The sequence below is a fragment of the Myotis yumanensis genome, unplaced genomic scaffold, assembly GCF_028538775.1.
Source record: "Myotis yumanensis isolate MYYU_CA2020_CCGP unplaced genomic scaffold, mMyoYum1.0.hap1 SCAF_3, whole genome shotgun sequence".
Classification (NCBI taxonomy): Eukaryota; Metazoa; Chordata; class Mammalia; order Chiroptera; family Vespertilionidae; genus Myotis; species Myotis yumanensis.
The window spans coordinates 175,547,866-175,619,954 of NW_027223754.1; the positions used below are offsets into that span (position 1 = coordinate 175,547,866).

General features: G+C 42.8%; 1 protein-coding gene and 1 pseudogene across 6 annotated transcripts; one reads left to right on the plus strand and one right to left on the minus strand.

Annotated features, from left to right (window-relative positions):
- Positions 1-2,647: 2,647 nt before the first annotated feature.
- Positions 2,648-38,767, minus strand: RESF1 (retroelement silencing factor 1). Of its 6 annotated transcripts, none has more exons than XM_070410473.1 (8): positions 38,597-38,767; positions 35,928-36,012; positions 33,195-33,254; positions 18,810-19,982; positions 10,648-15,640; positions 9,491-9,574; positions 6,560-9,366; positions 3,249-3,336 (listed from the first exon to the last, which is right to left on the minus strand). In XM_070410473.1, the coding sequence occupies exons 5-7, from the start codon at positions 15,581-15,583 to the stop codon at positions 6,980-6,982; spliced, it is 7,407 nt and encodes a 2,468-aa protein (XP_070266574.1). In that variant the 5' UTR covers positions 15,584-15,640; positions 18,810-19,982; positions 33,195-33,254; positions 35,928-36,012; positions 38,597-38,767; the 3' UTR covers positions 3,249-3,336; positions 6,560-6,979. The 6 variants fall into 6 exon arrangements, with proteins under 6 accessions (XP_070266577.1, XP_070266574.1, XP_070266573.1 ...); XM_070410472.1 differs by lacking the exon at positions 38,597-38,767 and adding an exon at positions 37,918-37,997 and having other exon boundaries at positions 18,810-18,870; XM_070410475.1 differs by lacking the exon at positions 38,597-38,767 and adding an exon at positions 37,918-37,997 and having other exon boundaries at positions 9,491-9,568.
- LOC139006457 (protein chibby homolog 1 pseudogene) lies at positions 26,074-26,503 on the plus strand (annotated as a pseudogene).
- Positions 38,768-72,089: the final 33,322 nt, after the last annotated feature.

Sequence of the window (72,089 nt, forward strand, 5' to 3'; positions counted from 1 at the left end):
GGGGGAACAGTGGGAGTTACAGGACGGCGGGGGGGTAGAGTTGGGTGTAAGCTGGTAGAGATAGGGGGGCAGTGGGGATGATCATGCCAGCAGGGTGGACAATTAGGGGTGATCAGGCCAGCAAAGGGGGGGCAGCTGGGGGTAAGCAGGCCAGCAGGGGGGGCACTTAAGGGTTATTAGACCAGAAGGGGAGAAGTTGGGGGTTTTCAGGCAGGCAGGTGAACGATAAGGAGCCAGCGGTCCCAGATTGCCAGAGTGATGCCAGTTTAACCAGCAGTCGGACATCCCCCAAAGGGTCCCAGATTGGAGGGTGCAGGCTGAGCTGAGGGACACCCCCCGCAAGAATTTCATACACCAGGCCATTAGTGTTGACATATATGCCATTTGATATGTATGCTATTTTGTTGTATTGACAGCAAGCTTCAAAACTTCACGTCAAATTTTCTGAAGGTGTTATCCTAGATATTTTTATGCTTAAAAATGTCAAATTAAGTGCCCCCCCCCCCTCAACAAGAGCATTTACGGGAAGTTTTAATACATTACTTCATTTTGAAAAGTGCTGTTAAAAGTTATATACTTCGAGAAGCTTATGGTGAACATGCTCCATCTCAAGATACTTATGAACGCTGGTTTAAACGCTTTAAAAGTGATGATTTCGATGTTAAAGACAAAAACATCCAGATCAGACAAAAAAGTTTGAAGACCAACAATTACAAGCATTATAAGGATGAAGATTCGTGTCAAACTCAAAAACAACTTGCAAAAAGATTAAACGTTGCTCAGCCAAAAATATCTGATCACTTGCAAGCAATGGGAAAGACATTAAAGGAAGGAAAATGAATACCACATCAACTGAACGTAAGACAAATGGAAAACCCTAAAAGTCATCAGTAAAATGTTGCTTCAACAGCACAAAAGTCTTTTTTGCATTGAATTGCAACTGGCAATGAAAAAGTGCATTTATTTTGAGAATCCCAAATGCACAAAACCCAGGTCAACGATCATCAACTGCAAGGCCAAATCCCTTCGGAAAGAAGACAATGCTCTGTGTTTGGTGGGATCAGGAAGGTGTGGTCTATTATGAGCTTCTAAAACCAGGTGAAACTGTTAATACTGATCGCTATCAACAACAAATAATCAATTTGAACCAGGCTTTGATCGTGAAATGACCAGAATGTGCCAGAAGACACAGCAAAGTCATTTTGCTTCATGACAGCACACCATCACACACTTCAAAACCAGTTAAAGACATGTTAAAAGATCTTGCCTCGCCGAACTGGTTTGGCTCAGTAGATAGAGCACTGGCCTTCGGACAGGTTTGATTCCGGTCAAGGGCATGTACCTTGGTTCCGGGCACATCCCCAATGGGGGGTGGGCAGGAGGCAGCTGATCGACCTCTCATCAATGTTTCTGGCTCTCTATCCCTCTCCCTTCTTCTCTGTAGGAAATCAATAAGGTATTTTTTTAAAAAAAGATCTTGCCTGGGAATTATTAACCCATCCGCGGTAATCACCAGATCTTGCTCCTTCAGATTACCACTTGTTCTGATGGATGGCACATGCACTTTCAGAGCAGCACTTCAAAACATTTGAAGTGGAAAATTTGGGTCTCTGAATGGTTTGCCACAAAAACAAGAAAAGTCTATTAAAATTTTTGGTATTTATCTACAAATTACCTGAAAGATGGGGGAAATATGTAGCTAGTGATGGACATTAAATAAAGCACTTTTGAAGTTTCTCTTGAAATTGTGTTTAACTACAAAATCCGCATTACCCGTATACCTGATATATACATGATGGACTACTCAATCATATAGATTAAATATTGCACTTTGTAACATGGATGGATCTTCAGTATTATAATTGCCCTTGCCCCGTGGTCGGCAAACTGCAACTCACGAGCCACATGCAGCTCTGTGGCCCCTTGAGTGTGGCTCTTCCTAAGCCTTAGAAGTACCCTAATTAAGTTAATAACAATGTACCTACCTATACAGTTTAAAAAACTTGGCTCTCAAAAGAAATTTCAGCCGAAACCGGTTTGGCTCAGTGGATAGAGCGTCGGCCTGCGGACTGAAAGGTCCCAGGTTCTATTCCGGTCAAGGGCATGTCCCTGGGTTGTGGGCACATCCCCAGTAGGGGGCATGCAAGAGGCAGCGGAATCGATGTTTCTAACTCTCCCTTCCTATCTGTAAAAAATCAATAAAATATATTTTAAAAAAAGAAATTTCAATTGTTGTACTGTTGATATTTGGCTCTGTTGACTAGTATTTTGCAGACCACTGCCCTAGCCGGTTTGGCTTAGTGGATGGAGGCAGCTTGTGGACTGAAAGGTAGCAGGTTCGATTCCAGTCAAGGACACATGGCCAGGTTGCGGGCTTGGTCCCCAGTTGGGAGCGTGCAGGAGTCAGCCGATCAGTGATTTTCTCTCATCGTTGATGTTTCCATCTCTCCCCTCACCCTTCCTCTCAGAAGTCAATAAAAGTCTTTAATAAATAAATATGAAATTTACATTAATAAGAACTGTTACTTTAATTAAAAATTAAACACCTTCCTAAAGTGTGTCCTCTACTGAAGATAGAAAATCAAACACAAATCAATCCATTTTGATTTCAAATGTTTTTTTAAAAGTTTATTTCAAGTATAAAAAGTAATGTTTCAATATTATCCAAAAATGTGTCAGTTTATTAAGTATAAAACAAGACTTCTGACAAAAAAGTTAACAATTAGGTATAAAATACTTAGGATATACTTTGACATTCACAGAGAGCACATTTGAAAACTAAGTTCTGCCAGTAAGTTTTAGAAACAAAAATATATTTAAAGTCTCACCTAAAATCACCAAGTCCTTAACTGAAGAATATTTTGCCTTACAAAAGGTAAATTAGCATTTCAAAATAAGATTTGTAAAAGAACTCCTTTTAAAATAATGGTATACTTGGCTCAATACTTTTGTAATTCCATGCTTTATGGTTTCCCTGAAAATAGCATTTACTTTTGTCTGTTACCCACAAATAAGGCCCTCAATGACATAGATAACCTAAATCGTAACTAACTCTGACTGAGGCATTTTATCACAGAAATTATGTATATTTCCAACAAAATACTCTGAACAAAAAATGAAAGAATTCTTGCATGCCAGTTACAAAATCATAAGAATTAAATTCTCAGAATTCTTTTAAAGGACTGCTACCAAGGCTTTTGCTTCTCTTCTCCAGATACAAGTTCTTGTAGATTTGAAATATTGCTTTTGAATCCTTTACTGGGTTTTTTAGTGTCTCAAGTCCATCTGCACTGAAGGTTCTGTTGGTGTTTCTTGAATTAGCCAAGACATTGTCATCTACGGAAACAGAAATTTCATTTATTTACTTTATTAGTCTCTTAATGTTAGTGAGCAAAACAGAGAAACACAATCTTCTCTGGTATAAAAAATTAGGACGAGTTAAAAGTTTGATGAACAATGGCTTTTCTCAAATTAAACAAATTACACACAGAACTTCTTTCTTGCCTGTCCTTTGGGTTGTTTTCTACTCTCATCATCACTCCTAAGGTAAGACTGTTCCGCTTTTTCCCTTGCCCAACAAAAACCTAATTTGACATTTGAACACAACTGCGTGATCTTCTTCACTGCTATTTGATCAGCACAAACACCAGCCAATTCCAGTTTTAAAATTCTGGCTTAGGCATTCCATAACATGCCTGTACTTTAACTCATTAAACAGTTTCAGTGCTGTATTAGCCTCACTATTCCTTTAAATCCTGGGCCCAGCTTTTCATGTGTACTTCTTGATGTGCCTCTATTTCACTAATGGTTCCCCAGCTGCAAAATTCCAATACTTTTCATCCCAGATCCAGCCATACCTTTCCACATGAGGTAGGTTTTACATTCTCTAAACCTGGGTGGGTCAAATAATCTATCCTCTTCTTAATTCTTCTCCACCCTCATTCTTCACATGGGGACAGAATTTCTGCTGCCTTAGGGTGTCTCTATGCTGCTTTCCATTCGAGTAAGTTACTTCCTTTTCTACAATACCCTGGACTGAAAGTTTTATAGGTTGCTTCAACCACACAAGAAAGTTGATACCAAAATTAGGTATATAATCATCTAAAAAGGTTATTTTATAGTTCTTTGGGAGTCGTAGCATTCCTTATCTCACTTCACATATGTTCACAATGTTCAGTTCATCTCTCTTCTCTCATGGAGTCTCATCAGAATGAACAGAGGTCTAAAACTTGTGTGACTGGGACTCAACTCATCGTTAAAATAGATCACTAGTTCCCTCTCCACATATGATGGAGAAATTAGGAGAGCATGTCTTCCAACCATTCACTTGTACAACTGCAAATCTCATTGTGCTTCTTCCCTGGCTTATGTTTTTCATGTTTTTTTTCCATCATAATTCTAGGTATTGGTGTCTCACTGTTGACTGCTCATCCTGTTGGTGGTTGTTTTTATCCGTTACTTGTCTTTTGCCTGAAGATTGTTAGACAACCCGTGCATCCATCTTCTGAATATTTTCATATTCAGATATCAGTATGGCTCTCACGTTCTCTTTGGAGTGATACCTATGTCTCCTGTTTCTATGGACCTTTCTTGCTTTCATTTACATGTTCATTTCTATCACTGTTATTTTTGGCTTTTGGTGTTTCAATTTCAAAAAAATTTTAATCTCGGGTCCTCTTTTCTGGTTGTTTTCCAATGCTGATTAATAAGAGTTCACTTCTCCTTTGATTCAACTTTTTCCTAATTGCACATTCAATGTGTATGACTCAATTTCTGTAAGTATTTGTGCTTTCAGCCTTTTTTTCAACTTGTCATTCTTTTCTGAAAATGTGCTTTCCTTTCTTGTTGCTTCTGGTGAAATTGTTTTTGTTTTCAAGTGACTAAACTACTGCCTTGACACTCAATAAATCAAAACCAAAATAAAACTCCAGAACCCAAGCTTCTACTTCTCAATGCAAAACCCTAAAAACCAACTAGATTCATCCCACCAATTAAACTGAATGTTAAAAGCTCTGATATAGCCGAAACCAGTTTGGCTCAGTGGATAAGAGCGTCGGTCTGCGGACTGAATGGTCCCAGGTTCGATTCCGGTCAAGGGCATGTACCTGGGTTGCGGGCACATCCCCAGTAGGAGATGTGCAGGAGGCAGCTGATCGATGTTTCTCGCTCATCGATGTTTCTAACTCTCTATCTCTCTCCCTTCCTCTCTGTAAAAAATCAATAAAATATATTAAAAAAAAAAAAAAAAAAAAAAAAACCTCTGGTATTTATGGTTGGTCCTCAGCCCAAATACCTCCCCAGATATAAAAATCAGCATCAGTCTCATTATGAAAATAACTCAATTCCACACTTAGGAAATGGATCACTGCTTCTCTCCTCATATCCTCCTACTACTGATAAACACAAACACTGAATCTTTTGTTTTTATTTTTTCAGGATACAGAATTTATTCAAAGTCCAGTACATACTGGCCAAACTGCCTTCAACATGAACAGAAAGCCTGGGGGAAAGACAAAGTTGTTATAAAATCACTTTAATTCAGTTCTTTCCACATTACAAATTGTCAGGCAGGCAGTGGAATGTGCCATTTTCCCTCCACATTAACAATCCTGAGCCTGTAAATAGCTGGTATAAAAATACTTATTTGTAGCACTATAAAAAATACACGCTGCACCTCATGTCTTACAATTTGTATAAAAACTTGTATTTATACCCTTGTCCCCACCCATACATGAAAGTTCAGGGTTCCAGGCACTAAAAAGATGGGCCAGTCCAGCCAGCATGAAGTCTGGTCTGTGCAGAGTGAAGACCCTAGGACAGGGGTGGGCAAACTTTTTGACTCAAGGGCCACAATGGGTTTTTAAACTGGACTGGAGGGCCGGAGCAAAAGCATGGATGGAGTGTTTTGTGTGAACTAATATAAATTCAAAGTAAACATCATTACATAAAAGGGTACAGTCTTTTTTTTTTTTTTTTTAGTTTTATTCATTTCAAATGGGCCAGATCCGGCCAGTGGGCCGTAGTTTGCCCACGGCTGCCCTAGGACCTGTGAACGTAGAACTGCACAAGGTAAAGGAAACAGCTCAAGAGGCAGGCAAAAAAAATCCCAGAAAACTTTGGTCCAAAATTTGCATGAAAAAAGAAACCATGCAAGTTCAAAGAACCCTGGTCCTCCCAGAGGACAGGTTAGGTGTAAGGCATCTACATCCAGAAGACTCAAGTCTGGGGATTTCTAGAAAGAACCCAGGCTTCTCAGTGGTCCCCACTGTGTCCACCCTGGAAACTAGATTCTGCCCTGCAACTTAACTCCAAGGAATAAAATTAAAAGTACAGTACAAAAGGTCATATAAGGAGAAAATAGATTTACACACATACCATTTTTATCATCTTGTTATATAGAAAATTATTCCTCATTTCTTTTACATATAAATGAAGACTAGAATATTTGGTCAACTGGAAATATTGCTAGGAAGCAAATGTCTGCAACTGCATCAAAGCACAATTAAGAGATTTATGATAAAACAAAGCTACAAGCTAAAGACGCACCAGGGACACACACCTTCAGGTGTCTCATCACAGGAGGGATATCTTAAGCCAGGGGTGGGGAGAATGACACACTTGATAAAAACGAAGATTGAAATGTGGGCACATCCTGTAGTTGGCAGCCTCTTGCTATGTCAGGTACATGATCCGTGAGGGAGGCAGTCCCCAAACCCATGAGCATTAAAACCACCAAGAAAGCCCAGCAAGAGCAGTGTATGTTAAGGCACAAAAAGGCCAATTGGAGGTTTGGGAATGCTCACGGCATAGGCTGCAAAAGCAACAGGCAAGGGGGCACCAGGGAGGAGCAGGTATCCTTTCCACATGTCACTGTAAACCTGAGGATGGCACCGCATCTCCACAAAATGAGAAATGTGAATTATATTAAAAAACAGGTAAACTGATTTGTCTTAAAAAAAAAATCTCTGGTATTTTAAGGTCACTTCAGCTGCTTTGAAAGTGGCTGTTTTCTGGAAGGATGAAAGTTGTCACCAGGTATTTTGGCAAAGGTCACCCACAGGTGGTGGTTTTCTCCCAATTCATAATAGTGCAGGTCGATTAGGGCCTGGATTGCCTCTTCCACTGAACCCATTGTGATCAGTGCCATGCTCCTGTGCTTCTTGAAGAACTTGAATTTTTTAACAATTCTGCCGCGCCTGGAGAAGAGGGCCTTGAGGTTTTGTGTGGATGTGAAGGGTGGTATGTGGGAGAGGTACAGGTTCTCTGAGGGTGGGAAAACATTCTGGAACTTCTTGGAGCATGCATTCCTGAAGCGGTGCAGGGGTGAGTTGCTGTAGTCTTTGGTGAGGCCCAGGTCTGCCTGGCCCTCATGAAGCAGATGCACATTTTTGTATGGGGTTACCGTGATGAGCATAGGCTTTCCATGCAGCTTATGCCTGTTGAGGTGGCTCATGGCCAGCTGGGCCTGGATCCCATCAGCCATCTGCACCAGAGCTCGCGTCTTATTTTTAAAGAAAATCTTCGCCCGCTGGACATCGCCATACACACCGAAAATAATGAAGAGGTTTTGGATTGTGATTCTCTCAGGGTTGAGGTTCCTGACCAGCAGGACACAATTTCCAGCCCCTGCTGGGCCTGGGATGGCAATCTGGCCTGCTTCTTCTGCTTCTGCTATTGATGCCCCTGACACCGAATGTTTGGCCACAGGTGCAGGGTCTGCAATGGCAATCTGGCCTGCTTCTGCTGTTGCTGCCCCTGACACCAACGGAATGGCCACAGGGGGCAGAGGCTGGAGCTCATTGGGATCACAGAGGCCTGCAGCTTGAGGAATATCAAGGGTGGAAGGAAAACCAGCTCCTGATTTCACAGGGGCTGACATTACCAGAGCAGCACCGAAGGCCGAGGCCATGGCCTGGTCCTGTAAGGACTCGCTGTCATGCCAGGGCAGGTCAGGATAGGTGTAGACTCGGCTCTTGCTGCTGTTGTACTTCAAGTTGAGGATGGAAGAGGTGGAAAAGCTGATGCGAACTGTGCAACCAAAGATGTTCCAACTGTCCAGAAACACCTTTGCGAGCACGGCGCTCAATGGTTCAGCATACTGCAGCAATGCCTGGAACATGTTGTTCTGGGTGAAAGTGATGATTTTCAAAACTTTGCCAAAATGGGAAAAGATCTGGTGAAGCATGTCCAGGGGGAATGGGTGGAAGAGGTTCTCTAAGATAATCCTGAGCACTGGGCTCTGGCCAGTCATCACCGTACCTGCATCCACAGCAGCTGCGTCCACAGGGCCTGCATCATCAGTGCCTGAGCATACAGCACCCGTGTCCACAGAGCCTGTGCTCACAGCTACTGAGCTCACAGGGCTCACCCCCACATCCACAGCATCCACAGCGCCAACATCCACAGTGGCCGCATTCATAGCAACAACAGGACCTGCTTCTATAGTGCCTACACCCACAGCACCAGCCGAGGCAGCCAGAGCCAAGTTCCTGGACTTTACTGAGTTCAGAGCCTGCAAGGCTGACTGGACCTGCGCCTGGTTGTGTGAGCTGCTGGTATTGAGTTCCTTGTGGTGGGAGAACTGGATGTAGATGGGCTGGCCTCGAAGCATGAGTTTCATGGAGGTATAGTAGTTCACCATGGTGATGGCAGCCTCCTCTGTGTTCATCTCAATGAATGCCTGGTTTTTCCATTTCATCATCAGGAAGTTGGTGACCTTCCCAAACGGCAGTCCCAGAAAAATGACCTCATCCTCAGCGACATCCCCAGGGAGCTTCTCGATGCAGATCACTCTGGAGGGAACACCTGAATTTCTATTGTCATCTTTGGAATTCTTACTGTTGCCTTTCATTTTCTTGCTGTCACCGTTCAACTTACTGCCATCACCTTTCAACTTCTTGCTATCACGTTTCAACTTCTCACTGTCAATTTTCAACTTGTCACCATGTGACTTCCTGCTGTCACCTTTCAACTTCAACTTCTCCCTATCACCTTTCAACTCCAACTTCCTCCTGTCAGTTTTCAACTTATTGTCACCATTCAACTTACTGCTGTCACCTTTCAACTTCTTGCTATCACATTTCAACTTATTGTCACCATTCAACTTCTTGCTGTCACCTTTCAACTTCTTGCTATCATCTTTCAACTTGGTGCTATCACCTTTCAACTTCTTCCTGTCATTTCCATTTGCTGCAGAAGCTGAGATAGGTACTGTAGTTATGCAGGCAGAGGAGAGCTCATCAGGTCCCCGCTTTGTACCAGCTGCTTTGTCTAGGACAATGCCATCTGTTCCATACAGAAGAGACCCACGGGGGTTGGAGTGGAGGCGCCGGAACCGCACCAACAATGGCTCTGAATTACAGACTCCTGAATCGTTTTTAAATGAATATGAATAAAAATAAAACTTCACAATAGTACCATAAATGTAATCCAGCTTATATATGTCACACTAACAGAGAAATAAAAAACATTAAATAGTTTATGATTTTACCTATTTCTTGGTTGGCTTCTGGAATCCTTTTCTCCTCAGGTGCACCTTTTATCCAGTCTTCTTTGGAACTTTTTATTCCTGTAACTATTTAAATATTCATTTTGAGATATCCAAATATTGTTATCCACCAATTTTAGTACTACAATGAAGAAAATTTAGATTAAGCCTAAAAAGTATTATTATATTCATATCATTCTAAAACGGCTCAAGAGCTCTACCTGGTTTGGCTCCAGGGATAGAGCATTGGCCATAAACTGAAGGGTTCTGGTTCGAGTCCAGTCAAGAGGACATACTTTGGTTGCAGGCTCAAAACCCCACCCACAGTCAGGACATGTGTGGGAGGCAACCAATCAATGTGTCTCTCTCACATAGACTTTTCTCTCTCCATCTTTACCCCTCCCTTCAAATCTCTGTAGAAATCAATGGAAAATATCCTCAGGTAAGAAATTAGAAAAGAAGGGAGGGGGTGGCACCAGGAAAATTCTTTCTCATATTCAAAGTGCCTAATTTCTCAAATTTGGAAAAAAATTTACTTCAAAAGTTCACCTGCACTATGCAATTACTTTCACTTCGGTTGAAAATCCATCACATTTCAAGTTATTAAAGGGCACATGACAAACGTAATTCACATTGCCTCCACCCACTTTCAATATTAGCATTACTTCCATCCCTCAAATTCTATGCACTTGGTTAAAAGCAGGAAGTGAAATTACCCGTACTTTTAAAATAATACATCTCTCTGACCCTCTAAGAAAATGTGCCTATTTCAGCTATAACTTTATGCAACTTAACAGATACTTGTCTGAAAAGCAGAAGAGAAACATTTCCATTCATATCCTTCAGTTTTTCAATCTGAATTTTTCAGCACAATACTTTTTACATAATATCCACAACTACTGTTTCCACTCTACCACAATTAGACATCTATTTTCTTTCTTCCTCTATGTTGAAAATTCCATAACTGTTAACCAACAGTCATGACAAAAGACCTATTTACCACCCTGTGTTTGATGACATTCTTGCTTCATACGCATCTCATATGAGTAAAATGGATGTTACCACTGTTTCAAAGATGGTAAAAGCTATCACAAATAATGATTACATATCTCCTAATGTTTAAATCAAAATTTCAAATTCAGAGGACTATCATACTGGACCTTGCACAGGGGCTTGCTCCTTCCTAGGACAAGGTTGCAGATCCTTCTGTTCTTCAGTGGAGTTTATCTTCTTATTAATCAGTCCATCTGGACATAATTTAAAGTCCAGCATGCTTTGTTTTTCTGTGGTATTTTTCTTAGGTAAAGTGGTGTTGGGTTTATTTTCCACTCTCTTCTCAATATTTTTCGGCAAACTCTCAAGTTTTGTGAGACAAATGCCCTCTCGTTCAATACATTTAAATGCAACTCTGTTCAGATATTGTTTCCTTTGCTCCTTTGCTTGGGGAGACAAGTGGTTGCGTTCACCTCCATTGTTTATGTTGTTTAAATTTTTATCTAATTTGGTTTTATCAATGAGCATTTTATCAGGTTGCTTTCCACCAACTGTTTCTTTAGCATTCCCCAAAAGGTATGATTTAGACACATGAGAATGGTGAATTTTTGTGTTACTGTCATGGCTTGAACAAATACTTAATGATTCTTCAGAAGTCTGCACACTGCTACTGTGTCTCTCATTTGATTTCCCAGAACTCCCTACTTGCATAGAAAGTTTACTGGACTTCATGGATTGAGAATCACATGGTATACTTTTCTCACAGTTTAATTTTGATGCTTTGACACCCATTGCTTCTTTATGCTTCTGCCTTTGCAAGTACTGCTCTAGTGTTATAACAACTTTAGGCAAATTATCCTTAGACGTAGAGCCTAGTGATTTAACATTAGATACTGTCTTTTCTTTAACTTTGGCTCTTTCATCAGGTTTTGACAAAGGAGTACACGTTTTCAAAGTACCATCTCCATTTTTATTTTGCTCTTGTTTAAAATACTTCTTCTTCTTTACCTCTGAATTAAGTATGCTCTCTTCACCTAACTTCCTTTTTGTTGAAACTTTTTGCTGACGATCACCTGTTTCCAATTTTATCTTTTCTGGCAATAATTTCTGTACAAAAGAACCATTTTTTATATGCAAGTCTTTATTTTTATTTGTCCAAAAACCTGGCTTTGCTTTAGGTGGACTTGAATTCTGTGCTATGATCGTTCTCTGCAAGCTCTCTTGAGAAAACTTTCTTTTAGCACTAGAATGAAAAGTCATCTCATGAAATTTCAGTTTTCTTTTCTTTTTGTGACATTTTAAGGAATCTAGTTTATCCCCTTTAGAAAAAGATGGAGCAGATAATTCTTGTTCTGTTCTTAGTGAGCTGCATTTTGGTTCTGATAGATCTTTCATAGTCCTGCCTTGTTCTGTTTCAGAAAAAGGGTTTTTCCCAATCGGAAAAGTCTGCGCAATCTTTGGATTGTTATTTGGAGAACTATTAAATACTGTGGAACAATCTTTATCAGAAGTACTCTCTCCTTGCTTACAACTGTTGGTCTCCAGAGAACACCGATCTTTCCCATTTTTGACCTTTGAAGTCAAGTTATTGATGGACTTACACTTGCACTGGGGAACTCCTTCATAAACATTAGAGAGCCAACCCAATGCACAGCAACGGACATCGTCTTTCTCTGAATCCGTAACAAAATTGGAACTTTCTCCATCTGTATGTACTGGTGAGTCACAGTGGATTCCTTTTTTTGTGACAGGGTTTTCTTTCTCTGATTTTGTAAATTTGTCTAACTCACAAGGTTGATCCTTCTGTTCGGGAAATAATTCTTTCATTTGCTCTGGGTTTAATATTGTAATTTTTATGTGGTCAGTTGCATCTTTGCAGTCACAGCTGGTTTTATCACAAGACTCATCTTTTGAGTTTTTGTCTGTTATTTGTTTTGCTGGAGAATCTTCATGTGTAGTCACAGGTTCAATACCATAGGGAAATTCTTTTGAGAGTTCTGAAAGCTGATTGTGTGGGAAGAAAATGGATGTGTTATCAAGAACCTCATTTACTGCAGGGTCCTGGGCAGTGTGATTGCAGGACACATCAGTTTCCTGGGGGTTACTGCCCTGATGAAGAGCAGCTGATGAACACATATCTTTAGCTGTGCTTACTTTTTTACTATAATGCTTCAAATTGCTCTCCTCTGGATTTTCACTACTTGAATCAACATTCTTCAAAAATGACTCTAGAGGTTGTGGTGACTTTGATTGATCAGGTATTTTATGTAAAACATCTGTATAATGTAAAAAATTATCTTTTTGTAAACCAAGCTCTATCTTTTCAGTGATATTGTCTAATTGTTCTTTTTGTTTTTTAGTACTAATCACTTGGAGATTAGGTAATGATTTCTGTGATTCAATTTGTTCAATAGGAGGTGAGTTGAATATCTTTGCTATTTGATAATTATAAGATGTATCACCTTCAACCAGAGAACATATATTGTCAATCTGCAACAACTCACTATTCACAGTATCATTGTCCCTGGAGTTAGATGAGGCTTGCTGATCACTCACAGGACAGTGAATATTTGGTTCAGATTCTATTGGATTTCCTTGATTGGTATTAGGTGCATTTTCTGAATTACCATTAGTTGACGTATTTCGCTTTTCCTTCTGAATTAGTGGCAAAACCTTATTTGTTGTACTTGTAACTGGTTCGTTCACTTTCAATACAGCAGTCACTCTTCTGTTTTCTGCCAATTGATTCTGTAAACTACAAACACTGCCTTCTTTAATAACCGGATAGCCTGTTTCAGGTAAAGAATCAGGTGTTATTCCTTTGACAGGCAATGTTTTGATATCTGAAATTAAGGGTGACACCACAGCAATCTGAAGTTCTGTTCCCTTAATAGTAGTTGCACCTGGAGATTCATAACTTTGTACTACCATTGGCAGAGTTGTTACTTGTGAACAATTTTCCATCTTATTCTGAGAATTTCCCACAAGTGAAACTTGAGTTTTATCACAGATTTCCCCAGCTTTTGAGATTCCAACTGCTGTTCTCTGTGTTGTTAACTCATTACATGGTTTTTTTTCTATAGGTTCAGAAGGGTTTTTTTTCCACAGATTAAGACATGTTGCTAGCAATTCCAAATGACTGTCAGCATTCAGAGGTACTCCAGTTTTAGGGAATTTATGGTCCAGGTAAGAAGAATTTTCTGATACATTGGCATTTATATTACAAGAGCTTGGAGTTTCCATGGTTTTCAAGTTCAGTTGGTTATTAGTGATTTGGGTATTAGCTTTCATTTCAAAACTGTGTGGATTAGAATCCTTAATAGTTTCACAACCATCTTTCATTAACCTTTTCTCAATTTCATCTCCATGTGCAAGGAGACTGATAAGTAGCCTATTTTCATTTAGATATTTTGAAGTGTATGGCTCAGAGGCCATAGACTGAGGAACTAAAATTGTTTCAGAATTGGTTTGCACATTTTCTTCAACATTGACTATATTTCCTGATGAAAACTGGGTATTCTCCATAGTTGGCATCTTGAAAGAAGTGGTATCTTTTAAATTATGTAACTGGTCTGGCACTGGCCCCTTTCCCGAACACACAGAATTTAGTAAAATCGAATTAACCTGGTTAGAATTCCTGCAATTGGTCTCTTGACTAGAATTCATAGTACTGTGCATTCTATTTGTTTCTTCAGCTATTTCCACTGCTTTTGGTGATTTATCCACTGCAGTCTCTGGAGTGGCTGGGGTTACATGTGGTCCAAACTGGGTTTTGCCAGTTTGTTTCAGAGATAGTTCAGAATTTTGAGGTGTTTCACTATTAGCCTTAATACAACCTGCTAACATTAAAACCTTTTTATTAATTTTAATTTTCCTTGCCAGTTCAGAAAATTTCTTTCTCATTTCTACTAATTGTTTAATATCCTTCACTAACTTCTCTTTTGCAATATTTGTGTCCAGTATTTGACTTGGAGTCGGATTAGAAAAATCTACTCTTTCTTCTTGATTATTTTGAGGAAGAATCTGAACATCGTCAACAGATCTAATAGGCTCACTAAAAGCCTGATTGGTATTAGTATTTACTTTCATGTTACAAAAATTTCCAGTTATACTGACATTTTCATTGAGGTTTTGCTGTTGAAAGCCCCTGCAAAAGTCTTTCCTCATTTCAGAAGTATGAACTTCTTGACTCTGAGGAACTTCTGAAGAGTGAGTAATAACATGCTGCGTATTTTGCAAAGTTTGGCTTGCGTACCTACAGTCATAAGGAGGAAGAAGTCTTTTTTCATTCTGAATAACTGCAATTTGATAGGACGGTAAAGATGCAGTCTGCTTTGACTGTAATGTCAGTGCAGAATTTGAATGATGACTATTTTTAACTTGTACTGATGTAAGTTGCATAGTATTTTGTTTCTGAAGAGTAGGACTTTGCAAAAAGCTTTGTGGTGGATAACTGTATTGCTCTGGACGTGGTCTGTAATCTGCATAAGTCATTCCATTGGATGTATACTGTTGTGCACAGTCAGCCTGTCGCTCTGATAAAGATGAGGTAAGTCTCTGGTTTCCTTGATAAGTTACAGGAACTCTTACAGAATTAGAAGGGACCATCTGTCCTTGCATAGAATAGACTTCTGATGTTATAAATTGATTCTGTAGTGCATTTACATTTGGTGGATTAGTTCTAAAACCAGTTTGTTGAGAAACAGATCCCCCCGTATGAGAAAACATTGAATTCCTCACTGCTGAGTTTGTCCACACATTTTGTGCAACTCCTGGAGACATTTGCAAACTGTTATTTAGTTGATTGGGTCCTTTTACATTTGCATAAGTTTTTCTTTCCAATGAAACTTGTGAGGCAAAAATTGTCCTACTATGTATATCAGAAGCAGAGATTTGATTGGAAGTTGTATTTCTGATGTTGAGAGGTGACTGTGAAACTGGATTTGAGTTACTCCGAAACATACATGCAGGATGGTTACTTCCAGGAGGGTTTAAAGGAACTTGAGATGGTGTGTTTATTATACTCGGTTCCAAAAAAGATGACTGTTTTTTAGGATACATTGGTTGTAAGGTGACACTATTCAGTTTAGCATTCCAATCCATTGTTGATTGATTATAGTAGAAGTGTATTAAAAATCAGGTTTTTTGAATGTCAGGAATCTGTAAAAAAAAAAAATAAAGGCGCTTATTAATAAGCTGTTTGACTGAACAGAACATCTTTTAAAATTAGTTTACCTGAACACCAATGCTGACTATATCTATCGTAATTCCTGAAAATTCAGTTTACACAAATCCTCATTTTAATTTCCGAAAGAGAAATAGAAAAGGAGGATGCAACAATAAACATGGCAAATGTCAATAATATTTCTATGATATTTAACAGTTCATCCTACATTTAAGTGGCGATTACTTTCTGATTTTATTTTTATTAAGTATCTCTTTATTCTAAGTATTCATATTCACTATTTTAAAATGACAAAAAATGTTACTATCTATCACTACTTTCTATACACCATAAGGGAATATCAGCTGTAACACCTCCTCTTTCAGAAAATTTTGATACACTAAAAAAACACTAATACACAGCAATTGCTGGTGTGCCTGAGTCATACTCAGGTTGCAGGTTTGATTCTTGTGGAATCTTCACAACTTATTTAATGAGGGGTGCAGATGGGAGGCAACCCCTTGATGTTTCTCTCTCTCTCTCTCCCCCCTTTTTCTCCCTTCCCCTCTCTAGAAAAATCAATAAAAATATATTTAAAAAAATAAAAAACTAATATATAAATGAAGACTCATTATTTAAACAAACGGAATCCTACCAAACTGTCCACAATTTGCCTGATTTTCATTACTGTACACCTAGGCTATCTTATCATTTCACTAACATATCTACCTCATTGTCTAGGTAAGATTCTACTTTATGGTTGCACCACCATTTAACCAGTACTCTATCAATCAAATACAGGTGTACCTCATAAATTTTTTGCACTTTCCTTTATTGCATTACATATTGAAGAGGCTCCATCATAACCAAACTACATAATAGGAAAAAGACAGGTAAAATAAAATTAAACAGCCTTATTAACACCTTTCGTACTGCTCACGAGTTTTCTTGTGTTTCGCGTGCCATCTGTTAAGGACCGCTCACGAGTTTTCTCTCACGCCCATGGGAAAAGAAGCGAATCTAGACACTTATGTAAATTTTGTTTGGTCACTCTTCATAGAGGAAAATGTTTTACGCAGTACCATACGTTAAAAAAGTACTAGAAACTTTAATTGTTTAATTGTTTTTGTAAATAAAAATGTTATAATTATTGAAAAACGACACCTAAAGTGCATTATGATGATTTAAATAACGTGCAGTTTGCCTGAAAACATGCAGTCCCTGGCATATGTCTTAGAGATTTCTATGAAGTATGAAAGGTGTTAATAGTATACCCAACAACTTCAGAATATACAGTCTTTCAAAGTGCCAATGAATTTTTGTCAATATTGATCATATGGTTATGCAACAAATAAATCTCAAATTTCAAAGGATTAAAAATGATTCAGATTAATTCACTGGAAATGACCAAGAAATTATGGAGCAAAGGTAACTATAAATTGCAAAATAATTGAGAAATAAAGAAAGCTTGATACACTTGAGGGGAGAGAGAGAATGAATCTGGCGTCTCTTATTCTACTTACAATGACACCAGTCCTTTTGGATTAAGGACCTACTCTTATGACCTCATTTAAATTTAATTACATCCCTAAAAGGCCCAAGTCCAAATACTATCACATTGGATGTTAGGGCTGGGAGTGTGGGAACACAATTTAGTTCATAATAGTCTATCATCCCAATGTTCACGTAAGACCTGAATACTGGGATGGGGTAAGGGGAAGGGGCTGGAAGAAGTTAATGGGGAACCCTAAGTAATACTTTCAAAAATAAAGATGGTTTTTTTAAAAAGACCAGAAGATAATTTATAGCATTAAACAGACTAGAACAAAGAAAGTGAGAAATAATCGGCACATCAAAAGAACTGAGAAAAATAAATTGAACCATAGAACTGAAATACAGTAAAATAAACAAAAAAACGAACAAAAATACAGAGATTCAACAAACTCAGATTCTTTAAAAAAAAACCAAAATCATTAAAAGCTTCAGCTCTACAACTGACCATGAAAAAAAGACAACACAATATTAGAGAAGGCTATCACTAAACAACATTAAAATTATAAATATCCTATCTAATAATAGACAAACGTAATTAACCATACCTTCGCTACACTTCCCATTGGCTAATCAGGGCGATATGCAAATTAACTTCCAACCAAGATGGCGGCTGGCAGCCACACAGCTGAAGCAAGCAGGAGATTTGCTTGTTCCAGTGATGGAGGAAGCCAACGTTCCCGCCTGCTGCGGCCTGGCTCTGAGCTCTGAAAGCAACTAAGTTTCAATTATAGAAGCTAAACAAACCTCAGATACCTGCTTTCAGCAGGCCGTGGCCTCAGAGCAGTGACAGCAACAAAGTTTCAATTATAGAAGGTAAATAAATCCCAGAATAAAAAGAAAAAAGGAGAGGCTGAGAGCTTCAGTCGCCAGCCAGCCTAAAAACGGCCCTCATCCCCTTACCCAGACGGGCCAGGCACCCCAGTGGGGACCCCCACCCTAAAAGGGGTGTGGCCAGCCTGAAAACAGCCATCAGCCCCTCACCCAGGCACCCAAGTGGGACCCCCACCTTGATCCGGGACACCCTTCAGAGCAAACTATCCGGCCCCCACCCGTGCACCAGGCCTCTATCCTATATAGTAAAAGGGTAATATGCAAACTGACCCTAACAGCAGAAAGACTGGGAATGACTGGTCACTATGACACACACTGAACACTAGGGGGCAGACCCTCAATGCAGGAGCTGCCCTCTGGTGGTCAGTGCGCTCCCACATGGGGGAGCTCTGCTCAGGCACAACCCAGGCTGATGGCTGCCAGTACAGCAGTGGTGGTGGGAGCCCCTCTCGTCTCCTCAGCAGTGCTAAGGTTGTCCGACTGCAGCTTAGGTCTGCTCCCCGCTGGCAAGTGGACATCCCCCAAGGGCTGCAAAAGCATCCCTGAAATTAGAGGGAAGGTGTTCTGTTTTCTGATTTTTTTATTGCAGTCTCTAAGTACTAATACAATGTACTTAGTCTTATACCTTTTACATGGAAATGCAAAAAATGGACTTTACCAGAGACAGATTTCCAGTCTATTGTTTTAATTTCTCTTGGAAAAAGAAATCATTTTGCATGAAAATCTCCACCTTGCCTGCATCCCTTATCAAACCCTTACCAGTTAAAAAGTGACACTCACCTGGAAAACTCCAGCTATGACTGAACATCTGAATCTCCTCTACAAAGGAGCAGCCCGTTTTCTGGAGAAAACAAAAAAGAAATCACTTAAGCCAGCAGACCAATTTTACTTCATGAACATAAAGATGAAACTTAACATTGGCCCTAATTGGTTTGGCTGAATGAGTACAGTGTTGGCCTGTGGACACAATGTCCCAGGTTCAATTCCAGTCAAGGGAACATGCCTAGTTGTGGGCTCGATCCCCAGTAGCAAATGTGCAGGAGGCACAGCCTGAGGTACCCTGTTCAAGACCAGAATATGCCAGAAGACATGGCAAAGTAATTTTGCTTCATGGTAATGCACCATCACACACTTCAAAACCAGTTAAAGACACGTTAAAAGATATTGCCTGGGAAGTATTAACCCACCCACTGTATGCACCAGACCTTGCTCCTTCAGATTACCACTTGTTCTGATCGATAGCACATGTACTTTCTGAGCAGCACTTAAAAACATATTTTTTTTTATTTATTTTTTTTAATTTATTTTTTTTAATTTATTTTTTTTATTTTTTTTAAAAAATATATTTTATTGATTTTTTACAGAAAGGAAGGGAGAGAGAGAGAGAGAGTTAGAAACATCGATGAGAGAGAAACATCAATCAGCTGCCTCCTGCACATCTCCCACTGGGGATGTGCCCGCAACCCAGGTACATGCCCTTGACCGGAATCGAGCCTGGGACCTTTCAGTCCGCAGGCCGACGCTCTATCCACTGAGCCAAACCGGTTTCGGTGAAAACATATGAAGAAGTGGAAAATTGGGTCTCTGAATGGTTTGCCACAAAACAAGAAACGTTCTATTGGGACATTATCCACAAATTACCTGAAAGATGGGGGAAATGTGTAGCCAGCAATGGACATTACTTTGAATAAAGCACTTTTGATGTTTCTCTTGAAATTATCATGTTTTCTTTTATTACAAAATCTGCATTATTAACCGATACACCTAGTATGCACCCCTATGTTCATAGCAGCATAATTTACCATAGCTAAGATTTGGAAACAGCCTAAGTGGCCCATCAGCAAATGATTGGTGATTACTGTGGTACTTTTATACAATGGAATACTACACTGCTGTAAAAAGAAGGAATTCTTACCATTTGCAACAGCATGGACGGAAATGAAGAGCATTATGCTAAGCGAAATAAGCCAGTCAGAGAAAGGTAAGTGTAAGTATCACATGATCTCATTCATTTGTGGAATATAATGAACAGAAACTGATGAACAAAAATAGAACCAGAGATATAAAAACATCAAACATACTGTCCAACCTATGAGGGAAGGTGGCGGGTAAGAGGGTAAGAGATCAAGGACTTGTATGCATGATAATGAGCATAATCAATGGACACAGACAGTAGGGAGTGAGGACATGTGCTGGGGGGTGGGAGCAGCCAGGAGAGGTCAATGGGGGAAAAAGAAGATTCGTGCAATACTTTAAACAATAAAGAATTTGAATAAATAAATAAAGACTGCCAAAACCGCTTTGGCTCAGTGGATAGAGCGTCGGCCTGCGGACTGAAAGGTCCCAGGTTCGATTCCGGTCAAGGGCATGTACATGGGTTGCGGGCACATCCCCAGTGGGAGATGTGCAGGAGGCAGCTGATCGATGTTTCTCTCTCATCGATGTTTCTAACCCTCTCTCTCTCTCTCCCTTCCTCTCTGAAAAAAATCAATAAAATATATTTTTAAAAAAAATTAAAAAAAAGACTTATGCCCTAGCAGATTTGGCTCAGTGGATAGTGCCACGGCCTGCAGACCAAAAGATCCCAGGTTCTATTCTGGTCAAGGGTAAGTACCTTAATTGCAGACTCCTCCCAGGCCCAGGACCAGGACCCTGGTTGGGGCTTGTGCTGGAGGCAACCAATCGATATTTTTCTCTCACATCAATGTTTCTCTGTCTTTCCCTCTCTCTACCACTATACCAAAGAAAGAAAGAAAGAAAGAAAGAAAGAAAGAAAGAAAGAAAGAAAGAAAGAAAAGAAAAAGAAAAACAAAGGATGTGGTTCAATTGAAAAACTGTCAGCCCAGCAGCTTCCTTTATTTCTAGGTCAGCCTTATTATAAAAATTACACAGCAAAAAATAAGTTATAGCTAAGATGGAAGGCATAAAGAGACTGACTCAGGGTAACACAAATACAAAGATGCATATTTAGACAATATTTAGCAGGCTTCAATGAATGAATAAACATCTGTAGTTGCTGAAAACCAAATTTAAGAGAAGTCCTTATTTTAACTTATAGATGGGAAACAGTCCTGCATCTCCCTTCTTCACATCTATGCCAATCTGATTTCAATTGTATTACAATACCTTCTTTAAAAAAAAGTATGTACATACACACACACATTTAACATGATAGATGACTTCTCAACTGAAAAGGAAAGCAACAGAAAATCTGTGTTGGCATTAAAACAAGTTTTTTTTTTATTGATTTCAAAGAGAAAATGGGAGAGGGAGATAGAAACATCAAAGATGAAAGAGTTATTGATTGGTTCCTGCATGCCCCACATTATGGATCCAGCCGGCAACCCCAGCAAATGTGCTCTGACCAGGAATCATACCATGACCTCCTGGTTTATAGGTCAATGCTCAACCACTGAGTCATGCAGGCCAGGCTGTTTTGGCATTTTTAATTGAAATTTTTCATTATGTCTTTCTAACTTCCACAAGCCAAAGTTTATTTGGAGAGTGCCTACTGATGTGCTTAAATTAAGGAAAACCAGCATTTTTCATTGAAAAACTGATTTGTATTGGAAAAAAGCTATATTTGAAAACGTCTATTAAAAACAATTCACTAAAACCACAAACACCAACATTCTAAGTGTAAGAGCCACTTTTCAGGAATTCCAGAAGTACTATGATTTATTGAACCTGTTGTAGCTCTGAGTTTCTGTATCCTCAATCATCAGAGAAGTTAGGTTACCAGTCCTTGAAATAGGCTTTGAAGACTAGAGTATTCTAAATTTTACAATATTTATAATACAACACTATTATTTATAAAACAACTTCATTAATACTAATAGCTAACACTTGAGAACTTACTTTATGCCAAGAACTTTCCTGAATGCTCTAAATACATTATCACACATAATTGTCATAACAAAGGAAGTTAAGCAGTTTTCCCTAAGCAGTAGCACCATGCTCAGCAGGGCTAGAAGTCCTACTATCACAGCTGTAAAGCTCGTGGTTCTCCATATTGCCACATAGAAAGGAGAAAGACCAAAGGGATTCACATGCAGTTTATTACTTACTGAAACAGCAAAACCAGTAGCGGTGTTCCCAGTCCTAGAAGGTCATACTGGGAGGACTTGCAGGGTGCCCTGCCAAAGTGTGGGTCAGACCGAGATGAACTGTGCAGCGCATGTGAAGGCCAAGTCATCAGAGCAACGTGGTGAAGCCATTCGCCTACACCTCTATTCTCCAATCTTTTATCTATCTAGCTAAATGCTCTCTTCAGACTCTCAGGCCACTCAATCAAATACTCTAATTTCGTACTTTCTCTTAGGCAACACCAGGCTGAGTGACTAGACTGCGACTCTGAGCAGGAAGACCAGGCCTTTTTTGTAGGTCAGCCCACAACCAGACTCCCTGCTACCTAAGTATGTCCCAGGTACCATGCTGGTTCACCAGTGAGAGCCACATAAAAAACAGGAGTGGGAAGTAAACTGCTCTCTTTTTCCTGATTATACCTATAATCCAGGTATAGCATGGGATATTCAAAATTACTATATCCCATCATCACTGGCTAGCAGAGCAATGCAACTATCATTCTGTAACAAAGTTTTCACTTTAGATAACCCTTGAACAACACAGGGGTTAGAGGCACTGACTCCCCCCATCCCACCTCCACCCCCTAAAACTGAAAATCCAAGTATAACTTTTGACTCCAAAACCTTACCTAGTCTACTGTTGACTGAAAAGCCTTACTAATAACACACTTTGTATGTCATATGTATGACATACTGTATTCTTACAAAGTTATACTACTTTATTTGTTGAAAAGTAAATCAATGTATAAATGGATCTTCAGTTTAAACCCATGTTGTTCAAGGGTCAATTGTAGTTTCCCACCTTTTCTAGTTGTGTTATTTCCTAAAGTGGGAATTAAAGATAAGAATATATGTGAAGGAGTCAGTTAACCTTCCTTGGAGTTCTGCCTAATAACTCACTTTAGGTACCCAACTCAAAAAAACACGATCCATTAGAGCAGTGGTTCTCAACCATTCTAATGCCTCGACCCTTTAATACAGTTCCTCATGTTGTGGTGACCCCCAACCATAAAATTATTTTCGTTGCTACTTCAGAACTGTAATTTTGCTACTGTTACGAATCGTAATGTAAATATCTGATATGCAGAATGTATTTTCATTGTTACAAATTGAACATAATTAAAGCATAGTGATTAATCACAAAAACAATATATAGTTATGTTTTCCGATGGTCTTAGGCGACCCCTGTGAAAGGGTCATTCGACCCCCAAAGGGGTCTCGACACATAGGTTGAGAACTGCTGCATTAGAGGGTTGGTGGTCTCAAACCTCTAAAAATCTCTGACAACTCCAAGTAACAGATTTGTGTTTAGCAGCCAAGTATAAGCTACATAAGATGCAGTATTCTGTTAGGATACAAACTGTATTAGGAATGTTAAGTATCACCTATTAAAATGAGTGAGCTAATTTTGTGCCTCCTGACATAGAAAAATTCTTTCCATAAAAGTGATCAGTTCCCATAAAACAGGCTGAAATGCCACTGAAGAGAAACCTGATAAAACTGTTATTCCCTGTTAGTTACCCCATCACTATCAATCACATTCTAGTTGTCCAGGTTCTGTTGAGAGGGTAGCAAGAACCACAATACAGGCATTTTATTGGGATGGGTTAATATTCAGACTTCATAAAACTGAATGTTGAGATTAATGATGCAAGGGGACTCAAGTACCAGAAGAGACCTATAGGACAGAATATACTTTCTTGTCAGCAGGACCAATTAAGGGATGACAGATCCAGCAATCAGTTAAATGCAGAGCCATAATTATCGCCCAGTTAATACATAGAAGAGTGTTCTGCTTTCCCTTAATCAGGAACCACAGGAAATCCATGACTAATAGGATGAGGTATTCAGGGCTTTGCCCAAGGACACAACTCCCAAGGACATTCACTCCCAAAGTCAGCATCTGCTGGAAGTTTCTAAGTGTCCTTGGATTAAGATCTCCCATTGGCCAGCAGTTATGTTGAGGATGGTGACAACCTTGGGGAAATTAGATTAATGGTTGAGCCTCTCACCCTCCCCTCTCCCGGGTCTATTGTCTTCCTTCCCTAACAAACTTGGGAGCTATGCAAGTTTTGCTGGGTGAGAAAGGATGGCAATCACTCAATTGTGAAACTAACTGATCCCATGCTCTAAGTCACCCTAGCCACAACACACTTTGTCCAATGACATGGTCATGTAGAATAAAAAAAGGTGAAAGCTGATAAAATAGCGTCGCAGTGAATCTTTAGGACCATAATGAAACAATCACCTACCTGAGAGGATTTTCTATCACTCATTAAACACCTTTCAACTATTTTAACCACAACTACATGTGGCATTAAAGAGATCTGCAAAAATATAAGACAGTGCTACTCTTTTCACTATTATTTTTGGAAAAGATTTATATAAACATGTAAGGTTTTATTGTACTTTAAAATTTTCTCAGTTTTAGTTTCTAATGCAGTAACTATTGTTGTAACCTACATAAACTTAAATGTTCTTTAGGATCCTGAAGAGTTTTCTTCTTGAGTCCATGTGCCCCTGCAGTTTACAGCTGCAGAAAGAGTATGCCCATGTAATTCTTATGCAGGAAGAAGCAGGAAGCAGACACCTGATCTCTGGAATTTGCCTGTGCATATTTTTTTCCTATGGGTCTATATTATGTCATAAAGTTTCACCAAAATAACACAAAAATAGAGAAAAGGTTCAAAACCACAAGTTAAGTCTTTGAAAAAATCAATTAAATTGGTAAACCTTTTTTTGTTACACTAACCAGGGAAAACACACACACATGATCAGCACAGCAAGTGAAGTCAACATCTAATGTGAATGACATTTAATGCATCTTAAAATCCAACACCTTTCATGATAAAAACAGAAAGTAGACATAGAAGGAAATCTAGGGAGAGCAACATGTTAGGAGACACCTCAACTTGATAAGAGGTATCTACAAAACCACAGCTTTCATAATTAATGGTGAAAGACTGAATGCTTTCCCTATAAGAAAGGAACAAGACAATGATGTCTGCTCTTGCCACTTCTATTCATAGAGGAGTTTGAAGCAGGATTAGGCAAGAAAGAATTAGGGGTGGAAGGAGGAGGCATGGACGTGACAGCTGGAGCTGAAACCACAAAACGTTTTCCAGGAAAACTGAATGTTTTGTGACGAGGATTTTTTTCTTGCAAGTGCAAAATGAAATGTTGCAAAAAAGGCCAGAAACCAATCAGAGAGCCACACAAAGAAAGGGCCTTTATCAGATACTGGAGGCCCAACGCACGAAGATTCATGCAAGAATAGGCCTTCCTTCCCCTGGCTGCCGGCACCACCTTCACTTCGGCCTGGAGGCACCTTTCTGCCATGGCTCCAGCCAGAGCCACCTTCCGCCTCATCACATCAATTTGCATATTCCCTCCTTATTGGTTGTGGGCACCGCCATCTTTATCGCAAAGACAATTTGCATATTGCTCTTTATTAGGTAGGATAAGGGGAAAATGCAGAATGCTTTAATGGCAATCCATTTGGGTCCCCTTCCCAAGTAGCGAGCTTGTGTTTGCCTACAATAAACTCCTGCCTTGCCTGAACTCCTCTAGTCCTTGCTTCATTCTTCAATTCCTTGAGACAAGACCAGGAAAGAATTCCCACTCACCGGTTCTAGTATCAATACTGTACCAGGGCAGTTAGATGGAAAAGGAAAAGCAAAAGACATCCAGACTAGAAACAAAAAAGGAAAACTATCTCTCCTTGTAGAAGACATCTTGCATTTTAAGAAAACTGTTTAGGAATCCAATAAAAAAACTAACACAACTAATAAAATTAGCTTGTCCAGGTTGTCTAATACAAGCTCAATATACAAAAGCCAAATGTATCTAGAAAACATTCCATTTAAAGTAACATTAATTTAAAAAAAACCTGAAACGCGGCTCCTGTGACAGATCAGCAGAAACAATGCCAGGGCACCTTCCACTGTGTCTTGGATGGCATGATAGGAAAGCTTAAAACGTCCTCAACATCTTGGTCCCCACTACTGTCCCGTCCACCACCAAGCTGTAAGCATTCTGGCCAAAGATGCCTCTTCAGGAATACGTCCAGTCCAAAGAAGACTCCCCCTTGGAAATCTGCCTCTCTCTCCAACCTGCATAGACAAACAAGTGAGGTGGAGATGGGCCTCGACTATGGAAGCCCCACTGTGAACCTGACGGGAGAAAGCCTGAAGTGTGGAAATGGCCACTGGGTAGCAGAGACTGGGATTAGTGGAAGTGTGGACCAGAGGGAGGTTCAACCCCTCTGGAAGAGGAACAATCTCTTGCAGGTGGATGTAGATGTCCTGCTTGACAAGTTCTGAGACCACTGCCGAATCCCAAATGAAGGAACTGGAAGAACTGAAGAGTGTCAATCAGAAAAGGAAATGAAGAGCTCTGAGATATTCATTTAGGAAAACAGGGAGAACTCAACTGATCAGGAGTCGAATAGAGCTGAGAGGTTTTGTTTTGTGTTTTTAGACAAACTAGTAGAGTGGGTCCTGAGAGAGAGTACCACAAATGGGGCCAAAAGGCACTGGCATCCTTGAGTTAGCAATAGAATGGTGACAACATAATGGAGGAAATCAGGATTCCAGGCCAGGGCAGTTAAGTAGCAATGTTCAGTAACTGCACAGCGAAGGGAGGCCAGGCTGTGAACTAGGCCTCAGGGAGGTCTGGAGCGATGCTAAGACTTTGGGTGCTCTCCAGTCACTTATCGTATTAATGCACTTATCCCAGGCTCACTCTCATTGGACACACTCTCTTGGGAGAAGCAGCTGGAGTTCATCATAGCTTCCCCTCACATTGGTGTTTGGGGTGTGGCCCCAGTTCTAAAGAGCCGGGTCCTTTGACCTTCAGGCCACTCTTTGTAAATGAGTGTGTGTTCCCCAAATCCACATCCTCTGGCTTTAGTTTCTCAGCAGCAATCACCAGTCTTTTATGCAACTCTGTATTTTTGTGCTACTTTCTTGTTTACACTACTTTTTTCTTTTCTTTAAAGATTTAAATTAAGAAATAAAATTAAAAACTTTTCCCCTGGCTGGTTTGGCTCAATAATTGGAGCATCAGACTGTGGACCCAAGGGTCTAGGGTTCAATTCCCAGTCAAGGGCACATACCTCAGGTGCAGATTCCCCAGGCTAGATCCTCACCCGACCTGTCATATGTGGGAGACAACAAATCTGTATCTCTCTTACAATGTCTCTCTCTGTCTCTTCCCCCTCCCTCCTCTTCTAAGCTCTCTAGAAATCAATAGAAAAAAAATATCCTCAGGGGAGAATTTAAAAATAAAAACTTTCAAACAAACTTAAAAGTAAAAACTTTATACTCTGAATATTATAAAACATTACTAAAAGAAATCAAAGAGCTAATAACTGGAGAGAAAAATCCACATTCATAGATTGGAGGATTTAATACTGCTAAGGTAGCAACTCTCCAAATTATGCAATCCTTACCCAAATCCCAGATTTCTTTGCAGAAATTCAAAACTTGATCTTAACATTCAATTTGAAAAAGAATAAAAGTGGAGGACTCATACTTCTCAACTTAAAAACTGATTAGTATTGCCAAAAAGAATCAAAAGGCTAATGTTAACCCACTTGCCCCCAGGCAGCAAATCAAGTCTTAATTGCAGTTTCAGCCCCTGGGGGAAGTAATTACAAATTAGTGAGATAATCTGTCTGAAAATACCCAAGTCAGGTGACCTTGTCTGAAACAATCCTTCCTTCTTTTGTTAATAATTTCATGCCCAAAGATGAGGGCCTGATGGGGGGAGGGGGGAAGGCTAGAGGGGTAAGTGGGGGAAAGAGGGGGACTTATGTATTACCGTCAATAAAGATTTTTTCAAAAAATTTTTTCTTGCCCCAGTTTCCTATAAAATCCTTCCATTTCCACCTATTTTTATTTAATTTTTCAATTATGTTGACATGTAATACTATATTAATTTTCTACTACTTCTGCAGTACCTCTGTATTTACTAGATGGGATTGTTCAACATCAGATCTTCAAATTTATTTGGCTTAATTTTAATAATACAAAACTACAGTAAATAAGACCATGTGGTACTGACATAGAAGAGACATTAATCAATGAAATAGAAACCAAATAAAAACTTCAGATTTATGGTCACCAGTAAGAAACTAGAATTCAGAATATACAAATTCTTACAATTCAACAACACAAAGACAACTCAAATTTAAATTCCATAAAGTTTTGCCCCGCAGGTGTGGATCTTCAAACTATGAACCAGGAGGTCATGTGCGTGAACCCATGAAACAAGAGGTCACAGTTGACTCAAGGTGAGGGCACATGCCCAGGTTTGGGGCTTGATCCTCAGTAGGGGCATGCAGGAGGCAGCCAATAAATGATTCTCATCATTGATGTTTCTATTTCGCCCTCTCCCTTCCTCTCTGAAATCAATAAAAACATATTTTTTAAAGAACATAAAGTCTATAAAGGTTTTGGATAGCCACTTTTTCCAAAAGATACACAAATAGCTAAATAAGATGATAGTCATTAATCATCAGGAAAGTGCAATAAAAACTCACAATGGGGTACCACTTCTTGCTCACTATGATGGCTATAATTAAAAACACAAGTGTTGATATGGATGTGGGCAAACTGGATGGAACTCATGTTTTGCTACCGAGAATATAAGTGGCTCACCTCCTTTGAATAATAGTCTGGCAGTTTCTCAAAAGGTCAAATGGAAAAAATACCCTCAGGGAAGATTTAAAAATAAAACTTAAAAACTTTCATATTGAACCGAGGCCAGCATGGCCAATGGTGAACTTGAGGAGGGGGGGGTGAAGAATTAAAGAAAACAGTCAAGAGAATATAATTGGGGCCAGGTGGATCACTGTGCCTGGATGAGGACACAGTGACCCCGCCTGTAAACGGAATTATTTTATAGTCCGATCACACAAATGAAAACAAGGGAGTGGTCAAGATATTTACAATGTTCTCTTTCGAGTTTCAAATCTGCTTCTTTCCTATTATTTCAATTCTCTGAACTCTCTATCAAGCTTTGTTTTGGCAGTACTTGCTGTACCTCCCACAGCCCACATCCCTAAGCTACCTAGGACTACTAGGTCGGACTATAAGGTCAGGCTTCCGTACAACCATAGCCTTTGGCTGTAACTGTGCTGGGAGGACTTTGCCCTCCAAGCAGGGACTTGTATGTGGCTTTGCCACAAGAACACCTTAATAGCTGCTCTCCACACATATAAATTTTATTTATTTGAAAATAAAAACTTTCAATGAGAAACCAAGATGGCGGCATAGGTAAACACTGGAAATTGCTGCCTCCCACAACAAATTAAAAAATACAACTAAAAGACAAAACGGACATCATCCAGAACTACAGGAAGACTAGCTGAGTGGAAATTCTACAACTAGAAGGAAAGAGAAAAGCACACTGAGACTCAGAGGAGGTGTGGAAGTGCAGAGGCAAGGAGGCGGACGTGGCAAGGGCTGGCAACTGAGGACTTGGCTGTCTTTCTAAATCGGGAGGGAGTCACAAGCCCCCAACTGCTCTGAACTCCAATTCCGGGTGAGTCTCTGGGGACCCAGACTCATACGGGGAGAAACTGGACTGTCTGGCAGCGGGCAGATCTGGGAACTTCAGGGTGGGTTCTTCTCAAAGGTCCTTGGAGTGATTACCAGGACACTGAGACACAGGGCCCCTTAGGGCAGGGCTGAGGATCAGCCCTGAGACCCTGCCCCACCCAGGCTGGGGCAGAGGCTTTTGCATATGAATGCCCTGGCCCTTTGCAATCTGAAAATTACCTAACAAATTGCAGCTGGGCCACACAGACCCAGAACTTCCAAGAGAAGGCCCAAGGCCCTACAGCAGCTTGCATTGCTTCACAGCTGGGCCTCATCTGGGCACCTCCAAATCCCAAAAAGGGAATGGGAATCTGCAGATCTCTTCACAGCTCCGGTTGGGTAGCATCAGGCAGAGGCTAAGTTAGCACCTCCTTAGATCCAAGAGCCAGTGTACCCAGTGGTCAGAGTGGGACCATCCAGATTACAACTCCTCAGATCCATAAGGGACACACTCAGGGGGCAGACTCAGTGAGCACCAAAGCCCCACTGAAGCAAGTCTTGCCCCAGAAGGGTGTCTTCAGCACAGAAGTTCTCCCACCATAGACACAGCTGATTCTCACAGCCAATTGGCCTGGAGGTCAATTCCTCCCAGTGATGCCTACAACAATCAAGGCTTAACTACAACAAGACTGTGCACAAAGCCCACAAAGGGGTGCACCAAGAGTGTCCACCTCAGGTAATTGGGGAGGCTGAGCCACTGGTCCCTATGACACCTAGCACACAAAGCCACTCTACCAACACAGGGAAGCATAAAAAATGCGGAGACAAAGAAAACAGGTCACAAATGACAGAAATGGAGGAAAGCAAACGACTGGATATAGAGTTCAAAACCATGATTATAAGGTTTCTCAAGAATTTTCTGGAAACAGCTGATAAATTTAGTGAGACCCTGGAGGATATGAAAAAAGACCAACTAGAAGTTAAGCATACACTGAATGAAATAAAGAATAATATAGAGAGATCCAACAGCAGACAAGAGGATCCCAAGAAACAAGTCAAAGATTTGAAATACGAAAAAACAAAAAATACCCAACTGGAAAAGAAAAAAGAATCCAAAAATATGAAGATAGTGTAAGGAGCCTCTGGGACAACTTCAAGCGTACCAACATCCGAATTATAGGGGTGCCAGAAGAAGAGAGAGGGCAAGATATTGAAAACCTATTTAAAGAAATAATTGCCGAACCGGTTTGGCTCAGTGGATAGAGCATCGGCCTGCGGACTCAAGGGTCCCAGGTTCGATTCCAGTCAAGGGCATGTACCTTGGTTGCAGGCACATCCCCAGTGGGGGGCGTGCAGGAGGCAGCTGATCGATGTTTCTAACTCTCTATCCCTCTCCCTTCTTCTCTGTAAAAAAATCAATAAAATATATTTTTTAAAATAATAAAATAAAGAAAGAAATAATGACAGAAAACTTCCCCTACCTTGTGAAAGAAATAGACTTGCAAGTCCAGAAAGTGTAAAGAACCCCAAACAAAAGGAATCAAAAGAGGACCACACCAAGACACATCATAATTAAAATGCCAAGAGCAAAAGACAAAGAGAGAATCTTAAAAGCAGCAAGAGAAAAAAAGTCAGTTACCTACAGGGGAGTACCCATACGACTGTCAGCTGATTTCTCAACAGAAACTATGCAGGCCAGAAGAGAGTGGCAAGAAATATTCAAAGTGATGAATGCCAAGAACCTACAACCAAGATTACTTTATCCAGCAAAGCTATCATTCAGAATTGAAGGTCAGATAAAGAGCTTCACATATAAGAAAAAGCTAAAGGAGTTCACCACCACCAAACCAGCATTATATGAAATGCTATTCTTTAAGAAGAGGAAGAAGAAAAAGGTAAAGTTAAAAATTATGAACAGCAAATACTTATCTATCAACAAGTGAATCTAAAAATCAAGTGAATAAAAAATCTGAACAGAGTAAACTAGCGAATAGAATAGAACCAGGGGCATGGAAAGGGAGTGGACTGACAATCTTGGGGAAAAGGGGTGTGGGGGTGCAGGAAGAGACTGGACAAAAACTGTACACCTATGGATGAGGACAGTGGGAGGGGTAAGGGCAGAGGGTGGGGTTGCAACTGGGTGGAGGAGAGCTATGGGGGGGGAAAAAAGAGGAACAACTGTAATAATCTGAACAATAAAGACTTAATTAAAAAAATAATAAAAATAAAAACTTTCAAATGTTACCATGTGACAGAGCAATTCCACTCCTAGGTATACATACCCAAGGCCCAAAAATGTCTATACTAACACTTGTACATTAATACTCACAGCAGCATTACTCATAGTAGCCAAAACGTAGAAACAACACAATGTCTATTAACATGAAAGGACAAAAACAAAATTTGGCATTATCTACACAATGTAGCATTCTTTAGCAATATAAAGGAATGATGTACATATATATGTCAACATGGGTAAACCTTGAAAAAACTGTTCTAGGTCAGAGAAGAGAATAAAAGACCACAGGATTTCATCTATATGATATTCATATATGTGAATATACCTAAAACCACTGTACACTGTAAATGGGTTAATTGGATATGAACGTGGTATATGAATTCTATCTCTAAGCTACTTTACAAAAACAAAAATACATACAGCATTTTCCTGTTACTAGCAAGATACACACATGCCCCAATGAGAGCCAATGGAATTTGAATTTTTGGTGGAGCAAGCAGACAAAGGGCATGATCAAGGCAAGTTGAAATTGATTGGATATGTGAACAAAAGCAGGTTGATGAAATTAACCTAACAAGCTCAGTGACCAACACAACCTCACACGATAATCTCATCAAATTCCTATCTAGTATATGGATAGCCCATGGACAGACAATAGTTTCGTGAAGACCTGGGGAGAAGGGGGGGGGGGGGGGGGGAGGTGCGGGGGAAGAGGACAGAATACTTTCAACAATAAAGATAAATTTAAAAAATGAAATAAAAAATTTCTAACTGGGCAGGCCATGGTGGGTAGTTACTCCAGGCTTAAGGCTTCCTCAGTAAAAGGTGTATCTTTCCCTTAAGCAAGCCCTGTCCATTGTTCTTGTGCACCTAGGGCAACACACCTTTGAAATGCCAGAGTAATTTTGCCAGTCCCCTACCAGGGGAACTAACCTGGAGGGAGCACAAGATCTTATCACCTATATATCATCCCTACTTATTGTAAAATGTTAACATCCTGTACCCAGCAATGTATGTATCTCTCCATTTTACTTTTTATCCAGTGATCCCCTCCTTGCTTTCTCCAGCCTCTGTAATGGTCAGCCAATTAATTTCATGTAATCCTTTTTTCTTACAAATGCATAAAAACAACTGCATAATTAACATTCTCCACAGCATTTTCTTAGTCTGTTGAGGTCTTGCTTCCATGCATGTCCTGTTAGCCTCAAATAAACTTATAAAATTTTTCTATGTTTGGACACTCATTGACAGATAAATGCCTAGAGATACTGGGGCCACACAGTGAAGGGAACTGTACCTGAAAACGAAGTCAATGCTGAAGCCAAGCACAATTCAGAGATGCAGGATGAGGCCATACCTGAAGGTCAAGTTACATAATCTTTAAATTATGATCCAATACATTTCTTTGGGGCTTAAAAAAACACAGTAATCTATTTATGATTTCTCTCTTAAAATTTAACAGTACCATAATTTCTTGTAACAGTTTGCAACTTTAATCACAAGCTAAAAACTTTATTTACAAATAAAGTCTTGTAATTTAAGAACCATAGTGACTCTCATTAAATCTGCAATCAATATTAACTATTAACAAATGTCTCACTTGCTTTTCAATTTACAAGGACACTTAGGATATTAAGAATAAACAGCTACAGAACTGCCTCCCAACAAAGCATTTAGAATTCTTCAAGGTCCACATGATTTTGTCTTTCTTTACAAGGCTTATTACAAAGTAAATGTTTTAAAACCTTTGTAATTTTTTAAATTGATTTCTGATAGAGGAAGGAAGAGGGAGAGGATAGAAACATCAATGAGAATTCTTGATAGGGTGCCTCCTGCACACCTCCCACTGTGGATCAAGCCAACAACCTGGACATGTGGCCTGACCGGAAACCAAATGCATGACTCAACCACTGAGCCACACAGGCCAAGCACAAAGTAAATTTTAACTTGCATTTCTATAAACAAGGTTGGTAAATTATTGTCTCTATCTCATATTGAATGTTTTCTATGTCTCCTTCACACAGTATGCCTCCAGTGGGGGATGGAGGGTGTGGCAAAAAAAACCTAGATAGACAAAAAAAAAGTCTTGAAATTCACCTTTATAAAAGCCTTTTAAAACAGGTTAGATCAATTCTCTAGATATTTATGTTACTATTGTGTCCAAAACCGTAATAATATAAAGGATATGGAGCTTCCAGCACTTCAGGGAAGTAATATAGAAAATGTAGAAAAGTACAGTTTTGGAGCAAATTAGCCCTGGGTGGAGAATTTAATGGAGGCATTCATGATTTCAAAAAGGCCTGCAGGTAAAAACAAGAGTTGTGTCTGGTACTTCCTTATAAAAACAGAACCTACAATAGAATCGATAGTGAAAACTTCAAAGCTGGGTAAGTTCATGTAGAGCTTAAATTAGCAAACTGAATTTTGTGTAATATCTAGTATATTGTCTTAGGCCATAAAATGTATTTCCTCTAACATGGCAACAGCTAAAATTTATTAAGCAATTACCATGTCAGGAGCTGTTCCAAGTGCGTGTGTATTATAACAATCCAAGAGGTAGTTACTACTGTTATCCTCATTTTACAGACCAGATAACTGAGACAAAAAAGTTAAATATCTTCCCAAGGTTACTTTTACTCTCAGTGAAGCCAAGATCTGAGGCTCAGCAGTGTAACTGCAAACACTGTGGTCTTAATCATCACTCTTTTTTTTATATATATATATTTTATTGAGTTTTTACAGAGAGGAAGGGAGAGAGATATTGTTAGAAACATCGATGAGAGAGAAACATCGATCAGCTGCCTCCTGCACACTCCCTACTGGGTATGTGCCCGCAACCAAGATACATGCCCTTGACCGGAATCGAACCTGGGACCCTTGAGTCCACAGGCCGACACTCTATCCACTGAGCCAAACCGGTCAGGGCTTAATCATCAATCACTCTTGAATTTTATAAGATGAAAGCCCAGGAGACGATCACTTTGGCTTTATTGGTTGGTATCTCACGGAATGGCTCACCCAAAGTTGTGACGTCTTCAACACCATGTGCCGGAAATAATAAAAGCAACCAAGTAAGAAACAGAGCAGCACATCAAAATTAAAATGCCAAAGGTTTAATACAAAGAAGGAATCTTAAAAAAACAGCAAGGGAGACCTGGCAGGATTGGATCAATGGATAGAGCTCCGGCCTTCGGACTTCAAGTGTCCCAGGTTCAATTCCGGTCAAGGGCACATACCTGGGTTGCAGGCTCGATTCCCAAGAGGGGGCATGCAGGAGGCAGTCGATCAACCATTCTCTCATCATCACTGATATGCTATCTCTCTCTCCCTCTCCCTTCCTCTTTGAAATCAATAAAAATATATTTTTAAAAAAACAGCAAGGGAGCTTAGTTACCTACTAGGGAATTAGTTACCTACAATTGAGCACCCATATGACTGTCAGCTGATTTCTCAACAAAAACTTTCAGGTCAGAGAGGAGTGGCAAGAACTATTCAGTGATGAACAGCAAGGACCTAGAAGCAAGATTACTATACCCAAGAAAGCTATCATTTAGAATTTCAAGTCAGATAAGGAGCTTCACAATCAAGAAAAAGCTGAAGTAGTTTATCACCACCAAGCAGTATTACATGAAATGTTGGTCTTCTTGAAGATGAATAAAAAGAGATAAAAATTTGAACAAGAGGCTGGGCATGGACCTATGAACCAGGAGGTCAAGGCACATGCCTGGGTTGCAGGCTGTATCCCCAATAGGGGGCGTGCAGGAGGCAGTCTTATCATTGATGTTTCTATCTCCCTTCTCCCTCTCCCTTCCTCTCTGAAATCAATAGAAATATATTGGGGGAAAAAAGAATCTCTTCCATATCTCGCAAAGATGAATAACTCACTCAATGCTAAGCTAACCACATTATTTCTAAGTTTTGCATCAAATCCATTGTGTACTAGTTTAATTTTTAGCCAATGCAGATTCATTTAATGAATAATTTTGTTACATAGCAGATATATTAGGCTACTTAGAAGTAAAATACTTACCTTTCAATGTTACTCTTTCATTGTATGTGTTCCCATTTCTCTCCAAACATGTCAGTGTCCCTCCACAATGTTTACTTTTTTGATCCTGGGACAGCAAGAAACTACTATATAATTACTCAATATAAAATTTATATATCACCTTTACTTATATTAAATTTACAATAAAAATACATGCCCATCTGCTCCCTTGATAACACTGCTGTGCAAAGCTCTATTACTTAAAGTTGCACGAAAAGCATACTAATTTTCTTGAATTTTGAAGTGTGCAAAGAAACAAATACTAACTAGGTCAGGCCCCACAGGTGTGGCCCAGTGGTTCAGCATAGACCCATGGACCAGGATCAGGACAACCAATCACTGATTCTCACCAGTGGTGTTTCTGAATCTCTCTCCCTCTCCCTCCCTCTCTGAAAAATAAAAATGCATTTTTTAAAACACACACACACACACACACACACACACACACAAAAACAAATAAACAAAAAAAACCCCACCTAGGTCTGGCCTAAATTGCTGCTCACTTTTCAAGTTAGAATTCATGTACCCTTCTTCCAGGTCTACTGTCCTTTCATTCCCAAGCAAAAGTACTTTGGCCGGGTGGCTCAGTTAGTTGGTGTGTACCCCATGACACCAAAGGCTCGGGGTTCATTCCTGGTCAAGGCACAGACAGAGGTTGCGGGTTCCATTCCCGGTTGGGGTATGCGAGGCAACCAAAGGATGTTACATACACATCGATGTCTCACTCTCTCCAAAATCAATAAAAATATATGTCCTCGAGTGAAATTTTAAAAAAAGTTCTTTACCTTAACCATTTTCTTTAATTAGATTAATAAAAGAATCCAACAGTAGAAGGGGAAAAGAAATACATAAGTAACTGAAACCTAAACACTCGTGCATGTTAATACTGAATAAAATTTAAATTTACAGCTCACATTAAGGTCTGCAACCCGACCGATTAAAATGCACTCCAGCCCTAACCGGTTTGGCTCAGTGGATAGAGCATGGGCCTGCGGACTGAAAGGTCCCAGGTTCGATTCCGGTCAAGGGCATGTACCTTGGTTGCGGGCACATCCCCAGTAGAGGGTGTGCAGGAGGCAGCTGATCGATGTTTCTCTCTCATTGATGTTTCTCTCTCATTGATGTTTCTAACACTCTATCCCTCTCCCTTCCTCTCTGTAAAAAATCAATAAAGTGTATTTAAAAATACGCTCTGAGCTCCTGCAGCATCCCCTGTTCTCTTTACAGTGCAGGCAGGCGCTGCAAGTATTACGAATAAATGCTCACTGGAGCGACTCCCCGAAAGCTAGCTGCGGAGCTCGGGAAGCTCCGGGCCGGTGCCGGGGGACCCCCGCGTCCCTCCACACCCCCCGAGCGAGCTCAGTGTGCACTTGAAAACGCCTCCAGGAGCCAACGACTGCGAGGAGCGAAAACATCCCCGGCATCGGGCGTCCCCGGCCACTCGGCGTGCCAGTGGGTCGTTTGTTTCGGGAGGAACCGCTTAATGATGGGGGCGGGGCGGAAGGGAACGGTCTAGTAGATACGAAGCGCAAAACAAAGATTTTTTTTTTTCGCCCCAGCCGACAGGAAAGAATTAAATACAGAAGCTGCCCTTACCCCTCCCCACCTAAGCCACCTCCCTGCAGTTGAACCAAACGCGTGTTCGCGGGCGCTCCCGGGCGGCCTCCAACGGCGAGGCGGCGCCCTCGGGCTCCCGCGAGGCCGGCCTGGCCCCAGCCGCGCGGGCACCGCGAGCAGGTCAGCGGGCCGGGTGGGCGGCCGGGCCCGGGCGGCGGGAACCTCCCCACCGGGAGCCGCCCCAGCAGCACCCTCAGCCCGCGCGGCTCCGTCACGGCCTCGGAACAAAAGCGCTCGGCGGACGGGCGCGCGCCCCGCTCCTGCCCGCGGGCACCTGAGCTCCCGGGGCCCACTGCCCGGCCGGCGACCCGGGAAGGTGAGCGAGGGACAGCGGGCGACGCGGTCCCACACTTACCGACCAGCTCGGCGCCCAGCCGGGGTAAGAGGAGAGACGAGCCGGCCTCCCGGGTGCCGGAGTTTTTAAGTCAACTCGGCCCGCCTCCAGGGGCGGGTCCAGCACGGGCCCGGGCTCCCGGAACAGCTGGGCTCCGCCCCGAAGGGGAACCAAGGCGGCTGCGAGGCCGGCGCCTCCGCGGTCCTAGTGCCGCCCGGATACCCCGCCGCCGCCGCCAGCCCCTCCCTCCAGTGGGTCACGCGGAAGTTTGCAAAGCGTAGCCGCGCTTCCAGTGGTGTAAACGTCTCCAGCCAAGGTTCGCTCCCTTTCATGTGAATCAGAATCGTCCGTGGCGGCTTGTTGGTTAAAAAGGGATCAAAGAGCACCACCTGTGGAATCACCAGCTCATAAGGTCTGTTGCTGCGGATCTCAGGACCAGTGAGTCTGTTATGAGGTCGGCAAACTTTCTATCAAGCATGTGAAAGAAAGTGCACCAAGTAAAGCCTAAGTGTCCCAAATAGCTTCAGGTGCTGCTCCTAAGTGGGACATGCACAGGTGGTCTGGACCATCGGCTTGAGGCTTGTGCCAATACAGTACCTTCTGGTCAGACACTTTCACAGAGACAGCACCGAGATCTGAGCCGAGCAGCAGAAATTACACACAAACAGGTTAGATGCAAGCACACAGGGGGTTTATTTACCAGTTCCTGATGGGTCTCAGACGCTGGGAAGGATCCACCCAGCGATGCTCGCTGGCTGATACACACAAAGGGGTAGAGGGCGCCGTTGGCAGCTGGCTCTTTTCGTGGATGGACAGTTAATTGGGCAGAGTCTCGTGCTGGGAACCGAGCTGTGAGCACACACAGGTCCTCACGCTCTGTCGACAGGAGAGCTATGTGCTGCTGAGTTGATCAGACTGTCTGGTTATATACCCCTCTGTAGACGTGGTCTTCGTTGGTGTGTGTGTTATCAGCGGCTGCCATGTGTGGATCCCCCCGGGGTCTGTTAATCTATGGGTGTGTACAGGCTTTGGGCGTTCCCATCAGATAGGTTGTTTACCAGTACTAGTGGGGTTACAAGGGTGCATTCTTGGGTCTCACACAGTATTCCTATATCTAACATTAGGTACTATAATAATTACAATAACAGTCCACGCAGGGTTACATGCTTTAAGTCTTACATTCTAAGGTCCTAACATTAAGTACCATAATGGTTACTATAACAAGCACCACCTGTGGAATCACCAATTCATTAGGTCCACTGTTGCTGCTGGTCTCAGGACCAGTGAGTCAGTTATGAGGTCGGCAAACTTTCTATCAAGTATATGAAAGAAAGTGCACCAAGTGAAGCCTAAGAGTTTGTGTTGTTTGTTTGTTTTTAGCCTATTGCAGTAGGGAGAACGTCCATTAATGCAGAGGAAACTTCTCACACACAAAAAAAGGGAAATAGATCTTTATTTTTATTTTCCTCTTTTTTTAAGGCCTTTTTTTTTATAGGAGGAAATAAACAAGGGGATCCTGTCTGAGTGACTTAAAAATGAGACCTGGCAGAGGTGTATAGTTCTTGCCCTAGGGAGAGCAGGATATTCCTTTGCCCTTGAGGTTCAATTCTTGGCTCTGCTTACTCACTAGACATACAACCTTGGGGGAAATCATTTAACCTGTCTCTGCCCAGTTTTCCCATCTGTAAAACAAGCATAACACTAATACTTACCTAATAGGATCATGAAGATAGTTATTTAAGTTAATACACATCCTAGAGCAGATCAGATAGGAGGTTTTCCAGAACCTAAGCCACAAGGGTCAGCAAGCAGCAATGAACCCAAGGGAGAGGGAGTTTTGTTGCCAGAAAGTCTGATAGAAACCCCACTCCTTTACAGCTTCAGGAAGGTTTAATGCCCAGCAAGATTAATGCCCAGGAAGCTTCAAGTCTATTTGGGATGAAATGAATGATCTCTCTGCAATGCATCCTTGTCTGTGTTTGCACTGACATTCTCCTGTCTCCTTTAGATAAATAAAGCCTGTCTGATTCCCCAAAAGTGTTTGATCTTTTCACCAATCCTAACATACACCTGAGATTTGTCACAAGTATCACATGATCTTACTCATATGTGGAATCTAATGAACAAAATAAACTGATGAACAAAATAGAGACAAGCATCCAACAGATTGTGGAATCTCAGAGGGAAGGTGGGGGAGGGGAGGCGTGTGGGAAGAGATCAACCAAAGAACTGGTATGCATTTATGCAATAGGGTGATGAAGGGGGTGGGGTGGGGTGGGGGTGGGGGAACTAAAAGAGGTCAATGGGAAAAATAAAGGGTCATATATAATACTTTCAGCAATGAAGACTTAAAATAAAAGGTTTGTGAATGGAAAGGGAGCTATGTAGTAAATCTGACATATTCAGTGACTGAAAGTAATCTCAAAGCGTGATCTGATCATAAATTCCTAACTGGGCAGGTCATTGTGGACAGTCATCCCCCAGGTCTATAAAATGTTTATCTTTTCTTTAAGCAAGCCCTGCCCATTGTTCTTGCGCAGCTAGGTTAACACACCTTTGAAAAGCCAAAAGTAATCTTTTTATCCAGACCTTCAGGCGACCACCCTTAAGGGACACAGGATTTTGTAAACTATCCTATAATCCAATCACAGAGATTTCCCTCCAGGCTTTCTCCTTAATTCCAAACGCTTAAAAAGAACTGCAAAACTGTCATTCTCCAGAGCACTTGAGATCTTGCTTTCCAGCATGTCAGTTCTTTGTCTCAAATAAGCTCTTATAAAAATTATCTACATGCTTCCAACATTCTTGTATCAAAAATCCATCAATATAGCAGCCCTGAGAAGTCACTAGGAAGGAGACTTGCAAAGGGAGGGCACACCTGAAGGTAAGCTTAATCAAGGGCTGGGCTTTACTTTGTTACCTATCTGGTCTGGCTGGGGAAAGATTCCCCTAAAAGATTAGATAGCTCTCCTGGCTGGTGGGACTCAGTGGTTGAGCATTGATCCATGAACCAGGCGGTTCATGATTCTGAGGAAGGTCCTCCAGAAGAACATCCGGTCTAATTAGCATATTATGCTTTTGTCCAGTATTCGCTGGCACCCTGCCCCCGGGGCGAAAAGACCCCCTCCCTCTCTTGGGCAGGTGAGAAACTGACCTCACCACACTGACGTCCAGAAACTGCCCCACCCGGATGGAAAATCCCTGCCGGACAAACGGCTCCTGGAAATGGCCAAAACCGCAGGACAGACCGAAGGTTTCACCTGACCCCGGAAAACCCCCACTGCCACCAGTCTCTGCCAGCATAAAAACTTGCCCCTGCTCCAGTCTGGCGCGGCTTCTCCAGCTCCCCTCTCCGAGCTGGTGAACCCGCCCGTGTGCTCCCATAAAGCCTGTTTAATCTGGTCTCTGATTGGACTCACGGTTTTTCCTTGCGGCGGCGTAAAACCTAATAGCTTTCATCATTATAGTTAAGATAAACTAGAACTATCATTTATGTCCATCAGTTTCAAAATCACAGTTGTTAGATCTGCTGCTAGATCTTACTTATTCTGTTAAGAAATAATTTATTAAATTTTTTTTGGATAACTTTCACATTGAATTAACTTCCTTTGTAATCTTATGTATTTTATTTTAAGCATTTCAAAGCATCGTTCTAAGAAGGGGTCTATTGGCTCCAACAAACTGTCAAAGAGATTTGTGGCATTAGAAAAATGAAAATAGCTCTGACCAGGGAACATACAAGTGTTAATGTAATAACATTAAAACCTGTAAAGAATTTTTGTGCCTTAGCCGGTTTGGCTCACTGGATAGATCGTCGGCCTGGGGACTGAAGAGTTCCAGGTTCGATTCCGGTCAAGGGCATGTACCTTGGTTGCAGGCACATCCCCAGTAGGGGGTATGCAGGAGGCAGCTGATCGATGCTTCTCTCTCATCGATGTTTCTAACTCTCTATCCCTCTCCCTTCCTCTCTGTAAAAAATCAATAAAATATTTTTTTTAAAAAAAGAATTTTTGTAAGTTTATTTGAGCCAAACTGTCGACAATTGCTGGGAAGCAGAACCTCAACAGATTGAGATAATGCTCCAGAGAATGTCAAGTTGTCATCTATTTTTATACATTGCAATCAAAGGAGGGGACAGAGGTAGGTTACATGAAATCCATTGGTGATAGTTTAGAGAGGTGGTAGAAAGCAAAGGGCGGGGGCGGGGGGAATTCTGGGATTGGATAAAAACTAAAATGATGGACACATACTTAGGTGGGTACAGGATAGTCAATAGTCAACAATTAACATGGTAATCATAACAATTAAAGACCCCAAGGGGTCTGGAAAAAGGGAAGTAACAAGTTACCCAGACATCTCAAGGGTTATCGATGCAAAAAGACAGATAGGCTCAGTTAAGGTAAAGGTTGACCTTGTCAGTGAAGATACTGGCCTAGGAGGTAACTACCCACCATAACTGCTTTTAGTTAAAGTTTAACTTCAGACCATCCTTTGTGGTTACTTTTAGGTCTCTGAGTTTGCAAGACCACCGCCATGCTGGCCTTCCCTGAGCTTGTTAGGTTAGCATGTGACCCCTTTCGTCCACACAAGAAACAACTGATGAATGCATACTAAATAAGTGGAACAACAAATCGATTTTTCTCTTTCTCTCTCCCTCCCTCTCTCTCAAATCAATAAATTTTTAAAAATTGAAAAGAAAAATTATCTCCTTTGCATGGATCAAATTAGGTTACTGCCATGACTACATTCCAAATCCTAACAAATGAAGAAAGATAAAGGAATTTCAGGGTAAGACAGTTTGGTGGAGCCAACAGACCCCTTCTTAGAACGATGCTTTGAAATGCTTAAAAGGAAATTCATAAGATTACAAAGGAAGTTAATTCAATGTGAAAGCTATCCAAAAAAATTTAATAAATTATTTCTTACACAATAAGTAAGATCTAGTAGCAGATCTAACAACTGTGATTTTGAAACTGATGGACATAAATGATAGTTCTAGTTTATCTTCATTAACTATAATAATAAAAGCATAATATGCTAATTAGACCGGACGTCCTTCCGGACGACCTTCCTGACGAAGCCAGGACTTTGAGGGACGCCCGGGTCCCAAATGCCTGCCAGAGACTGAAGGGAAGCCCAGGTCCTGGGTGCCAGAAGGAAGCTGGTACCAGCAGCCAGGGGAATGAAGGCCTACTCTTGCACGAATTTCGTGCATCAGATCTCTAGTGATAATATAAGAATACAGTGGGGCCTTGACTTACAAGTGTCCTGATTAACAAGTTTTTCAAGATATGAAAATCTCTCTGCCGATTTTTTGCTTTCAGTTGCGAGCTAAAATTCGGGTTATGAGCCAGCTTCAGATACTGCTGGGGTCCAGCCCCAGCAGGTCCAGGGGTCCCCAAAGGTGTGGACAGAGTCGGCAAAGAAGGAAGGACTCAAAGGCAGCATTCAGTTGATCAGCATGGTTGGGTTTTCCCTCCAGGGTCTCCAGCCAAGTTCTGTCTAGGTTCTCCAGCCAGGTTCGGTTGCCAGGTTCTGTAGCCAGGTTCCAGCCAGGTTCTATCAGGTTCTCCTGCCATGTTCTGTCTAGGTTCTCCAGCCAAGTTCTGTAGCCAGGTTCTGTCCAGGATCTTTTGCCATGTTCTCTCCCTAGGTTCTGTGTTCTGTTGTCTTGTTACATCTGTATTTATACCAGTTGATTTTAATACTATCAATTTCTATTCCAAAGGTTAGGGCGTTTCTTATCTCCATTCCAGGGAGTAAAGATTATATAGTTTAAGGGGATTGTTCTTAGTTAAAGTGATTAACTACCCGCCTGGCACTTAGTTAAGGGGTTTTATCCCCTCCCTAACTTCAGGGAAAAATCCCTACCTGGGGAAACAACCTTTCTCAGAGAGGTGACCTTGGTTAAAATACATAGCACAAAGAAGGGGAGCAAACATATTAAGAACAGTATGCCATCGGGCACATCCCCAGCAGGAGATGTGCAGGAGGCAGCTGGTCGATGTTTCTCTCTCGTTGATGTTTCTAACTCTCTATCTCTCTCCCTTCCTCTCTGTAAAAAAATCAATAAAATATATTTAAAAAAAAAAAGAACAGTATGCCATATACGCCAGGTCCCTTGAAACATATGCTGTGCAGATGTTTCTTCCCTGCAGCGACTGTGTCAAACAGCAAGGATGGACCGGCTTCTGGCACCTGGGGATGTGAGCCCAACAAGTCCCAAATTTATTGCCAACAGTCTTAGTCCAAGTTCTTCATAAGTACTACATGGTATTTCTGTAACACTAGGGGGTTTCACTGATTTATTCTCTTCCTTAGTCCTGTTAATCCATAACTCCAGGGAAAAATCCTCACCTGGGGAAACAACCTTTCTCAGGGAGGTGGTCCTGTTTAAAACACATAGCACTAAGAGGGGGAGCAAACATATGCCATATACACCAGGTCCCTTGAAACATAAGCTGTGGGGATGTTTCTTCCCTGCAGCGACTGTGTCAAGCAGCAAGCGTGGACCAGCTTCCGGCAAAAAATAAATGAAAATAATTTTTTTAAAGATGAATGGATTAGAAAACTGTGGTACATCTACACGATGGAATACTATGCTGCTGTAAAAAGGAAGGAACTCTTACCATTTGCAACAGCATGGATGGAGCTGGAGAGCATTATGCTAAGTGAAATAAGCCAGTCAATGAAGGAAAAATACCACATGATCTCACTCATTCATGGATAATAGAGACCATTATAAACTTTTGAACAATAATAGATACAGAGGCAGAGCTGCCTCACACAGATTGTCAAACTGCAGCGGGAAGGCCGGGGAGGGTTGGGGGGCAGGAGGGAGGGGGGTAAGAGATCAACTGAAGGACTTGTATGCATGCATATGAGCATAACCAATGGACATAAGACACTGGGGGGTAGGGGAAGCCGGGTTATTGTCAAGGGTGGGGAAAAAAAGGACACATATGTAATACCCTTTGTAATGCTTTAAGCAATAAAAAATAAAATAAAAAAAAGATAAGTTTGAATTAAAAAAAAACTTAAAAAGCAGAAGAGGGAGATACAAAAGGAGGCCAACGAGATGTAGGAAGGCGGGTCTGAGATTGAAAGCATGAGAAGGACTCAACTCAGTGGAGGGGCCACATGGAAGCAGGAGAAGGAAATGAATTCTGCCAACAACCTTAATGAGTTGGAAAATAATTAGTTGTGCCAGGCCAGCACAACCAAGGGTTCGGTGAGCCTGAGGAGGGGTGGCAAAGGATGTAGAAAAGACAGACAAAGAGAATAAGCTGGGTCTAGGTCAGTGATGGCGAACCTTTTGAGTTCAGTGTGTCAGCATTTTGGAAAACCCTAACTTAACTCTGGTGCCGTGTCACATATAGAAATTTTTGATATTTGCAACCATAGTAAAACAAAGACGTATATTTTTGATATTTATTTTATATATTTAAATGCCATTTAACAAAGAAAAATCAACCAAAAAAATGAGTTCGCCTGTCAACTCTGACACGCTTGTCATAGGTTCGCCATCAATGGGCTAGGTGGATCTCCTGTGACTAGCTGAGGCCACAGAGAGATATCCAGACAGCAAGCTGAGCCTTTATTTTATAACCAGAGGTAAACAAGGTGTGGTCACCATAGTTACAATGTTCTTGTGAGTTTCACTTGTTTTGGCACTTGCTGCTCCTCCCACAGCCCATTAGCTTCCCAGATAAGATATAGGGAGCTCATAAGGTCAAGCCTAATTATGCTAAGCAGGCTATGCCCTCTAAGCTGGGACTTGCTTGTGGCTTTGCCAACAGGTCAGTCTGAGGCTTAACCCTATATCCGCTCCCTACAATTAGTGTGTTGTTTAAGGAGTTTAGTTCACGGTAATTTATTATGTCATAATAATACTTTTCCTCCCACATGCAAAGCTCTTCTGGCTGGGCTAATAATCAAATTAACAGAGACAGATTAACAGGAGAAAATCAAAATTGAGATACATGCCCTTGGGGAATTCTCATCAGCATGAAAATTCCAAAGACAGTGAGGCAACATTGGATATAGATGATATTTTGGACAAAGGAGAAAAGGGAAGCAGGGAGAGGTTTTAGATTTCAGAAGTGAAAATGGGCAATTCACAGGTAGAGGGAGAGTGGAGCAACCATGGCAGGCAAATCCTTGCTAGGCAACCCAAAAACAATGGAACACAGGCAATGAGTAGATAACAGGTCCCTCCAAAAGCCCCTCCAATTTACTATGCATATATTCAAATTAGGCTGAGGTGAACATCCTAAGATTTCCTTTCTTTTTTTTTTCTTATTGTTTTTTTTTAGCTTTTATTTATTTTTTTTATTCTTTTTAAAAAAATATTATAATAAGTATTACAAAGGGTATTACATATGTGTCCTTCCCCCACCCCCCGCCCTTGACAATCCCCTGGCCTCCCTTACCCCCCAGTATCTTATGTCCATTAGTTATGCTTATATGCATGCATACAAGTCCTTCGGTTGATCTCTTACTCCCCTCCCTTCTGCCCCCCAACCCTCTCTGGCCTTCCCACTGCAGTTTGACAATCAGTTTGAGGCAGCTCTGCCTCTGTATATGATTTCCTTTCTGAAGCAGATTTTTTTTTCTATCTGAACCTCTTGAGCAAGAAAGGGGAAGATAGTCAAAGGTGTGCTAGGGGGAGGAAATGAAACATGAGAAACTTACTGAATGTGTTGGGGGGAGGGACTGCAGCCTGGAAAAAGTTACTGATTGTGTCAAGGGCAGGGACCATGGGAGAGAAAAATTGCTAATTATCTCGCTAAAAAAGCAATGTGTTATGATTGAACCCAGCCAGGTATGACCCTGCTCGTAAATTTTATGTAAACTTTTTACCCTGACAGTACCAGGAACGGCTAATGAACCGCTTTGTAGTTGGTTTTTTCTTTTTTTCTAACACTGTGTAGTTGGCAATAAAAGATCTTGCTGCACACTTGGTCGGGGCCACATGCTCTGAATCTTCCAGAGGGGAAGATAGGTGCTGTGGTCAGCTGGCCAGTTTAATAAAAGGCTTTTAAATTTAAATTCTGAGTCGGTGGTCTATCTCGTTGAGCCAACCCATAACATTTGGAGGCCCGCAGCGAGATACCCGGCAGGGAGGAGAGGGACCCCCTATTTAAGGCAGGAGGCTCTCCCCTGGCAGGGGTGAGAGGGACCCCTTGTTTAGGGCAGGAGGCTCTCCCCCACTTGTCGCCAGGCACTCAGCGAGATACCCCACAGCTGTGGAGAACGACTACCAAGGAGGCCTCCAGTCCACCCAAAAACTTTCAATTCGGAAACCAAGCCACCTGGACTCTCGAGAGAGGTAAGGACCGGTCGTTAAACAGGAATTGGGACGTCCCATGGAAGGACCTATACGGAGGGCTGGACGCAGCGGTACTCCTGGTCCTGACCCGTGGCCACGACGATGGTGGCCGGGGTCCCTGGTTCGTGCGGCTGTAGGCTGCACTGGGTTTGTCTGTCTGGTATTTGTTTGTCTTGGTGTTTATTGTCAAAAAGTTGTCTGCTTCTGTGTGCACCCTGCTGCAATGTTTTTTGAAAAATTTTCAGGACTTCAAGGAGCAAGCTGCAGGTTCCGGGCAACCTTAGGTTGCATTTGGCTTGTTTGTTTTGTTTTTGTTCTTTGTTGTCTTTGTCTTTGTCAAATGGGATAGGGTCAGTCATCTTCGTCGACCCCCTATCAGTCAGGCCCACTCCGGGTGAGTGGAAGGGGAGCTTGATCACCTCCCGGGAAGCTATAGAGCTCCCTCAGAAATTGGGAAATTGTTAGAAATTGGATGGATTGCTTAAACTCTGAGTAAACATTTGGTAGAAGTCAAAAACTTGAACTGTCTGGTGTATGAATGTAAGTGTGAGAGTCTGTGTAAAGTGAGAGCTACTTTGTGCTGTCTGGCTGTACACATGAGGAAAAACTCTGCTTTAAGGGGAAGACAGTAGAGAACTTTTAATTGCTTTTGCTCTGATGTATAATTTTGCTGTGTTAGATTAAAATTTTAAAAATCTAAAGTTAATTTAAAGGTATAAGGTTGCAACCCAAAGAAGTTTTAGCAAAGGCTAGATTCCAAGATTGCTTAGTTCTGAGATTGCTTATAAAAAAGCAAAAGAGAAGTCTTTTCAAGTTACTATTTGCTTAGCAAATTAACAAAGTAGTAAATTTCAAAGAACTTGTTATTTATGGTTTTCTTATCTCTTTGGTAAACAGCTCTGCAGGACCTAAAGATTTACTGCTTGTGACTGTGTTTTGTTTAACTTGCTGTTTTCAATTATTTATTAGGATTCTCACAGAGGACATGCTTTCCCTTCCTCCCTCATCCTGATTAATCATTAAAAGATTAAGGCTTCTAAGAATAAAGATTTCTGTCTATCAGTTGCTCTTACCTAGGTTGTAAATTACTATAATAAAACTAAAGTTCTGAGGTAGATTTAAAGGTTATAATGTTAATGCTTTTGATTTACAGCGATTCTGCGAACGGGAATGGCCCACTTTCCCGGAGGGGTGGCCAGATGCAGGGTCTTTTGATCTGACCACTGCCTACCGGGTCCATTATGTCATATACGGCTGCCCAGGGCATCCTGATCAAATTCCTTATATTCAGGTTTGGGTTAAACCCCGGTGGATGAGGGCTTGCCTCCGGAGGGGAAAATTGGGACAGAGACAGACAATTCTTTTGGCCAGGCCCCAGAAGGGAAAGGCTCCCTCGGTCCTTCAGGGAGAGCAGGAAGAGCCCATTAGCCGGCCGCCCTCTATGGTCCCTAGGCGCCGGATCTGGGTGAGCCCCGGCCTCAAGCCCAGGCCACACCACCAGCTCTTGACCTGGAGCCCCTACCTCCCCCAATGCCAATTGTCTTCCCTCCACACCCACCGACGGGGAGGGGCTTTGTCGTCCTTCAAACCCACCCTTCAGTCCATCCCATACTAGGTGGGGGACAGCGTATAGAGGGAGAGAGAGAGGGGGGAAGAACCTGCAGGACCCTGCGACATCTGCCAGTCCTGCAGTCCCTATGTTGCCACTACGGCAGGAAGGCCCTCTAGATCTGGGGCTAGACAGGCAGCCCTCTGGGGATGCAAGGCAGATCGAGGTGCTATTCCCCAGCTCCAGACCAGATTGGGGAGTGAATGAACAAAGAAGGGGGGCTGGATGCCTGAGCTGCCTGCAGTGGCCCTAAAAAAAAAAAAAAAAAAGCAGCAGCAGCAGCAAGAAAGTGGAGAAATATCCCCTTCTAGTGCACTCCCTTGAAAGAGGCCTGGTTGCTGCTCTGCCACAAAGGGACCTGGTAAAAAGGCAAGAAAGCAGGGCCCTAAGGGTTAACAAAAGGGCACTCTCCCTGGACCTGGGAGCCATCAGGACTTTGCAATTCTCCAAGAGAAGAGGAGTCTGACTCAGAGACTGGCCGAAACCTCCGAACTGGAGGCTGCATGTTGAACCTGTAGACTACAATTTGCTGGGCAGATGTCTGAGCCCAATTGTGTAGATTAGCTGCCTCTGTGCAGCAAATAACTTTCTCCTGTGTCAGAATGCATTTTACGGAGACTGTTCAGACTGTGTTTGCGGCTAGAGAGGAGAAGAATGACCGCCGCACACAAGCCCTGACTGTGGCTTGGAGAGAACTGAGCAAGGTGACTCCCCTGCTACATTCCCAGGTGCTGGTTGCAGCCAACAGCATGGATCACCCTGTATGGCATTAGAGCAATGCCCTACGTGATGGACTTGGCTAATGCCTTCTTCTCATGGACATGGCTCCAGAGAGTCAAGGACAGTTTTGTTTTGTGTAGGAAGGGTCAACAGTGAACTTTAGTTGCCCTCCCTCAAAGGTATTTGTATAGCCCTACCATGTGTCATGTTTGCTAGCATGAGATTTGGCTCCTGAAGCGGCCATGCTGCCAATATTATATTTCATTGTATTAATATATTATATTAACCTTTGATTCTCTTGCAGGTTTGAATGTAGCTGTCAGCAGTTGCTGTAGACCTGTGTTGGTCTACAGTCCTTGATAGTCTTTGGAAGTAACTGGCAAATGTTCAGTTTCCCATACTGAAGGCCATTGTTATGGCCATATGTTAACTGTCCTGGAAGGGGGCTATGTGGGGTGAACCCCAAAAGTAAAGGGTGGCTGGCTGCCAAGAGGGAAGGTGCCCAACTGGGCAAAGAAGAATACCCATTAGATTTTGGCCTCTATTGAGAGACAGTTGACAGTTAGCAACCTATATACTGTCTTGCAAGCCTGTGTGACCATGCCCATGTCAGGGGTAGCACAAAGCCTCAACTGTAGAAAACTGGGAAAGACCTGTCTAGAACGGAGGGGGTTAATAAAATGGTAAATACTAGCCCACTGTTACAGGAATTACAAACCCTGTGAGGTACTGTGACATATAAGACCCTATAAGGAAATAAAGCTCCTTTAGTCCGTTCTAAGAGAACAAGTCAAGTAAGGGAAGCCCTACTACAGGAACAGCTGTAACTGTCTATTTAAATATAGACACATTGTAAATTTCTTCTTACCATTTAAAACAGATTAAAGGCTGTATTTCCCTCCAGGTAACCCAGCTGGAACCCCAATAGTGACAGGGGAAAGGAGGCTCTCCATCGGTATCGCCAGACTCTATTAGGGAGCATCCGAGCTGCTGCTTGGAGACCCAAATACCTCTCTAAAATGACAGAGACAGTCCAGGGGCCTAACCCTAATGCCCCGGAAAATCGGAGGGCTGTCATTATTGCATTTGTTTCCCAGTCGGCCCCAAATACTAGAAAAAAATTGCAGAAATTAAAAAGCTTTGAGGGGAAATCAATCTCTAAGTTAGTTAAGGTGGCCCAGAAGGTTTTTGACAATCGGGAGGTCCCGACGGCAGGTTTAAACACCTGAATGGCCAAGGTCCTCCTGGCCCTAAATGAGGAAAAAGGCCCAAGGGGCCGGAGAGACAATAAGGACAAAGGAAAGCCTCTCGGGAGAAAAGAAGTCCGACCCAGGCTTAGGAAAAATCGGTATGCATTTTGCAGAAAGAAAGGACATTGGAAAAGGGAGTGCCCTGAACGTGTGGGGGAACCGACTCCCTCCCATGCTGGTGGAGGAGGTGGATTAGAGTTGTTGGGGCTCAGCTGGCTCCCAGGAGCCCAGAATGACCCTGACAGTAAAGAGCCAAAAGGTGAACTTCCTTGTAGAACCCAGCACTCACTCGGGCCCTCTGGTGGGGAAAGGGAAAAAGAATGAACATTTCAACTTTATAAAAACAGCTGCCTTAAACCCTGCTACACTCCTCCCTGACGAGGAGGCAGAGGCCCCCTTTGCATGACTGCGAGGAGACACTGACTACCCTCACTTCCCTCCACGAGGACCTTGTGGACCAGCCCCTGCAGAATCCGGATGAAACCCTCTACATGGACGGGAGCAGCGTCGTAGAGGAAGGTACCCGGTATGCGGTATGCAGAGGTGGCAGTAGTGACATGAGGAGGGGACAGAGGAGATCTACAATCAACCAGAATTAAAAAGAAGCCCTGATGAGCACCCTGGCACTCATCCTGCCAGACCTACTCAGGGACTGCTGGGATATATCTCCTCACACTGCCCTTACAGGAGGACATGGGAGCCACCTTAGAAAGGTCTCCTAACCTCAAGAGAAAAGGACATTAAAAATGCTCCTGAGATACTCAACCTCCTAGCAGCCACATAGGGGCCAAGGAAGTGACTAAAAGACCAGTAGGGTCTCTAGAAGTTTTCATAGCCCTGCCAGCGCGAAGGCTCCCAGAGAAGCCTGCTCATCTGCCAGAGGAGCAGAGGCTAGCTGAGAAATTAGGGCCCCAGGAAGGAAAGGCTGGATGGCTAATTCTGCCAGATAGGAGGCCTATAGTGCCAGAAGCCCTAGGGCGGACCATCACTTCCCAGACCCATCAGAGCACCCACCTGGGAGAAACGAAGCTATCAGAACTACTAGGAAGAAAATTTTACATACCAAGACTCCAGAAAATATCCCAAGATTTGGCTAAAAGGTGCCAAGTATGTGCCCAGATAAATCAAGGGCTCCCTGTTGTGGCTGCGCCGGGACAGTGATTCCGAGGTCAAAACCCCAGAGAACACTGGGAAGTGGACTTCACCGAGATACCAGGAGGACAAGGAGGGTATAAGTACCTGCTGGTTTTCATTGATACCTTCTCTGGCTGGCCTGAGGCGTACCCAACCAAGGCAGAGACAGCACAGGTAGTAGTTAGAAAACTCCTCACTGAAATTGTCCCCCGGTTTGGCCTACCACTATACATGGGGTCCGACGATGGCCCAGCGTTTATCGCCAAAGTGACACAATCCATAGTTAAGGTCCTGAAAGTTACTTAGAAATTACATTGTGTTTATAGACCGCAGAGTTCTAGACAGATAGAGAGGATAAATCGGACCTTAAAGGAAACATTAACTAAATTAAAATTAGAGACTGTTGAAAATTGGGTAAGTCTCCTTCCTTTTGCTCTCATAGCTAGGTACATCTCGTATGTTTGGCAGGTCGCCACCTCTCCTTCCCCACCTAAGGAAGGAAGATCTTGCCTGGCTGTCTACCCAAAATTTGCTTAAGTCCTTACAGGCTTTGCAGAGCAATGCCACGTCTGCACAACGGGTGGTGAGAGCCGTAGGAGAGGAGAATGTGCTGAAATCCAGTCCAACACAGCCTGCCTTCTCTCCAGGTGATCTCATCTGGGTGAAGTACCACGACCCTAGCAGCCTGAAACCTAGGTGGGATGGACCCTACCAGGTGGTGCTGACCACTCCAACTGCCATCAAAATCTCAGGAAAGAGGCACTGGAAATTTTAACCCCATCCTCCTCATGCCTCTCGCATGGTGGACTAACCAATGGGAAGGAGAAAGACTTGGGGACTAAGACTCTATGTCAGTGGCCGAGATCCTGGCCAATTCTTCAACATCAAATGCCGGACTCTTCCCCGACAGCTCGACCCCTACATTGCCTAATGCCTCCTCAATTTTATATCGTAGAGGAGGGCGCTGAATCAAAGATTTGATTCTGGCATAAGACCAGTAGGGAATGTGCTAGGGGGAGGAAATGAAACATGAGAAACTTACTGAATGTGTTGGGGGGAGGGACTGCAGCCTGGAAAAAGTTACTGATTGTGTCAAGGGCAGGGACCATGGGAGAGAAAAATTGCTAATTATCTCGCTAAAAAAGCAATGTGTTATGATTGAACCCAGCCAGGTATGACCTTGCTCGTAAATTTTATGTAAACTTTTTACCCTGACAGTACCAGGAACGGCTAATGAACCGCTTTGTAGTTGGTTTTTTCTTTTTTTCTAACACTGTGTAGTTGGCAATAAAAGATCTTGCTGCACACTTGGTCGGGGCCACATGCTCTGAATCTTCCAGAGGGGAAGATAGGTGCTGTGGTCAGCTGGCCAGTTTAATAAAAGGCTTTTAAATTTAAATTCTGAGTCGGTGGTCTATCTCGTTGAGCCAACCCATAACAAAGGTCCTTTCCAAGTTTTTTTTTTATTTCTGAATAACCAGCTTAAAAATCAATATCCCCAAAGGAGTTTCATGGCATTAAGACTTTGCTCCCCTTCAGTAGCAATAGAAAACTATTAAAATAGTGGACTCCAGGTTGTAACACCTGCCCATGGGAATGTTTAAGGAACAAAATTGAAGGAAACTAGATGCTGAGAGATCTGTAAAGAAGATGACTTCCAGCCTGGACCAGCTAGACTATTACTGAGAGAGATGTACATTTCTGTCTTTTTAAAAAAATATATTTTTATTGATTTCAGAGAGGAAGGGAGAGAGAGAGAGAAGCATCAATGATGAGAAAGAAACATAGATCGGCTGCCTCCTGCACACCCCACAAGGGGGATGTAGCCTGCAACCCAGGTATGTGTCCTGACCAGGAATAGAACCATTACCTCCTAGTTCCGTCATTGGCAGACTGTGGCTCGCGAGCCACATGCGGCTCTTTGGCCCCTTGAGCGTGGCTCTTCCTAAGCCTTAGAAGTACCCTAATTAAGTTAATAACAATGTACCTACCTATATAGTTTAAGTTTAAAAAAATTTGGCTCTCTTGCCGAAACCGGTTTGGCTCAGTGGATAGAGCGTTGGCCTGCGGACTGAAGGGTCCCAGGTTCGATTCCGGTCAAGGGCATGTACCTGGGTTGCGGACACATCCCCAGTGGGAGATGTGCAGGAGGCAGCTGATCGATGTTTCTCTCTCATCGATGTTTCTAACTCTCTATCTCTCTCCCTTCCTCTCTGTAAAATATCAATAAAATATATTAAAAAAAAAAAATTTGGCTCTCAAAAGAAATTTCAATCGTTGTACTGTTGACATTTGGCTCTTTTGACTAATGAGTTTGCCGACCACTGTCCTAGTTCAAGCAGCAGGGATGGACCGGCTCCCGGCACATAACTATGCTTAACCACTGATCAACATTGACCGGGCTACATTTCTGTCTTTTAAAAGTTGATTAAAACTCTGAATATGAAAGTATTACTGAAGTATGGTAGCAACCATTTCAGGTGGAAACTGTAGTTTAAGTCTAACCCTGTTGTTTGGCTTAGCAATATAAAAGTTACTTTGATTTTCTGAATTGTATAAATCATCCCATTCGATTGAATGCCTTATTGATTGTGACGTGACTATTCCATTGATTGTTATCTTACTGGTTTTAGAGAGCACATTCTTCTGTACCTGGAAACAGGACAGCACAATGATCCTAAATTGTTTTAGTGGCCACAGATGGTGCGTTCTAGTTGACTCAGTGGTCCTAAGACCAGGACAGTGCAATTACTCTAAATTGTCCTGACAACTCAGTGGTTAGGAGACCCGAGGGCTCTAGATAATGTATTTCTGTCAATTCAGTGACCCCCGAGACCGCAAACTGTAATTAGCATGCTTAATTCTGCTTCTGTAATCTGCTTTTTGCGAGCCAGGTGCCTCATTCCAAACCCTGAGATGTAATCAATACCTTTGTGATTTTTTGCCTATATAATCCTGGAACTGTGACCAAATGGCTGCTATGAGATTTGGGAATGTCCCCTCATAGTCCCGGATTGCAAAAATGTGACTCTTTAATTCAACTTCTTGAGGCGTCCTTCTGTGATTCGCGGGGTACATTACAACATTACTTGATGTAAAGTGTAGAATGAGAAAAGGAACACAGGACCAAGTCTTGAAAAACTCCAGTTGTAACCGTACAATTCATGTGTCCCAGCTGCCTGTCACTACTTAAGCCAATTCCGCAGAGACAGGGTTGAATCATATATGAGTGTTTATTCCAATAATGCCAGCAGAATGGGAGAGCAGCAGGTCATCCACAAAAATCTGTTCTGCTCTGCTTCCCACCATAAGCCAGCTGTTTATATTGGGTAGAAGGTTGAAGATTACATGGGGAAGTAGCCAAAGGGTATGCCAAATGGGCAGTTTACAGGTACTTCTGGCTGGGGATTTGCCAAGGCCTGTAGGTATGCATGGACTGTCGGGGGGGGGGGCGGGGGGTCTTCAAAGGGCTGGCAATATGCAAAGGTCTGGGGATCTTCAGAGGGCTGCCAGCTCTGGTTTCTGCAACAAGGTTGTTAATTTTTCCAGGATAATAAGGAGCTCCCAGATGTGGAGAATGGGCCGCATTTCCAGGTGAGCTCCCATGTCCCACATGCAACACCCAGCCAGGTTAGAATGTGCCTTCTTTAATCAGAACAAAGCAGTCACAGTTAAGAGAGCATGATTAATATTTCTTATAATTATAGCTGGTCCCCAATGTTCTATTTCTGCTCCTATCACAATCTTTTTTTAAAACTTAAATTCTTTATTGTTTAAAGTATTACATAAGTCTCCTTTTCCCCCCATTGACTTCTCCCTGGCCATTCCCACCCCCCAACACATGCCCTCACCCCCCCCCCCCCCACCCCCTACTGTCTGTATCCATTGGTTATACTCATATGCATACATACAAGTCCTTTGGTTGATCTCTTACCGTCCCCCCCCGCCCCCCCCCCCCCCGCCCCCGCCTTCCTCCCTGCCTTCCCTCTTAAATTAGACGGTCTGTTCAATGCTTCTGGCTCTATTTTTGTTCATCAGTTTATGTTATTCATTATATTCCACAAATGAGTGAGATCATGTGATATTTATCTTTCTCTGAATGATAACTTTATTTCGCTTAGCATAATGCTCTCTAGTTCCATCCATGCTGTTGCAAATGGTAAGAAATTCTTTTTTACAGCAGCATAGTATTCCATCGTGTAGATGTACCACAGTTTTCTAATCCACTCATCTGCTGATGGGCACTTAAGCTGTTTCCAAATCTTAGCTATTGTAAATTGTGCTACTATGAACATAAGGGTGCATATATCCTTTCTGATTGTTTCTAATTTATTGGGATCTATTCCTAGAAGTGGGATTACTGGGTCAAATGGAAGTTCCACTTTTAATTTTTTGAGGAAACTCCATACTGTTTTCCACAGTGGCTGCACCAGTCGCTATCATGATCTTTAAGGGAAGAGGGAGGATAAGACTTAAAGAGATAAGGAAATAACCAGAAAGACAGAAGGCAAGGAAAGTGAATAATCCACATGAGTGAAAAATGTTAAGCTCTGTTGTTACTGGACCTTAATGCCAGGTTCTTGAATCTCAATGTCATAGAAATGAGCACTGAACTCAGAACAAGATCAAGCAGATAGTTTATTGAAAAGAACTTGTGCAGTATGCACATATGCATAACCCATAGGCACAGACAATAAGGTGCTGAAGGTGTGGGCCAGGGGTGGGATAGGGGCTGGAGAGGGTCAATGGGGGGAAACGGGGAACAATTATAATATTTTCAACAATAAGGAATTATTTAAAATAAATAAATTAATTAATTAAATAAAATTAAAAAGAGCTTGTGCACATGGGAATCAACCAGAAAAAGGTCAAGCTCCCTGAAGGGTTCTTGTGGATGGCTTATATAGGGGTCTTGGAGTGGGTATAGGGCTTGGGAATGAGGATGAGGTCAGTTGCCCCAAGATCATCACCTGGCAGTGTTGGATCCTTGCCTGGGTAGTCAAGATGTTTTCCAGTGGACCACCCCAAGGGCCTGTAAAATAATGTTTGTGCAAACATTCTGATTACCTTTTAATTGACAGAACAACTGTTTTGCAGAACGTGATGTTATCATCATACATTCTTTTCTTTAAGGATGTGGTGAGGTTTATTTAACTATGGAATTTTACTGAAAACAAGAAGTCCAGCCTCAAAGATGGAGTTCTTTCAGTCAAGATGGAGTCCAAATGTTACCCCTAGGCTGTCTCACTGTTAAAGATGAAAATAAGAGTAAACTGGAAAACACCCTTTGGATATGACAAGAAGAGGATAATTGGAGACCTTAACTTGGAAAATCAAAGGACCAAAGTAACTGCAGAAAAAAGCTCAAAATCGTCCTCTTCTGTTTAACAAGATATTGAGTAGCTTTTCAGAGACAACAGACCAAAAGCACATCATGCAACCAAAGCACATGCAGAGGAGAGAACTTTGGCCTCCAGCTGAACCCAACCAAAGTCTTACCCCTCTCCTGTTCCCCCTCCAAAGAACTAAAAGACCAGGACATAACCAGAACTTGAACACTGGAACCCTTTCAGAAGTGAAGGGTCCGTTGTCTATGAAGATCCAGTGCCGATGCCCTTTATCATAAAAGACCAAGTTGCAAATTCCTCTAATTAAAACTTACCCCACCAGCACTTTGCATACCTGTCCCCCTAAAGCAGGGGTGGGCAAACTTTTTGACTCGAGGGCCACAATGGGTTCTTAAACTGGACCGGAGGGCCGGAACAAAAGCATGGATGGAGTGTTTGTGTGAACTTATATAAATTAAAAGTAAACATCATTACATAAAAGGGTACGGTCTTTTTTTTTTTTTAGTTTTATTCATTTCAAAGGGGCCAGATCCGGCCCTCGGGCCATAGTTTGCCCACGGCTGCCCTAAAGCCTTAAAAAACTTTAACCTAGTCTATTGAGCAAGGTGGATTTGAGGCATCAGTAAGTCTCCCATCTTCCCAGTTGGTGCCTTCTCGATCAATAATTTTTTTCAAACTCTGATGTTTTGAGTTCTGGCCTTTTATCATCAGGAAAAAGAAATTGGGTTTGGTAATGAGACAAGCTAGTGTAACGCCCTGGACGCAAGCCGCTGTCACAAAGAACCAAGAGACGCTTCTCATGCAAAAAGCCAAGGGTTTATTGTTTCCAGCATGCCGGGACTCACAGCTTACTCTGAGCACAGAGCAGCGGCTGCGAGCCCCGACCAAGAGTTTAAGCACATATTATATACTTTTTAGCAAACGGGGGAAGTAACCTGGGGTCATTCTACTGGAGATCTGGCGCCGTGTGAGTCAACATACAACATATATCTATCTGCTTTCGGTGGGGAGGGAATGTAGTTTGGAATTTTTCACTAATGATCTGGCTTTCTAAGTGAGTTAATGCCTGTCTGGTTTCTTATCAGGTCGTTTGTCCTTCAGTTCCCTCCCTGGCTGCAGCCATCTCCCGTAACCTCCCTGGCTGCAGCTGTCTCCCATAAAAGTTGTTTGTTCCATCTGCCCCTTCTGACCTTTCTGATTACTCTGGTGCCTGTCACTAGTAAGCCAGGACAACCAGAATAGGGAAACCGAGACAGATAGTTAAATGGCCAAGCAGTTTACAGCCATCTAGTAAATCACAAAATTCTATCTTCCCTAAACTAAGAACACTTAAGAGTAAATGGTTTAGGCCTGGGCAGGTCACTTAATTGGTTAGAGCGGCATCCTTGTACACCAAGGTTGTGGGTTTGATCCCGTTCAGGGCACATACAAGAATCAACCAATGAATGCATAAATAAAAGGAACAGCAAGTCCACGTTTCTCTCTCTCCCTCCCTTTCTCTCTCTCAAAATCAGTAAGTGGCCCAGCTGGCATGGCTCAGTGGCTGAGCATTGACCTATGAGCTTCAGTTCCTGGTCAGGGCATATTCTCAGGTTGTGGGCTCCATCCCCAGCGTGGGATGTGCAGGAGGCAGCTGATCAATGCTTCTGTGGACGAAAGGGGCCACATGCTGACCTGACAAGCTCAGGGGAGGCCTGCATAGCAGTTTTGCAGACTCAGAGACCTAAAGTAAACACAAAGGATGGTCTGAAATTAAACTTTAAAGCAGTTATGGTGGGCAGTTACGTCCTAAGCCGATATCTTCACTGACAAGGCCAACCTTTACTTCCTGTTTAACTATCATGGAATAAGGTTGTTCCTTTGCCCAGATTCTGAAAGGGGTTCCTAAGGGTGTTTTCCATGATCATAACTGAGCCTGTCTTTTTGCATCTGTGATAACATATCCTTGAAATGTCTGGGTAACTTGTGACTTCCCTTTTTATGGAGCCCCTGGGGCACAACCAAATGTGCTGGGCCCCAGGACAGATACCACAGATTCCTTCATTTATCATGTTAACTGTTCCTGTACCCACCTAAGTATGTGTCCATCATTTTACTTTTTTTTTTAATATATATTTTATTGATTTTTTACAGAGAGGAGGGGAGAAGGATAGAGAGTTAGAAACATCGATGAGAGAGAAACATCGATCAGCTGCCTCCTGCACACTCCCCATAGGGATGTGCTCGCAACCAAGGTACATGCCCCCGACCAGAATCGAACCTGGGACCCCTCAGTCCGCAGGCTGATGCTCTATCCACTGAGCCAAACCAGCCAGGGCATCATCATCATTTTACTTTTTATCCAATCCCGGGGGTTTCCCTGCTTTGCTTTATCCCTCCTCCTTAATCTATCACCAATGAATTTCATGTAACTCACCTATGTCCCTCCTTTGATTGCAATGTATAAATACGAATGTAATCCCGCCATTCTCCGGAGCACTATCTCAATTCGTTGAGGTTCAGCTTCCCTTCATATGTCAATAGTTTGGCTCAAATAAACTCACAAAAATTCTTTACAGGTTTCAATGGTTTTTTTTACGTTAACAATTCTCTCTCATCATTGATGTTTCTAACTCTCTGTCCCTCTCCCTTTCTGTCTGAAATCACAACAAATATATTTTAAAATAATAATAACAAATAAAAATCAATAAGTAAATTTAAAACATTTAAGTTTTCTTTTTATTACTGATTTTAGAGAGAGGAAGGGAAAGAGAGAAAGAAGCATCAATTGGCTGCCTCCCACACATGGCTGGCAGGGGATTGAACCTGTAGCATGGGTATATGCCCTGTCCAGGATTCGAACCCGCCACCTTTTGGTGCGTGTGAGGACACTTCAACCAGCATAACGGCCAGGGCAATAAATAAAAAAAAATTTGAATGGTAAATGGTTTACACTTCTTCCCAGCCAGAGAATAAAGAGCTTCAATCCCCTACTCGGGGAGCCAGAAAGCAGAAATCCGATTAATGCTGAAATAGGAATTTTAGGGGAATATAGGCAGGTTTGGGGAATTTTTTAGAATTGGGGTCCATGGAAAAAAACACAGGGCTACAGACTGGGAGAAGTTACATTTCCATAAGACAAAAGAGCTGGGAGAAGTTACATCTCCATAAGACAAGGGAGCAGCAACAGTTACATTTCCATAAGACAAGGAAAACTGGGAATAGCAGAAAGGTCTATATTTACAAAATAAAGGAGGAAAAAAGCCCAGAGGGAATAGGAGGACAATGAGGGAGGAGGGCCTCCGGAGTTACTATAGTAACCAATTCAAAAGGGAATGTTGACCAATCAGAAGGGATATCAGGACACAGGGATTTTCTTTTATAAACCATGGAAACAGGAAGTAAGGGGACTCTTTCCCCCTCCCCACGTGGGTGTCCATTCTGTGGGACTCTTTCGTTCTCCCCATGTGGGAGTCTGTACTTGTTCTTCAATAAATTTCCACCTTTGCTATACCATCTTCTGTCTGTGGACTCATTCTTCAACTCCTACAGACAAAGAATCTGGGGAACCATCCTGCCCAGGGGAACATCGCGTGTTTCAATCCAAAAATCATGTATCAGTGCCATTTGCCAACCACGCCAAAGAACGGGAGAAATTAAGGGAACAAATCTCATTTTGGCATATCAGCATAAAACTGATGAATATTCTACTGAGATCCTCTCCTAAGACCTCGCCTTAGCTTCCAGCCTTTAAAACCCATCAAACCTAAAATCCCTGCATGCACTCTACCTTCCAGGAGCATGACCTCACCTTTCCCTCCCCCTTTTTACCCCCCCCCCCCCCCCCCCCAAGGCATGCATCTCCTAAACTCCAAAGGACCCTCATCAGACTTGCAACCAGGGGAGCAATAGGCAGCAGTAGCTCCTCTGAGCTAACCAAGGCCCCCTTTTCTTTGAATTCCCAGTGAGTTAAAGTCACCTAACCTAGGCTTCCTTTTGCTTCTTCCATGCTAAGCCCTTCCTTGTTCAACTGTTCCCAGCTTTATTAAACGTACTCTCATACTAACCTGCACTCCTGCTGTGAAATATTGTCTTCATGAAGTCAAAAACCCATACACTATCAGCCAGCCCTAGGCAGACCCACTCAGGGCCAGGTTCCCTGTCTAGTGACAGTAACACGAAGAACAGCAAAAAAGAATACTGAAGAACAGTTGAAGGACTTTCACAACCTAATTTCAAGACTTACTATATAACATACAGGAAATCTGGAATTGGTGTAAGGATAAACCAGCAATATACTAATCAATGTATACTTCTGTACTTCTCATTTAACCATATATTAACAAATATAGAAGTATTTTAGTCACTGTTTCACTAAATAGCATATGGTACATACTCCCCTGATTCTTGCTTTATTCAACACACCATAACAATCTCCCTGGGTCACAATGACAGCTCTAAGTCATTTTTCATAATCACTTAAAATTCATCCTTATCCTATTGAAATTCACTTTGTTTGCAATTTTGGCCACTTGTGAGCAATCTAAAAGTACTGGAAAGATTCCCAACACGTAGATTGCTGGATTGGAGTATAACTTCAACCTAACAAATATTGCCAGAATACTTCCTTTCATTAACACCCAGAAAGTTAATCTTTCCCCATCATTGACAATGGGTACCAACTTCTCAATCTATGTCATCTCATTGTTGTGTTTATTGAAAAGGAAAAAGATCTGGTTCATTGAAGAAAACAAATTCAAGGCCAATTTGGAAAACAGAGAACAAAAAGCTTAGCCATTGACCACAGGGTTCAGTCATCAAAAAAGAAAATAGCCCGGCCATTGTGGCCCATGAACCAAGAGGTCACCAGTTGGATTCGCAGCCAGGGCACATGCCTGGGGGTTGTGGATTCCATCCTCTGTGGGGACTGTGCAAGAGGCAGCTGCTCGATGATATTTCTCTCTCATCAATGTTTCTATCTTTCTATTCTTCTCTCTTTCTCTCTCTCTAAAAATAAATACATAAATAAGTAAATAAATAAATAATGGAAAATAGCCCAGCACTTCAGGTGCTTAGAGCTTTGAAGGTGTTTTGTTTTGTTTGGGGCGGGGGGGGGGGGGGGGGGGGGGGGGCGGGGGGAGGTCTACCTCTCCTGGCACATAAGTATAGCCCCTACTTATCATCCTCCTAAATTCCTCTCAACTAAACCATAGTTCATCCACAAGAATTACTCCTCTCTTTCCCAACAACCTATCTTTGACCAACCATTCTGCAAATCAGCCAAAGTTCACCTGACTCTTCCTGCTAAGATGCCATCCTTCACAGGTTAGATTGCTCATTTGAAGCCTTCTCATACCCAGCATTCTTGAATAAAGTTTTATGCTAACAGTTTTATGTTGATCCATTTTCCAAAATAGTGGTGCCTCAGTTTGTTTCAGAACTGGACCCTCTGCTGCTCAGCCCCCAGCCACATCAAGAAGAGAACGTCACCCAAGATCCCTTGACACTGAGTGACACTGTAATTGATAACCCGTTCTTCTGCCATCAGCGTGCAGCAAAGCAGCACGGAGTGTGGACCAAGAGGATGATTGATGTCTGAAGTTGGGGACCCGTTTTTAAGCCTGTTCTGACCCATGGCAGTCCAGGTGGCTATCAGTAACATATGTCATCACACAAGTGTTAAACAGAGTACAAGCTGGTTATCAGTTACAGTGTCACTCAGAAGGTGTCTTATCAGGTTTACATCCGCCATTCCTAAGGGTAGCATTCAGCTATGGTCTTATCTATATGGTGCAGCTAGGGCTTTCCCTGTGCTCTTTAATATTTCACACAAGTATTTCACAAAAAATATTTTTTCTACATTTCCTATAACACTCTTTAATTGTTTTCTATTGCTATAAAATTGTAACACTCTCTTCTTATTTCCTATCATTATCACTATTACTATGACACAGAGGCAAGAGTGTTTATTTGAGACCCAAGAAGAATTGTAATTCTGGGAAGCACCATTCATGTAGAAACCCAAATAGTGTTCCCATTAGGAGAAAGCAAGGGGTATTTATGAGAACAGAAAGGTGAATAATTACAGGAAGAGAGGGAAGGAATTTCTATGGGTGCAGATAAGCTAGCATAGTGATGCTAATTATAAAGAATGTCTTTAATTTCAGTCCTGTAGCTATGTGGGCTCTCCTGCAAACTTTACAAATAATAGTTAGAAATACAATGTTACTGTAGGCCTCTTCCAAAGGTTATTTTGCCCAGTTTTAACATTCCAAAGGTTTTTGAGGAGTAAGACTTATAAGGCAGTTTCTCTGGGATGGCAGCTCCAACTCCAGTTTGAAACGGCTCCTTTTGTTACGCCCGGAATGCCAGCAGCACTCACAGAGCACCAAGAGACGATCTCATGCAAAAAGCAAAGGGTTTATTGATACCAGCATGCTGGGACTCGCAGCTTACTCTGAGCACAGAGCAGCGGCTGTGAGCCCCGATCAAGAGTTTAAACACACATTATATACTTTTCAGCAACGGGGGGGCACATTCCACTGGTGGCCTGGCTGCCGTATGGGTCAACATTTGCTCTGCCGCTCATCAGATTTCAGTCCCTTGTTCCTCCCTCAGGGGATGTTCCCTTGTGTAAGTTTCTGCCTGTCTGGCTTCTTATCAGACCTTGTCTGTGCTTTAATTCTCTCCCTGGCTGCAGCTGTTTCCCGTAAAGGTTATTTGTTCTGTCTGCCTTTTCTGACCCTCCTGATTATATTGGCGCCTGTCATTCCCCCCTTTTTCTGTGGGCGGTCTCTAATCTTAGAGACCCTCAGACTCAGCCAAGGCTGAGTATTGTTGCCTGATAATCAAGAGTTTAATATCCCCTATTCTTTGTTGCAGGAATCCTATAACCCTGTTTAAGATACAGGGTCCTATTGTAAGAATTAGCAATAGGATTACCAGTGGCCCCGCTACCGCCGACAGCAGAGTTGTTAACCATGGTGACTGGGTGAACCAGGATTCATACCAGCTTTTCTGTGCCTCCCTCTCTCTCTGTCGCTCGGCCAGTCGCTGCCGGAGTTTGGTCATGGACTCCTCTACGACCCCTGTATGATCGGCATAAAAACAGCATTCTTCTCTGAGGGCTGCACAGAGCCCGCCGTCCTGCATGAACAGGAGATCTAGACCTCGTCTATTCTGTAAGACCACTTCTGAGAGTGATGTGAGGGAGTCCTTAAGGGCTGTTCCAAGAAACCACATCAGGGAGCCATCCAATCCGATGCAAAAGCATAAGAATCTGTATTTCAAGCTAACTTGAGCTCTCCATCCACCAGACTCACCGACACATCGGCTAGCCAAGTGGCCAAGAGAGGGCAAACCCCGCCCAGAGACCGGTTATATAGGGGGTGGTCGGAGTAAGGGGAGGAGAAAGAACTGTGCTCTGCCGCCTGGGTGTGGCTAGCAGAGTAGGACGTAGCCCCTACCCTGGGGCAATCTAGCCCTCGCCCTTTCATTCCCCGCTTTGTCTTGGAACTTCCGGCTCAATCATGAGACGGACTGATTCCACCGTTGCTAGAGGCTCGTACTGGGCATATTTTAACAAATGGTCTGGTGGAGGGGAAAGAAACTATTTTAGTTCTAGCAACTTCTATTGAAATAGGATTTTTCTTCTTAAAATTCCTCCATGGCTATCAAAAAGCCAAATTAAGATTAATTTATCTACTGTCCTGATGTTTGCATAAATATAACAAGAATGGTAACTGACTACCTTTGCTGGAATCTCATGGTTGAATCTTAATGTGCCCCGTAGGGCCAGGAAGCCACGCCACCCAGCTGCCATCAGGCCCGCCTGCAGTATCTGCTGAGTTAGGTGAATTCTTCACCTGTAGCAATTCCACCTGAGCCCACGCTCCAGGCTTTAAGCCCATCTCAGTAGCCCTCCTACTTGTTGCGGCCCAGAGCGTGTGGGGGCTCCGCAGGAATGCAGAGGCATCCCTACTGCTCCCCTTTTACTCTTACCAACCGCCAGTGATGGTAGGGCATCGGCCTGACACTCCAGCGCCAGCCATCTTCAGGGCTTCCAAGCAGAATACCAGGCTTTCTTCGTGGCATTTTTACTGGCTTCAAGTCTTTAGAGCTCAGACAGGGCTCTTTAAAACATGATACTCCAGTCAAAGTTTTCCGTTAATAAAACCACTATTAGGAACCGGTCTTATTGAATCTATGCAAAGAAACGTATTGCCATGTTAGCATTGCCAAATTTCGGAGGAATTACATAAGAAGAAAGACATACTGATCTACTCTAAGATTTTCTGACTTTCCTTGCCAATTCCTTTTAATTGTTGGCATTAAACTTTCTTTCTATGTATAACCATGCCTCAGACCTTCCACTCTAAACAGGCTTTTTTTCAGACTACCCCTGACATGGGCATGGTCACAAAGGCCTGCAAGCAGTACACAGGCTGCCAACTGTTAGCTGTCTCTCAACAGAGACCAAAACCTGATGGGCACTGTTCCCTGCCCAGGTGGGCACCTGCCCTCTTGGCAGCTAGGCACCCTTTACTTTTTGGGGTTCACCCCACATAGTACCCTTCCAGGACAGCCAACATACATTCAAACCTGCAAGAGAATTAAAGGTTAATGTGACATATCAACACAATGAAACATAATATAGGCATCATGGCCGCTTTAGGCAGCCACATCTTCTGCTACTAAACATGTGATTCTATAAATTGTCCTTGTCTCTTTGGAGCCATGTCCATGAAGATGCAGGCATTATCTAAGTCTATTCAATGTTACCAGCATCAGGCAGGTCGATCACGCCGTAGCTTGACGAAGTCTTTCCGGATCATGGATGGGTCCGCTGACCGGACGTGGGTGTGATGGACCCAGGTCGCGACGCCGTCTATCTTGAGAGCGGTGGGGGTCGTCAGCACCACGGAGTTGGGTGTAGGGACCTTTCCATCGAGGCTCCAGGAGGTGCCTTTTGCCTGGGTGGCGCCAAGGCGCAGCCAAATGTCCTCGTGCGCCCTCTGGAGCCCTCTCAAGAAAAGAGACAATTCTTGCAGCAAGAAAGTCAGGAATGATAGGGGGTGGGGCCTGACCAGCTTCATTCTCGCCTATCTTTACAGATTTCAAGGCCCATTGTCTTCCTTTACAGGCAGGGGGAAAGGCCCATTAAGTCTCTGCCTTGAGGAACTGTGAGCCCCATCCTTAACACTTGGATTGCGGGAAACGAGTTAAGTCGGCTCGCGTGAATTGCGCGTACTCCGCGGGAGCCGTCTTAACTCCGTTCATATAGATTTGAGGTGGAGTGCGGGAAACGTGTAAACTCGGGCCGATTGTAACTGCGTATTACCAAATATTTGTTTGTTTGCCGTTCACAAAGATACCTACCTGCGTATGCGAACCGCCATCTTATATTTTGGCGGGAAATTCACCCGACACCGTAGTGTTAAATGTCCCAATCAGACTAGAATTCCAAAATCCCAACCCAGCACAGAATATTACATAGAAAATCAAAGTTCCCAGTAAACAAACAGACAGAGGTGTTTACAAACATACTTACACCTTTTCAGTGAACAAGTATTTTTACAGCCTTGGGCTCTTGAGCAGATAACAGGAACATCATCCAAGTCCCCTGATGGGGGCCTGACAGGAACAGATGTGGGGGCCTTTCCCACATCCCAGGACAGGATTCTTGACCTATGTCTTATTCAGATAGAAACGGTTTTTATCACAAACAAACAAACAAATCCAAAACCAAGAAAATCGAGGCCAGAAGTACCCTCTGATGTTTCAGGGGTACCAAGGAAGGAGAAGTTAGGCAGTGTCCGGCCCTTCTCACAATCCACCACCAGTGACCAGTTCCAGCTTACTGGCCTATCATCCATTTAACATTTCTTTCCTCCCATCACACCAAAGCCATGCTTTCCAGTTAAAACTTTTAGCCTTAATTTTTAGGTGACATGTAAATAATTAATATTCCTCAGATTAACAACAAGGATACATATTTAAGCAATAAGGACAGATCAATTTACAGAAACCAGTTTCTACCTGAAATAATTGTACTTTTACTTTAGAAATTGGATTCAAGCACACTTCCTGCTTCATAGGTGATTTGAACTTAAAAGTTTTAAGTTTCCAGCCAATAAGCCTGGCATAGCTGCTAAATTTCAAAATGGTCACAATTTTCCTGCTGGGGAAGTCAAGAAGTAAACCCCATAGCTATTCACATGTAAATTTGACTATCAACTTCCTGGTGGTATTTGCCTCAGGGCGAGAAATTTTCTCCGCCACTTTTTAAGGCCAAAACAGTCTCGGGTTTTTATTCTGTACACAGCAAAAGCTCAGGTTCAGCTCAAAACTATGCGCACTCGTTTTTAAACTGGCCTTTTCCCTTTACACGTGCACAGAAATCCCGGATGCATTTTAAAACTTTTACATTTCTAGCTGGGGCGACCTCCATGGGAAGAGGCCGGCTCGCATCCAGAGCCGCCGCCGCCCCCGGCCTCTGGGGTGTCCGGCCCTCAGGCTCCGCGGGGGACCTTCCCCCGGACCGACGCAGACGGGGGCCTTGCTGCTCCCGCCTCCCGTGAGCGACGCGCTGGCCCCGCCCCCCCGCGCTCCACCTGGCTCCACTCACTCGCCACAAGCCCGGGGCCAACGCCGGCCAACGCAGGCTGCTGCTGCCACCAGGCTCCGCGAACGAGCTTGTCCGCGCCCGGCCCGAGCCCCCAGCGCCGCCCCCCGAAGGCGCGCCGCCGCCCATGGCGCCGAGCGCAGGCCCAAGCTGCGGGGCTCGGGCTGCCTGGGCTGCCGCCGCCTCTCCCGGCCTCCGGCCTCTTCCAGGCTGTGCCGCTCGGGCTCCAGCTCCGGCCCAGCGCCCGCCCCCGACCGGGCCGGAGGCCGAGCCCCCAGGGCTGCTGCTGCAGCCGAGCCGCCTGGGCCCGCGGCGCGGCCGGGCTCCGGGGCGAGGGCTGCGGTCACCGCGCACCGCGCTCCCGCACGCTTGCCCCCCCCCCTCCCCCCGCCCCGCCTTTACACTCACATACTTTCACCAGACATTCATTCAGAGTTTAAACAATCCATTCAATTCCTAACAACTTCCCAATTTCTGAGGGAGCTCTAAAGCCTCCCGCAATCTCCTTGAACTGATCAATCACAATACCCAAAGGAGCAGTCTGAGTCCATTCCATAACGTCCATCCAGGAGGAGCAGAGGGTGGAGGAGAGGGAGCAGAGGGTGGAGGAGAGGGGAGAGCCGGCTTCACAGGGAGGATTGCAGGCTCAGAAGCAGAGACCGAGGACCTAGGGAGAGAACCAGGGGGTAAGAAGGGCTTGACCCACGCCGGGGGGTTCTCACATAAGTCTTGCCAGACTAAAATGTAAGGCTCCTGGTCCAGGTGTCCATGTCGGCCAGGCTGAAAAACCAGATTCCTTACTTCCCTGATGAGAGGCAGATGCAAAGACCCCTCCGGGGGCCATCCGACATTAAAGGTGGGCCACTCGGATGAGCAAAAAGTCTGCCATTTACCCTTTTTGATGATAAGAGAAAGGTTTTGAGCTCGTCCCTTGACCTCCGACCAATGGTCCAGGGTCAGGGACAAAGGAGTAGAAGCACTCTGGCCCATGACAAACAGAAAACACAGACTAATGACAGACAACAAAGAACAAATAACCAGAACAGACACAACTCGTTGAGATAAAAAACGGAGGATCCAAAAGGAAGGTTTTTCAAAGCCAATTGACCTAGCTGGCAACAGAGTTTCAGAATCAGTATTTAACAGACGAGAGGAATCCAGGCGTCCCTGGTCCTCTCCAGACTCCACCAGGGCGTCCCCCGGGGATGTGGCCTGCGACCTCCCGACACGTCTGCCAGCCGCAGTCGGGGGAGGCTCACGCCCCTCCCCGACAGCCACCAGACCGAACAGATTTGCCAGCTCCGACAAGATTTGTGTTTCCAATACCTAAGCGATCGCTATTCAAAAAGGCGCCGTCACTTACCCGGAGAAGCGTCTGTTGGAACCCGAAGGCGGCCGCAGCTATCTCGGTGGAACCTCCAAATGTTACGCCCGGAACGCCAGCAGCACTCACAGAGCACCAAGAGACGATCTCATGCAAAAAGCAAAGGGTTTATTGATACCAGCATGCTGGGACTCACAGCTTACTCTGAGCACAGAGCAGCGGCTGTGAGCCCCGATCAAGAGTTTAAACACACATTATATACTTTTCAGCAACGGGGGGGCACATTCCACTGGTGGCCTGGCTGCCGTATGGGTCAACATTTGCTCTGCCGCTCATCAGATTTCAGTCCCTTGTTCCTCCCTCAGGGGATGTTCCCTTGTGTAAGTTTCTGCCTGTCTGGCTTCTTATCAGACCTTGTCTGTGCTTTAATTCTCTCCCTGGCTGCAGCTGTTTCCCGTAAAGGTTATTTGTTCTGTCTGCCTTTTCTGACCCTCCTGATTATATTGGCGCCTGTCACTTTTATATTATTTTTTTATAACAATAATATTTTTTAAATCAGGGATTTTTACAATACAAAAGTAATACAGAAATATTGTAAAAATTTAATTTCCGCCTGGCTGGCATGGCTCAGTGGTTGATAATTGACCTATGAACCAGGAGGGCAGGGCTCAATTCCCAGTCAGGGCCACATGCCCTGGTTGCGGGCTCAATCCCCAGTGGGGGCATGCAGGAGGCAGCCGATCAATAATTCTTTCTCATCATTGATGTTTCTATCTCTTTCTCCTCTCCCTTCCTCTCTGAAATCAGTAATAAAAATATATTTTTAAAAATTTAATTTCCAATTTCCAATCCAAGAAATAACCACTGTCTAATTTAATTTTGTGCCTGTACTTCCATAACCTTGTCTGTGAATATACAATTATATTGAAAGGCAAAATTCTTTGATAAATTTGTAAAACTCTTTGATAAACGTGTAAAAGTTTGTGTTTTTTTAAAAATATATTTTTATTGATTTCAGAGAGGAAGGGAGAGGGAGAGAGAGATGGAAACATCAATGATAAGAGAGAATCACTGAACAGCTGCCTCCTGCATGCCCCATACTGGGGATCAAGTCCGAAACTTGGGCATGTGCCCTTGACCAGAATCAAACCTGGGACCCTTCAGTCCTCAGGCTGACGCTACATCCACTGAGCCAAACCGGCTAGGGCTTAAGAGTTTTTTAAGCTGAAACCTGTTTGGCTCAGTGGATAGAGCGTCGGCCTGCGGACTGAAAGGTCCCAGGTTCGATTCCGGTCAAGGGCATGTACCTGGGTTGCGGGCACATCCCCAGTAGGAGATGTGCAGGAGGCAGCTGATTGATGTTTCTCTCTCATCGATGTTTCTAACTCTCTCTCTCCCTTCCTCTCTGTAAAAAATCAATAAAAAAAAAAAATATATATATATTTTTAAAGAGTTTTTTAAAATTGATTTTAGGGAGGAAGAGAGAGAGGTAGAGAGAGAGAGGTTGCTTCTCACATAGGCCCAGGTCAGGAATTGAACCTGCAAACTTGATATGTGCCTTGACTGGGAATTAAATTCGCCATCTGTTGGTGCATGAGTCGATGCTCCAACCAACTGAGCCACACTGCCAAGGCAAACATGTGAACGTTTTATTGAATAATGAAGGAACCAGCACATAAGAAAACAGTAGATTTGAGAAGCATTTGAAGAACAGTCTGACATCAGAGGGCAAAGAAATGCCAAATAAGATTGCTAAATTATGCCCTAACCGGTTTGGCTCAGTGGATAGAGCGTCGGCCTGCAGACTGAAGGGTCCCAGGTTCGATTCCAGTCAAGGGCATGTACCTTGGTTGCCGGCACATCCCCAGTAGGAGGTGTGCAGGAGGCAGCTGATCGATGTTTCTCTCTCATCGATGTTTCTAACTCTCTATCCCTCTCTCTTCCTCTCTGCAAAACATCAATAAAATATATATTTTAAAAAAAATAAAAAAATAAAAAATAAAAAAAATAAAAAATAAAAAGATTGCTAAATTAGTTGAGTGGTTAATTTCTTCAGGGCAATAAAGGCCTTTCACATTTGAGGTTAACATCTCTATCTAGATTGTGGTAACCATCCTATCAACTTATCAAGTTTACAAGCAAAGCCAGTGATTGAGTTTCAGCCTATGAACCAGGAGGTCACAGTTCAATTCCCGGTCAGGGCACATGCCTGAGTTGGGGGCTCGATCTCCAGTGTGGTGTGTGCAGGAGGCAGCCAATCAATGACTCTCTCATCATTGATGTTTCTCTGTCTCTCTCTCTCTCTCTCTCTCTCTTTCTCTCTCCCTTCCTCTCTGAAATTTCAAAAAAAAACCTTTACAAGCAAACTTCTAATCTTTTTTTTTTAAAATATATTTTATTGATTTTTTACAGAGAGGAAGGGAGAGAGATAGAGAGCTAGAAACATCTATGAGAGAGTAACACCGATCAGCTGCCTCCTGCACATCTCCCACCAGGGATGTGCCCGCAACCCAGGTACGTGCCCTTGACCGGAATCGAACCTGGGACCTTTCAGTCCGCAGGCCGACGCTCTATCCACTGAGCCAAACCGGTTTTGGCAAAAAACTTCTAATCTTATAGATCAGTTGTCTTTCTGCACCTTCATCAGATGTTGATTGTTGTCAAATATATACTTTCATTTCCTAAGAGCATCACATTAAGGCAGGCAGATAATAAATGTTCAGGCATGTATAAAAACATCAAGCAATTATCAGTATCTTTCCAAGTTTGAGATTAAATTTAAAATATATATTATATATTTTTAATTAAATATTTATTGTTGAAAGTATTACTTTTCCCCCACTGACCCCTTCTAGCCCGCCCCTGTCCCCTGCC

What these genes read in the sequence shown, in the direction of transcription:
- RESF1 (XM_070410473.1), bottom strand. Translation starts at nt 15,583, where the DNA reads ATGGATTGGAATGCTAAACTGAATAGTGTCACCTTACAACCAATGTAT. An exon ending in GGAGCAAGCCCCTGTGCAAG is followed by an intron (nt 9,575 to 10,647) that starts GTCCAGTATGAT and finishes ATATTTAAATAG; the next exon opens with TTACAGGAATAAAAAGTTCC. An exon ending in AGAAGCCAACCAAGAAATAG is followed by an intron (nt 9,367 to 9,490) that starts GTAAAATCATAA and finishes AAAACGATTCAG; the next exon opens with GAGTCTGTAATTCAGAGCCA.